Source organism: Lytechinus variegatus, chromosome 3 (genome assembly GCF_018143015.1).
Source record: "Lytechinus variegatus isolate NC3 chromosome 3, Lvar_3.0, whole genome shotgun sequence".
In the NCBI taxonomy this organism is placed as follows: domain Eukaryota; kingdom Metazoa; phylum Echinodermata; class Echinoidea; order Temnopleuroida; family Toxopneustidae; genus Lytechinus; species Lytechinus variegatus.
Genome location: NC_054742.1, coordinates 70,309,792 through 70,381,880, shown reverse-complemented (window position 1 = coordinate 70,381,880; position 72,089 = coordinate 70,309,792). Strand labels below are relative to the sequence as shown.

General features: G+C 37.4%; 2 protein-coding genes across 3 annotated transcripts in view; one reads left to right on the top strand and one right to left on the bottom strand.

Annotated features, from left to right (window-relative positions):
* Window positions 1–8,768, bottom strand: part of LOC121411825 (proton-associated sugar transporter A-like) — an 11,257-nt gene extending 2,489 nt beyond the window's left edge. Inside the window, exons 1-5 of the mRNA XM_041604697.1 lie at window positions 7,986–8,768; window positions 3,962–4,114; window positions 2,595–3,038; window positions 1,045–1,224; window positions 60–170 (exon numbers count right to left, since the gene is read on the bottom strand). Coding sequence (XP_041460631.1) covers window positions 60–170; window positions 1,045–1,224; window positions 2,595–3,038; window positions 3,962–4,114; window positions 7,986–8,709 — 1,612 coding nt within the window. The 5' untranslated portion in view covers window positions 8,710–8,768. The remainder of the gene's footprint in view (window positions 1–59; window positions 171–1,044; window positions 1,225–2,594; window positions 3,039–3,961; window positions 4,115–7,985) is intronic.
* A 3,885-nt stretch (window positions 8,769–12,653) lies between these two features.
* Window positions 12,654–68,780, top strand: LOC121411824. 2 transcript variants are annotated; one of them, XM_041604695.1, is made up of 31 exons: window positions 12,654–12,789; window positions 15,314–15,545; window positions 16,400–16,467; window positions 24,247–24,433; window positions 25,075–25,262; window positions 25,772–25,925; window positions 28,421–28,453; window positions 32,249–32,376; window positions 33,110–33,232; window positions 33,623–33,921; window positions 34,563–34,851; window positions 35,852–36,051; window positions 38,614–38,710; window positions 39,732–39,914; window positions 41,403–41,542; window positions 43,036–43,105; window positions 48,721–48,812; window positions 50,701–50,889; window positions 51,414–51,552; window positions 52,103–52,257; window positions 55,746–55,902; window positions 56,571–56,702; window positions 58,575–58,793; window positions 59,835–59,942; window positions 60,739–60,867; window positions 62,841–63,041; window positions 63,975–64,094; window positions 64,804–65,000; window positions 65,566–65,644; window positions 66,174–66,283; window positions 67,902–68,780. In XM_041604695.1, the coding sequence occupies exons 2-31, from the start codon at window positions 15,350–15,352 to the stop codon at window positions 68,527–68,529; spliced, it is 5,010 nt and encodes a 1,669-aa protein (XP_041460629.1). In that variant the 5' UTR covers window positions 12,654–12,789; window positions 15,314–15,349; the 3' UTR covers window positions 68,530–68,780. The 2 variants fall into 2 exon arrangements, with proteins under 2 accessions (XP_041460629.1, XP_041460630.1); XM_041604696.1 differs by lacking the exon at window positions 28,421–28,453.
* The last annotated feature ends 3,309 nt before the right edge of the window (window positions 68,781–72,089 follow it).

The window sequence follows — 72,089 nt, the reverse complement described above, 5'->3', positions numbered from 1 at the left end:
ACCCTATTATAATTATGTTACATGTTGTAATGCCAGAATTCATCACACCCAAAACTTACTTGCCGATAAAGACGATGAAAAGGCAAAGACGGCCATTCCCCAGCATCCCATCTTGACTCCTTCATGGTATGAGTTGTATGCACTAGAGCCTTCGGGAGCAGTCGGATCACCTGTTAATCAGTGGATACAATAATGATAAACCCAGTTCTACCGTCAAGATTCGCGTAACGATCGTAATGATCGTATATCAGAACGTATAAGATCGTATCAGATAAGTCTGGACACTCGTATTGATTGCAGAAAAAAATGAATGGTTCAAGAATTTTCGCTTGAACGAAAGTTACGAAAGGCCAATCGCACTACAGTGGGAAGGAGGTATTTGGTATATGCATATTGCTTCGTATCTCATCGTATAAGTAAAACGGTAGATTTTACTCAGAAAAATTAAAGAATTTAATTCACGGGGGAGTTAAAAAAAATTACTGATCAACCACGAATGCATATGGACCTCCTAGACTATTATTATTATTTTGAAAGTGATGGATTAAGTTACAAATGGAATACAACAAAAGAGATTCACGTAGGTACAAGATCTTACTTCCGATTTTTCAGAACCATTTTATAAAATGAAAATTCCATTACTGCGATCTGAGAACATCTTCCAGCACATGGTGTCGACGCTTTCCCTTTTCTGATTTTTAATATCAGTTACCGGCAATCGTGACCTTTTGTTTTCTGTAGTCTTTTCTCACGTTAAGATTCTTTCTGTAGTCATTTTCTCACGTTAAGATCATGCATATTTCCAAATGATTGCGGAGTTTTATCAAGACGGCTATGCCGTTTCGCTTCTGAAATTGGTCAATGTAAGCATTGTACGTTTTTGCCGAGATCAATTGAAAACCATCCACCTAACAATAATGTTGTCGAAGTACAGGAGTTTGATGACAACCCACGTTCATCACGCTGGCCTTTTTTCGACACCATCCTTCACACCTATGTCTTTCCAACCTCACGTACACCTCCTTCTTGAAAGATGGTACATACCGTTATACACTGCCTGGCCGACGAAATCTGTGAAGAAGAGTAGGACGGTCACCATGCCAGCCCATCCGAAATAATGGTTAAGACAAAGACAGCGGAGCTCGGTGGGCATGTGCAAAATCGACTTCAAAAGAGCAAGGACCGAGGCCGGCTCTCCATCATTATCCTCAATGCTCTCATCCTCTGTGGATGAGAAAATAACATTGGAGAACAGAAATGGTAAAGAAACATGTAAGATATATTTTCATTTCTCTGCATTGCATGGACAGGGAACTGATTGATCTATAATATACCATAATACTGTTGCGATTATGACAAATGGCCCTCAATTTGGAAAATAATTAGCCAAATCCAAACCCTAACTTTGTCCTGGATCATATACGTCTTCTAATGTCCTCATATCAGTTTGTTAAAGTTTATTATTATACTCATTGCTACTTATGCACAGGAATAAAAACATCTAGACACCAATGGACTATGACTGTCAAGATGCCAAATGATATTTGATGCACCTGCTGACAGTGCTGAGGATTGGAATACTATTCGTCGCATTATCAACTGCCTTGAACACGTTGAATATTGGTTTGCACTATCTGCTCTTGATATTTGCACAAATTGTGGAAAGAATGGTGATAGCTAGGGGAAGGCGGGGTAAGTTGAGCATAGGGGCAAGTTGAGCCACCACCCCAGGCCAATAATGAATGAGTCAGACAATGTGGTGGTGTCATGTATTGATGACCCATAGCATAACCCCTAACCCCACCACATTATTCCAACTCTGAAACAAAAAGTTTTTTTTAGAGGGAAAAATATGAATTTCAGCCAAAAAAGTAAAAAAGAGTGTGAAATAGATAAGTGCTTTATAAACACACACGTCTTTAGATATAATAAAGACATGATAACAACATTATTAGTCCAGGTATGGATCTTCATTCTTGTCATAGTCTTTTATATGATGGATGCATAATAAATGTGTGGATACAAAATTATCGCACTAAGTTCGGACTGGGGTAAGTTGAGCCAAACAGCATGGGGCAAGTTGAGCCATGGTAATTCCTATGGTAATGTATCTTAAAAAACAAACAAACCATAAAAATCGATTGAAATGCAGGCTGAAAGGAGCAAATTTACATGATTGCTCTTTTCCTTTTACAGGATGTTAGTATTTATAGAGAATTAGCAAGTGAAAAGTCTTTAAACAAAAAATTGACATGCTGGTTCTTCCCCCATACAATTTGTACATAGTTTTTGTGGCTCAACTTACCCCAGAAGGTGGCTCAAACTTACCCCATATATGGGGCAAGTTGAGCCATTTGACATCGTTTTTTTCCAAGGTCACGATGACTTTCAGTGTGGGGATAGAAAGTTATATATAGGTGGAAAATATTTCAGAAGAATTAAATTTCAAGGCAAGGTACTTATTTCGACAAGATTATTAATCATATCAATTCTAACATGCAAAAAGCAAAAACTGTCACAACTTACCCCGCCTTCCCCTACAGATCCATCAAGAGCCCCATCATTAACAGTATTTTGTAGACGATCACTCTTACCTCCTATCTGGGGCAGTGCAGTGGGATGATGATAATGGTCATCGGGGGATCGTACCCCCAATCCTCCGTGCCTTCTTGACCCGTCCTTCAACGGCGAATACGAACCATCATCCTCCGAACTGGTACGATGAAAGCGACCGGTTCTCGACTCCGAATGATACGAGCTCCTGCTCGAACGACCGGCTACGAGCGGCGATGTCTCACCAACGTCGCCATCGTTCTCATTCTCGTCATTCTTCACCGTCATCTTGTCGGCATTCGCGTCCTTGGATGACTTCTCCAGAGGCGTTTCGGGGATGCTGGTCAAGTTCAGTACGAGACAGATGGAGTAGATGATGACGTTGAGGACAAAGACGACACGAAGCTGCCCTCCTAGTGCCTTCGCAAGCGACGTCGATGTCCAGTCGATGCCGTTGGCTATGTAACCCAGGCCGCCACCGATACCTGTCAAAATAAGAATGGGATAATTTACCTCTGTCTGCCACTGGAAGTATAGGTATTTCGTCGAGCTTAGTATTGTCATGCCTATGAATCATACGCTATATACAAAGGACATGCAGGAAGGGGAATATATTATCTAGAAGATAGTTAGGCAGAGTTAAGCCCCTTTTACACCTTGACGGATGCAACACGGATCATCACGGATCTCAGTCCGTGATGATCCGGGGTGCCAAATTTGTATTTTCCTAGCATTCCCGGAGTGAGTACGGAGTTAACTGGTTATTAACACGGATACGTACGGAAAAGTACGGAGTCTACAAGGATAGGCAACGTAGCAATAGGCATCCTGTTTGATATGCTCCCGGAGCCAACACGGAATACCCAGATGATCACGGATGTTACTGAACATGTTCAATTTTTCTCCCGGACATGCCGGTACATCAAGGATGGCGCCGGATGAGTAGCCGGAGTGTACACGGTAGGCCCGGACTGTACACGGATGACCCCGGATTGACAATCCGGGATGATCCGTGTTGCTTCCGTGAAGGTGTAAAAGGGGCTATAGTGTTGGAATGGGACAGCAGGCTGCATCAAAATTCTCTGTTACATCTTTTCAACTATGCATAGTGCGCCCCAATAATTTTCCAAGCACCCATTTTGTTGTTTAAATGTCCTTTTCAGAGGTAACATCAATCCAAGGCCCCCAAGGATATGGCCTCGGATGCCCCTCTCATTTCTGTTTTTTTTTATCTTATTTTATTTATTTTTTAAACCCCTGCCTTTAAACCACTTGTCCAGGCGTAAATTCGAATAGTAAACGGGGCCGCGGAACGGTTACGGAAATATAGTACTGCCTTAAAATTTCCGCGATTATGGAATACATGTACTTCAAATGCCATAAATGAAAAAAAGAACACCCAACCTACCACCGAGCACGGCTCTGAGGTTGAGACCAGTGTTGACATCCTCGAGGTCACAGACATCGATGAGATACGCCCTGGAAGGTCCATCAGATGAATCAGCGCTGATGTCCAGAATGACCACTCCGATTAATGTTATCACGATACCCCAGAGATTATCTGATCAAAATTTGATGTTGATAAACGAATTGTATTAAATAATGACTGACGAATATGTTTAATGCAGGGGCGGATCCAGGATTTTCAACCAAAAAAAAAGAAAAAAAAGAGGGGCACAGTCTCCCGAGAAAATTGACAGGCAAAAAAAAGGAGGGAAGTCCTCAGTTGTGTAACTATGAACGACATTATTATTCCCATAAAAATATATTCTGTGACTTTCAACAGGGGTTGGACACACTTATATTTTTTATCATGGCTCTCAAAGGGGTACTTGCATGCAGGTGGAGGTGCTCAAGTTCAAGAAGACTAAGAAATAAAGTCGCGAGCGCCCTCTTGAGAAAGAATACTTGTTGAGGCCTGCATGAAAGTTTGCAGCAGCATATGAAATAAATAAAAACGGGTTTTCTTGCAAAATTATATTTTGCAATTAAGCAAAGACGCAGATTTTGCAGAACTGACTTGAAGTGTAAATTAAATCTCATTTTACAAGACGCTTCAGCAGATTTTAATTTTACCTCCCCCTTTAGTCTTTTTCTTACCAGTTTCTATTCATTTTCTACAGAGACATGGAATATCTTACTGTGTAATGTTCTAAATCATCGTATGAATACCTATGTCCAAATCTGTGACCATGCTGGCATTCTTATTAGAATAAAAGCGAATTCAATATACATAGTAATGACGTCATCTTACGATTGGCCATGCACGATTTGAGACTAATTTGGCCTTTACTCCAAAATAAAGACCGACAATCATAAAAAACTTGTTATATTATTATTCTTTCAGCTAACTTAAACCTCAAATGAAAATATATTTTTTATTTATATTTTCAGAAATTGTGCAAAATTCGATTTGTTCCAAAATCGAATCGTGGGCTAGTAGTAAGGTGGGCGGCCTTAAATATGTTATACGCTTGTTGTATGCAGGTAAAATTAAGAGTAGTCTCATTACGGTAAATTCAGTCTCATGCGATGACTGTACCCTTTGTTTAATTTGCCAAAATCTCATGGAACAAGCGAACTCCTTAGATTACAGCAAAAGTCAACACTCGATTAACTCACAAGCTAGTGACAATTTAAACTCTATGTACCCCCTATACCCACACTGGATCAAAGCCAAACAAAACCAGTCGCGTTAATTTGGCCAAAGATCAGTAAGATCCGATAAGATCGATAAAAACAATTCGATCAAGCCCTCCTTTAAACTGTATTTCATTGCTACGAATCTATACCGAACATAGTCTTAATGTATACCTTTATCTTTCATTTCAGATACATAAGCATATTTCATTCATTTGCATCCTCCTTGGAGTAAAAAGTTTTAAAAGAAGAAATTATTATTGTTATATTCGATAATCAAATAATTCCCCCTCATGACAAACAGCCAGCAAATTTCTTTCGGTAACTCATATCATTACTAACATAAATTTAATAATATTCAAATTAACAGACAGTATTTACTTTTTATTTATTTTTTTGGAGAGGTGAGAAATTATACCCTGATGTTTTGCATCGAATATGCTTCATAGCCATAATAATAATCTCTCAATCGCTCCATGAATAAAGAAGTGTTCATGCCGATAGGCCCAGGGGCGGATCCAGCTCCCGCCGATGGGGAGTGGGGCGAAAATTCACCCATATTCTCCCCGATCGGCCGCCAAATTTGATTTTTGTTTCTTTGAATGGGTTTGGGGTTGAATGGTATGAGCAACAAAAATTGGAGGGGGCTCAATACAGCGTATCGCGTAAAATTATTAAGAAATTGCGAAGAGCGAAGCAAGTGAGCAAAAATTTTGATATTTTATTAAAAAATCAAAGTTTGTGATAGATTTTGACTTAACATTTGGAAAATAATACGCCTATACTTCACCCTTATCCTTTTCTCTTTCTTTTTCTTGGTCGTGAAAAATTGAGGGTGGGGCAAAACGCCGTTGTCCTAACAGATATTTCTTAGCTTTATTCTTATAAAACAACATTAAAAAGTGTAATAATTTCATAAGCCCTATTTAAATAGTGCGAGCGCGGAGCGCAAGCTGGATTTTTTTTGGAATTTCATGTTTTTTGTCCTGAAAATTGAATATTCTGGGCAATGTTTGTAAACCTGAACAAGATGCGTCTGTAACTAGATAACTGCGAGCGCGAAACACGAGCCGAATTTTTAATATGGGTTCTGGCTTTATCGGAAAGGGACCTGTTAAGGACGTTTTGCAGTCAGCCATGAAGACGATCTCTCAACTATTGAATAATGCCGGCGCGAAGCGCGAGCTGATTTTTTGTTGACATTCCGACCCCAAAAATGACATTCTAAGCACTTTTTATAATCACTAACGGTATAAGTATAAAACAAAACAATATTGATGCGAGCGCGAAGCACGAGCAGAAAAATTGAGATTTCAGACCTAAAAATGGGACACTATTCATGTTTTGTAAATCATGGAAAAGGATTGGTAATTTGGTATCTTTCTACACTAATATTGCGAGCGCAAAGCGCGAGCAGAAAAAGTTTTGTATATTCTGATCTGAAACTGGATAATTTTAGAATAATTTGATTTTAGATAATTATAATTTTAATCTAAAGCACTGTGTATGGGGAATTATGAAGTGGATGTGGATAGCACTTAATAAATGGTGTGAAGCGCGAGCTGATATTATTATTATTATTTTGACCTAGGACCTGGACATTCAAGGCCTAAGGACATTTTGTCATCGTGATAACTATCTTCCTATTCCTCTTCCTAAGATATGAAGATATCGCGATATGAATTGTCGATATTCCTTTCTGAAAAAGGGGCAATTTAGATATTAAGAATTCACGAAAATTTTATTATATTTATCAACGTTATAAGCCTAATGAGTGAGTGAAATCTGTTAACATTTAGGCCTGAAAACTTGATATTCTAAGCACTTTTGTAATCATGATTAGGATTTATGAGTTGGTATATTTTCAACAATAATGCTATAGCGCAAATCGCGAGACAATGTTTTTGAAAAACTGTCATAAAAGGGGGATTTTAAGTAGTTTGTTACAGAATTGATATATAAAGAATCTTATGGAATAAACAAAGATATTATGTAGGCCTACTTGGCAAATCAAATAATGCGAGCGCACAACACAAAAAAGCTGCAAATGCTATTCACACAATAAAACGGACATTTTATAAAGCACTTAAAAAATAATTTGTAAATCAAACTTAATAATGAAAGCTCGGTGTCCGAATTGTAATTGTATATTGACTTCAAAACTTGATATTTTAAGCTACATATCAGCCTATTGAGCAAGATATGTATCTCATCGAACAGGCTATACGAGCGCGAAGCGCGAGCGAGAATTTCATATAGTGAAATGAAATATATTTATAATCATTTTCCAAGTCTTGAGTCACCTGACCTTGTTTTATTCACTCGGCCCTCCTCTTATTTTTCCTCTTTTTTCCCTCCTTTCTTTCCCCTTCTTTTGCTTTTGTTTATTTTCCCCCTCTTTGGCTCCGCCAATAGGGGGGGGGGGACCTCGCCCCCCTGGATCCGCCTTTGGATAGGCCGTCGATGAAAAAATATCTTATCAGTCAGACAGCATAACAATGCATATCATCAATCCCGTCATCAATCAAGCATTTTCATGAAATAGTAATCATCAACCAAACAACAATCATATCGTAATGCAGATGAGGGAATAATTATATTTTGTAAAGTAGTTGAAAAACTGAAACAGCTATGTACTCGTCATATTACCTAATAAAAAAAACTTAACATAAAAACAAATTTTAAGTTTATCATGCATCATGTATTTTATCATTGTATTAGAAAACGTAAAAAGGGCCTGATGCTAATTCATCTACATAATTATGTCTTTTATTGTATAAAAAATTCCATACCTCGTGATTTATTGTTTCCAATCAAGGCACCTATGTCTCCTCCATTAAGGTAGAGTGATACACCCAGTAACGTTCCGATACCAAGAGCTAAGATAAAAGGTCTCCTTCTTCCCCAAGAACACATGCATCTATCACTGGTAGTTCCTATAAAGGGGTTCATCAAGAACCCAAATATGGGTGCCAAGAAAAAGGCGATCCCATAAAGTTTGGTCGGAAGGCCAAGTTGTAGCAAGATGGGCGTGACCATGGCCGTTTCGGTCGCGTAACAGACCTCTAATCCGAACTGGATGCTGCTGTTGCGTGTCAGCTGCCATAATGTCCTTTTGGGTGGTGGTGCCACACCCTTGTGGCGGGAACTGGGTGGGTGCAGGGTGAGGTTGGTAGTGCTGAATGAGCTCCGGCGAGATCGTATTACCAAGGGAGGGGTCCGGTAAAGGGCTTGGGAGGTGCCCGAGTCGTTACGAAACCGATGTGCACCGGAATCGCCGACACTGATGGACAACGACCGCCTTGGTGATACCATGTACGACGTCGAAGGAGCTATGGGGGATCCTGGAGGAGATGTACTGGTGGTATCATGGGGCGAGTTCGTGGGCACCCGGACGGGATACGATTTAAGACGACCGGTGCTGGTGGGAACACTTGCGGAGTAGTAACGACCATGATGCTGGCTAGATGTTGAGGTGCTATTGTGGGCCATCCTTGCTTCATCATGTAAATCCATTATTATTCTATCCACTGATAGGTCCTACCAGACAAGGTATAGAACTAATGGCTGATTTGTCCACTGGCTTAAACGTAACTTCTAAAAATATGTGTATATGAGATCTGCAACTCTTATGTGAAGAGCATGCAGGCTCAATGTCACAAGTCAAGAGAATGCGGGCGATTTGACAAAGGTATCTTTAAGTGCATTGTGCACTATAAGGTACAAAGGTCAAAACTACATCGCTATACCATGTGGATAGTTCATGAGCGGTGAGGAGGGCTATTCATTGAACACATTGAATGAATTTGAGTGGATAGCTGAGATTCCACGTGTTAGAAAACATTCATTGAAGAGCTTATAGTCCCAAATTGATGACGTTTCGATTATTTGGCTCTTGTCCCCTTTGTAACCATGGTGATATTTAATAGAGTGGCACAAGAGGTGGATATGAGACCATGACGGGCGAACTAAGGCGGGGGGGGGGTGTCCACCCTCTATGGCCCCGCGTCTATAAAGGGTTGCGATTGCTCCGTTCAATCACAACTATGGACGGCCAGCAACGTCAACATCTATTATGCATGTTTGTTCAAAATATTTTCTATCATGTATATTCATGCATTCATTGTTTTCTTGAAAATTCAATGTGCTTCTTTTTGTTTACAATTAAAGGACATTGTGCAAATTTCCTTAAATATAATGACACTAATGGAATACAATAGAGTTACGATTGATCAATCGTAACAACTCTTTGTAAGACGGGGCCTAGGCATGGAGACAGAACCTCCATGCATGCCATACTGATCCAGGGGAAGGGCGAAGCGGTCGCGGCCCCTATATGGCGGGCCCCCCAAACAAGAAAAAAAAATAGGGAGAGGAGGAAAAGTAGAAGAAAGATCAGAGGGCGGAAAACTAAATGAAACATGGTATGGAGTAATTTCAATAAATAGACAAATTTCAGGTCATATTATTAAATCAGAAATTGCCTTTTGAGTGAGATAATAGGGGGATTGAGGTTTGAAATGCGCAAACTATTGTGTTGGTGATTCGAGTTTCATTATACGTGTCATGAAAATAATGTCGTATTTCAGCTTTCTCTCGTCCCTTTACTTTCCCTTTCTCTGACTTGGTCGATCGTGAAATGGCAAATCCATTTTTATACATTATTGTTAGGAAAATAACGTAATTATTTATTTGGATTTAAGACAAAATTATGGGCATTGTGGAAATGATGAAATTCGGGAAATTCCTTCAGCTTGAAGGAAGCATGCCTTGAAGTTGAAAGTTGGGGCGGCACAGGGAAAAATGGCACCTCATTTCTTTCAAAAAAGAATAGAAACAGTTCCTTTTGTCAAAAAGAAATGAATCAAAGCGTCACTAATTGTGTACAATTATCGTTCGTTGGGGGGGCTGGTAGTGACGCTCTTTACTCACCCTGTTTAAAAGAACTGGACAGGGAAGAAATATTTTTTGGTACACGGCCCTTGGGAGATATGTAGGGAAGACGTATTTATCAAACCATATAGTTTTGTTAGTTCAATATATCACAATTTATTTCAATCCAGAAAGATAAATGTACCTCATAATTACCAAGAAGTGAAAGAAATTTCTGTAAGAAATCAAATTGAGGAAAAAGGGTAGCGCTGGATCGTAACACCTCAAAACGGGATTTCGATTCCGAATGAAAGGCATTTTTTTTCATTTACTTCTCTCCCTTTTCTCTTCTTCTTTAAAGCTTAGGGGTGATGAGAATATAGGGTTGTGTTGTGTCATTGGTTTTCTGCAAATTCTAATGTTTCGTTTTTACTTCTTCTTTTTTTTTTAATACTTCTTCTGTAAGTTCCTATGTACTTTGCTGGTGCTCGCCTAGGTCATGAGGGTAGGATGGGGAGGTAGGTCATGGAGGGGGGGGGGGGGTAGTGGTGTAGGAAAGGAGGGGACATGGAGGACAAAGATTGATTATTTTGTGGGAATTGCGTGTGTGTTTATTCTTCTTTTTTTTCTCTATTTTCTGTATTATTTTTTGTTACTTTCTTTCAGTGAATTGGAAAGAGAAATGTATCAATTTATAAAGTTATTTATAAATTACTTATTTTGCTGGTGTCTTGGTGTATTGATGTATCATTAATTTACGAAGTAATGAAATTTATGAAGCCAGTTTTATGTTTGCATTCACTATAAGAAGCAATCAAAGAACATTTTGAATCAAAAGGGGCATGCACTATCCTAAAACATAGGGGAAAAGACTTATCTACCCTATTCACATGACTCATGAAACTTTAGGCACGTAGTATTATTCTTCCAAGTTTCTTCCTTCATATTGAGAATTTTTGTTTCTTATGCCATGGTCACATTTGTTATACGGCGGCCGTACGGCGAGTCGAAAACAGCCGTTTTAACATTTTTTGTCCAACTACATATCGGTGGTTTGAATCAAAATTGATAAAACGGCTGTTTTCGACTCGCCGTACGGCCGCCGTAGAACAAATGTGACCATGGTATTACCAATGATGCTGTTTCTTTATGGGATTTGCCATAGTAATACCATGGTCACATTTGTTCTACGGCGGCCGTACGGCGAGTCAAAAAACAGCCGTTTTATCAATTTTGATTCAAACCACCTATATGTAGTTGGACAAAAAATGTTGAAACGGCTGTTTTCGACTCGCCGTACGGCCGCCGTAGAACAAATGTGACCATGGCATTAGTTGCAAACGTTGGCTGTTCTTGTCGACAAAAGTGTAGGCCTTATTCTTTATAAGGACAACTTATCTGATATGAAGTTATGATTAATTATATATCTCCATGAAATTATTGAAATCCCATAGCAAACTGGATGTGAGAAATAAGTCTTTCAGTAGAATTAAGAGTAGTCAATGGAATAGTCTTCCTGAAAACCTAATACAAATGCCAACAACAGACAAATTTAAAAGAAATATTGATATATTTTGGCAAAATAAGCACTTTGAGCTTCCATGACTACTCACGCAAGCTCATGAAGTATAGTTTTCAGTGACCAATATCCTACAAGAAGCGACCGGGAGTTACAGGCTTGCGCCTTCATCCCGTACCAGATGATGATGATGATAAAGATGAAGAACTGGGACCTATGAGAAGGCAAAGGGGCACTTGTCATTTGTCAACACATAAAAAGGGTCCTTCCCATAGGTGAAAGGGACACAGAACACATGAGGGGCGCTTAATTTTCTTGGGTAAAAGGGGGCACTGATTCGAGAAAGGGCATTAGAAGGCAATGGAGTACTTGCTCACATTATAAAACGGGTCCTTCTCAGGTTAAGGACACCACATTGGTGAGGGCCGGGCACTTTTCTTTGGCGAAGGGGCCACTGATTCGAGAAAGGGCACTTACAAGAAGGCAAGGGGTAGCCCATTTGCTAGAGCCATACGGGTCGATCCTTCTCAGGAGTATGAAAGGGGCACAGAACACGTTCGTGAGGGGCACTAGTTGGGTAAAAAGGGGCACTGATTCGAGAAAGGGCACTTACAAGAAGGCATCGGGTTACTTATAGTCACATTATAAAACGGGTCCTTCTCAGCTGAAAGGGGCTCAGAACACAATTGTGAGGGGGGCATTTTTCTGTTTTTTCTTGTGTAAAAAAGGCACTTTTCAGTGCTTCAACTGAAACCAGGGGCGCCCCCGGCCCCGGGATTGCCCCCGGATTGCCCATGCACTGCCCATTTCATAATTATATCCACCCCATCTTCTTTCTACAAGTCAGAGTTAGATCTATGACATGTGTTTCCTTTTTACTCACTTCTTTAATTGTCTATCACCCTATAGAGCTTGTAAAAAGGTTCAAACTGTGTGGTGGTTTGCAGCTGTGTCTGAAGGCGACACAATATTTAGCAGGTCCCTGGATTCTCGTTAGCCGGGAGGGTGGGGGAAACGCGGGCGGGCGGGGCCGGGGGGGCGGAGAGACGGAGGTATCGCTACATACACTACTGCAGGGCCGTCTGGACTGGGAGCCTCAGCTCAGCTAAATAAGGCTAAACCGATCAATTATTAGATATAAATCAAGTTAGAGCATGCAGTAATTTCAGGGATATGTTCTGAGCCTTCGAGGAATGTTTTGTCAAGTAAGTTTGTAACCGACACGATAGAAATTCAATTGAATTTAAGTTCGTGCAGTATTTCCGACGACGCCGTTTCAGAAGTTAGATTTAGAAAATAGCGTTGTCCCACATATTATGAATCCGTGTTTGTAGCTTCCGTTCTCAACGGAGTCTAACGCCGTGTACGTGATGATCACTGAACTGCTGAAGCGGGATGTCTGCACATGTAAACTTGGACTGCAGTTAAAAAATGAGTTTCTTTGACGTTACACAAAAGCTTCGTTTAATATTGATTCATATACCGTACCGTATTCTTATTTCTAAAGAGTAAGTTTGTCCCCCCAAAAAGTAAAAATGTCATCCAAATAACTAGGAAGTAACTAAGTTAAAAGATCTAGAGTCTAATCTCCAAAAATTGGACAGTTAATCTGACTTCTGAATCCAAGCGACTAAAGGCAAGACCAAGTGCATGTAACGTAATGTTAGCCCTAGATCTGATGTTGGATTAGATATCAGGTGAAGACGATGGCTTCCATTCCTCCCCGACAGCTAAAATTGTAGAGGCAAGTTGCTACTCGACAGTTCCAGACTAAAGATTTAAACTTAAAATAGTTGTCATGGTTGTGCCTTGTGGGGCCCATTTCTCAACACCGTCATAAGTCCAACTTCTTGACTAAATCAGAGATAGTGATATACTGGTCTGCTACCGTTTCACAAAGCCCTCTTTGCCGAGATTGGGGACAACGGCAAGACTTCCATATGTCCCCTCCACTAAAATTGAAAAAAAAATATGGAGGTTTATCAAGCATTATCTAATATATATCTAAGAGATTTAAGAAGTTGGATACATTGTAACATACCAAAATATGGCTTTATTCCGTCAAAAATTTGAGTGTGTGTAGTTCCCAATGGCATCGGTTTCTTTAGTCAGAAAACTAAATACCCAATACTCTTGGAGAGAAGACTAGTCGTAATATCGGTTGCCCATAACTGGGCGTTGTGGCGTGCGCCTGTAATCCAAGCTGTGGGGAAGTTACAAATTGATGCAGAGGTTCGAGCCCTGGTCACGTCTTTCGGATGGTGACGTTAAAGGTCGGTCCCAGACGTAAATAATCATATCTGATTGATACAGGTCTGACAAAACTCAAATTCACACACACACAGATAACCGTTATGAAACCCATGGCTTGCAACAATTCCTGCTAGCTCAGTGAGTAAGGCCACAGACAGAAGATGCCTCGAAGAGCAGCGAGAGGTTCGAATCTAAGTGCTGGTGTTGGTGTCATGACAACACCAACACCAGCCACAAGTCCATACTTGAAATGATGCCAGAAGATATGATGTATTTCCAGCAGTTCGTGTTTAATGCTTTGGTGTTGAGTGTCTGCTGGACAGAGAGCATCACAGCTGGTGTTGACGATAGAAGTAATTTCCCCGATTCACCAACACCAACCCCCAGGAATTGGGAAAATCGTTCGGTGTTGGTGCTGGTGATTTAAAGCCCATGAACAGATGGCGAACAGGATGAAACATCCCCCTAAAATCACTGCAAATCAGTAGAGCCTTAGACAGTGGCTTTCTGTACAATGAGATTTTATGTAATTTCTCCCCGATTTCACTTTCGTCGCCGAGAAGTTGTCACGTAAAGTTAAGATGATCGGCAGTGAAGCGCAGAGGCGCGATGTCATAGGCTATCAATAAAATGATCGGTATCATTCTTCTGAACCCAGCTTGGTGTTGGAGCTTGGTTCAGCAGCCTTTTCACGCTCTCAACACCAACATAGAACTACATGTAGGTTCACCCATACAGTACATGTAGATCATTCTATGAAACTCAGTAGACAGTAATCAATACCAGTCATAACTTTTCATTTCCTGTAGGTATGTGAAGGTTGGTCTGGGACAGTTCTAACATAATTTTCCCTCTTCGAGAGTAAGAATTAATGCACTGTCTGATATTAAGTCTTTGATTGTTAATTCATACATAAAATCAATAATTTTCAATTTTTTTACATTTTAATTAGGATCAAAGCAGAGCTCAGTGTATACCATACCCCATACCGGATGGCCAAAGTTGCAGTTAGCTACGTTCCTGTATATTGACTTTGTGTGTACTTATGTTTGTGTGTGAGTCATGGAGAGTAGTTTTGATAAAAATGATTATAAAGCACCTTATTATTGCTGCAATTAAAATGTATTTTTCACGAGTAGACAAACAAAACAAAAGCTCATAAATTTGCTCTTTAAATGAAAATAAAATGTGTAGCGTTGTGGCCCAGTAGATTAGTCTTCGGACTTTGAAACAGAGGGTCGTGGGTTCGAAACCCAGCCATGGCGTAATTTCCTTCAGCAAGAAATTTATCCACATTGTGCTGCACTCGACCCAGGTGAAGTGAATGGGTACCGTAGGAAGTAATTCCTTAAAAAGCTGTGTGTGCTATGAACGCCTAGCTTAGCCGGGTAATACAGGAGCACCTTGAGCACCTAACAAGGTGGATATGTGCGCAATATAAATATCCTTTAGTATTATTATTATCTCATATTTCAGCAATGACCTGGAGATATTTTTGTATGCGGATCTACCATGCTGTATCCCCTCTTTGAGCTAGCTGCCCAGCTGAGGGTGTGCAGTGACATTGACAATCAAGAACAAAGAAGGTATCAGTCACCAGTCTTATCCCTGGTCCAGTCTAAAAAGCCAGTTCGGCCAGCCAGAATCACCTTCAGCTCCCATAGGCAAATTGGCAATGCGACTGTCACCGTTTTGGTGTGTAGTGTGGGTAAGCAATTCTCTGATTGTTTTTGATAGAATAGATGTGTTGTTTCGTTACTCATAATGTTGTCATTTGTATCACAGTCTTTTGTGTAGTGTGTGATTTGTCATTTTTGTATTTTTAGTATCTCACGTTTATATGAAAATGTTTGTTTGAATTGATTCAGTCATCCTTGCATAACTTGACCTTGCATAAGATTTTCAAAAAAGAAGTATTTTCCTTTCGGTAAACTCCTATCTCAAGCTATGTAAGACAATTTCTGTTTAGTCAATATTTCTTTTTATAAAGTTTTGTTTATATAAAAAAAAATTGTATAAAGTTTCTGGTAAATCAATATTTGTCCTTATAAAGTTTCAGTATATTCAAGTTATACTTGATTTATTGCCAAATTAGTTTATAGGTAAGTATCCTTTTTTTAACTCTCAAAAGCACAACTGAATGTGTTGTTAATTAAGCTGCACTATGTAGATATATGCTTATTATTACTATTATTGTGATTTGTAGAAGTAGTAGTCATAGAAACTGCAGCAGTGGAAGCAGTAGTAGCACTGTTAAAGACTTTGAAAGTAGTAACATTATGAGATAAAAAAAAAAAAAAAAAAAATAAATTGCTTGTACTTCCCACTTCCAAAAAAATAAATGGCAGGTGCAGTTTGTTTTTTGCTTGTTCCCCCCCCCAAAAAAAACTCCCCATCATTAAAAGGGGTTGCAGTTTGCAGTATGTTGTTTTTGTGTTTCAGAATGGTATCACTTCTGGTACCCCCTCTCCTTGCTTCAACTTTGGTAGTCAATATTTAGAGTAATTATATTGTGGATTTTGTTTTGTTTTCAACACTTTCTTTTCATTTTGTTTCATGCAGATTTCTTAATCTTGAGATATGAAGATCATGGACACAAACCAATTACAAAAGATCTTAAATGGTTTCAGGTAATAAAATTATTTTCTACTATAATTTGTAATCAGAGCAAAAGAGAAGGAATATGTAAATGCTTTTATTTGTCACTATTAGTTTTTATTATGCACTTTATGAAGCGTGGAGCGTTGTGGCCCAGTGGATTAGTCTCTGGACTTTGAAACAGAAGGTCGTGGGTTCGAATCCCAACCATGGGGTAATTTCCTTCAGCAAGAAATTGATCCACAATGTGCTGCACTCAACCAAGGTGAGGTAAATGGGTACCTGGCAGGAATTTATCCTTGAAACGCAGCGCGCGTTACAGCTGCACTGCTAAAGCCAGGGTAATTATGCTGCATATACTGTAGAGTGCTTAGAGACTTCTGACAAAGTAAGTATTAAGCGCTATATAAGCAAGTATAATTATTATTATGAATAGTCTTGGAAAACTATAACTTGGCCATCATCATTAACAATTTGAAATTGCAATTTGATTAAACTTTCAATAGCTTAACTCATTAAGTCTGTAATTCTTAGACAGATTTTCTTCAAAGTTTTCCTCGTATGGATAGGGTCTGCTTGTATGAAAGTCAACTTGATGTCAAGGTGGATCCTTTCATTGGACATATATCTTTTACCGGTAGTCAAATTATGAATAAAGACAGAAAAATTATTATCAAGTTGTCTTCTCTTTATGAAATATTGCCCATTGAACTTTGATCATATTTTGGGAATCAATCTTAACCAAGTTTAAGTTTTAGAATGTGACCATAACTTTGAAAAGTATATGTATCTAGTTCATGAAAATTTGGCATAAGGGTAATCAAGTATCACTGATTATTTTTGCAGAAACTTTAGGTCACATGACACAATCAAGGTCAAAGGTCATTTAGGGCCAATGAACTTAGTTCTTTATTATCACACAAAAGGTGTTTTTTCTGAAGAATTATTTATCCAAGTTTTCAAAGTCATCATTACTGCTATGTTGAATCATGTAATGTAGGTGAAACTGCCAGAGGCATTCCACTTCTTTTTCACTATTTTTCTCTTTCTAATCACACTTTATGTAAGTTTACTATTATATTGTAGAATGAATCCCAATCGGTTAAAGAGAAGAGTTTAGTAATGTGAAAGATGAGCTTGAAAAAAATGGTGAGGGAGAAGGTATTGAAAATTAAGGTACTAGGCAGACTAGAGATAAGATTAATATTAACAATTGATTATATTTGGATAACCAATGACTTTATTATTCATGGGTATTTTTCAAAATTTACTTACTTATTTTCACAAAACAGTTGAAGACAAACAACATTAGGTGGTTTCAAACCACTTTGATCATAAGAATCCTGTTAAATTATGAGAAATATTTAAAGCCTGTGTATAGCTTTGGTAAAGGGTCAATAATGTGATTGATAATCGAATATCATCTAATATGACAGTCTTACTGAAGCGTAGAGACCGTTAGATATTTTTCCAACTGCACTTCTCTGAGAAAATTTCAAATATTCAAATCTTGGATATATAGCGCCCTCTCTCGGCGATGCTTGTTTTAAATTTAAAAAATGGGCATTCAAGCACTTATCTTGTAAATTTAGTGATTAGATATCCAAAAGTTACAGACAAAGAACATGTCTTGAAAGTTTCAGCCCATTCCATGATTTGGAATAGGATTTAATTGAAAGACAAAAACACACAGATATTTTAATTTGATCGGGTGACCCGATCAAGTTAAATTTCCATGTAAAATCGCAAAATTTATCCTGTAAAACACGTTTTCATTTCATATCCTCCACATCATAACTGTTATAGGGCATATCCATTCATATTAGCTAGCAATGAATTGGAATGGTGATAGGTGCATTTTGGTGGATTTACCAAAACTATACACAAGCTTTAAGGCTAAAAAATACCCATTTATTATTCCTGCATTCACACCGCCCCGAAACATACCCTTCGGAATAAATTCCTGAAGTTAGGAGCATGCGCAGTATGGTCTGATAAGCAGGCAAGGTGCGAGATTTAAAACCACTAGCTCAGCAGCCACCCACGGCGCCCACGCCCAACTACAAGCTGGGCTAAAAGTTCCCGTAAATTGCTTTCACATTGCCAAAATACCTGCGACCTTGGAAAAATCCCTGAGATAGTTCTCGTAATTTTGCCAAGTACCTACTATTTAGTGGGTAATTTCTTTTGGGGATATTATGCGTAATTTGCTTTCACATTGCCAATATTACCTGGTATTTTCTGATCGGGTAAATTTCCCCTACCTGGAACTGATGAACTTCAAGGCGGTCTGAAACCACCTATTGATATGCAAATGAGAGAAGCGATGATGTCACTCACTATTTCTTGTGAATTTTATTGTTTCAATCATGCAATGCAATTTTTGGCAGATTTGATGTGAAGAAGGGGGGACTTCAAATAAAAATTGGTTACAACTATGTCAATTCCTCATGTTCAGGAAGGAATCAGACTTATTTTCATATTATAATGAGGAAACATTGAAATATTTCACATGATATAAGTACCAATGAAATTGTGAGTGGATGACATCATCACTTACCTTATTTGCATACTGACCAGGGTCCCATTGCATAAAAGTTACCATCCAATAGTAATTACCATGGTGACACTGATTACCAACGAATCAAATTCAAGGATTTCATTGGATGGCAAAGTTACCATTTTTATGTAACAGGGCTCAGGATGTACATATAATTATCATGTGACATTAATTAAGCAAAACTCTAAAAATGTCAAAATTCTTATTTCACTTGTTTGACTTTTTTCTTTCTATTTAAATCAACTTTTTATTGGGGTATACTTCCCCTTTGAATTTTTTTTAGCATTGTGTGAAAGACACTGATGCATTGTAAATGAGCTCAGTATATTTAGATTTTTGTTCTCTTTTGTATGATATAAAATACTGGGCCAAACCACAAATCAAGTTCACTTTTATCCTTGATGGTTAAAGTTAATCAATTTTTACAAGCCTCTTTTTAAAGAGGGGTGAGGGGGGAGTTCATCCCAATGACAAGTTGGTCTTGGGTAAAAGCAAAATTAGAGAAAAATATTGGTGAAGATTTGATGAAATCAAAGAATGTTAAGAGAGTTAGATTTTTGTAAAGCTTTTAATTTATGGCATCATATGCAAGCAGCTGTCCCATATTATGTAATATGAATTCCATAATTTTTTTTGCAGTGGAACATAATGAATAAAAATATATTAATTACAAAGGGAGGATGAAATGGTGTGTCTGATGATACTTCCTGCTAAATTTAAATAACTTTCAATTTTTTGAGAAAATTATGTTTTGGAATTTATATCACACTTGCGGAGGAGCTGCTTCTCTATGACATCACAAAATCAAAAGTTTATAAATTTGTAAATGTTAGACTTTGATGGATTTTGGTTAAACCTTTATTTTCTCTATGTTTCTACTTTCATTAAGACCAACCTATCATCAGGTGACCTTCCCCTTTAAAATGTGTGATTGTGTCATTTAGTTGTGAAAAAAAGGTTACCTTCTGTGCCTTTAAAACCATGACTCACGATCTTGGCAGGTGAATTGATGAATTGAATGCAGCTGATCGTGCACTCTTGGATATGTTTCAAACTGGTTTTAAAAGCTCTAGTTATAGCTTTATATTGTATCCAAATTTGTTGGATGCATGAGCTTGAACATTATACTACAGTCACACCCATGACATTATGAAACCGACTGATGATTGGTGATAACGTAATTTAGCTTTTGTTGGTCTGGGGTTGGTTTTGCCTGTGTTGGAGCATTAGAGAGAATGAAGGTTCACATGCCTTAGAAGTTTTAAAAATAGAGTACTTCTAGAAATAAAAAAAGACAAGTTTTAAAAATAGAGTACTTCTAGAAATTAAAAAAATGTTTTAAAATCAGAGAACTTCTAGAAATAAAAAAAAGATAAGATTTAAAAATAGAGTACTTCTAGTAATAAAAAAAAAGATACAGCTAGAAGAATGAATTTCTGCAAACAAAAATCACCCACTCTTCTTCAGAATTTATGTTTTTATGTGCTCAGGTGAATGATTTCAGTCACTTAACTGTCGCACCCAACGTTTCCTAATACCCTTTTCATAAACCTATCCTCCAATTAGCCGCCTAAGAGTAATCCGGATAATTCAATAAAAATTGCGTTCACAAACTCTGAAAATAAGCCGCATTATTTTTACGAGCGCCCGTCCTGAAAAAGGCGGATAATCGTCATGACAACTGGACACGCCCCCTCCGACGCGGTTGTGTTGGAAAAGGGTGACCTTGTGATCGGACCATGGCAATTATCCGCATTATTTGGAAATGCATTCATAAACTCAAAATCTTGTCCCAATGCTGCTATTATGCGGATAATAGCAGCATCAAAATAATGCGGATAACTCTGGTCCTCCTCCAATTTTACGACCAAATTATGCTGCTATTAGCCGCATAATTGGGTTTATGAAACGGGTATAAGTTCCTTTGTTCTTCTCTCTATCTGCACATGTTATCTCACCACTTGAATTTTTTTTTTAATTTTCTACCTGGCGGGCATCTTCACTTAAACATTTACAAATGTTTATTTTTATCGATAACATTGTCATGGAGAATTCCTGTCACTGCCTTTATGTCATTCTGTATGATTACAATTTACATAAAGTTTATGCATATAATCCATGTAATGTATGCAATTTTGATGTCAAACAAAATAGTAAAATGTGAGCCAATGTGTATGTCATTGAATTGAATTCAAATTAATGATACATTTGTCTCATCTGCATAGTAGAAGAGATTAAGCTTTTAGAAGGATGGTATTTCTGCATTAAAGGTATTGCATAAAACAAAATGAAAAAAATGTGGTTATTATGTTGAGTCAAATATTATGATTCGAGCATTTATTTGTATGTTCTTATAGGGGCTCTGTCAACACAACCAAGAAAATTAAACAAGAATGATTTTTGTTCCTAATTCATAGAATCACTCATGTTATTCTTTTTATTCTGAAGTCTATGCAAAAGCACTGTGTGACAACATTTGTTGAATTATTTTGTTTTATAAATTGACTTGAATATGAAAAAGCTCATCTGACTTCAAAGTAAATGCATTCTAGTAGACACAAGCCCACCCCAACAAAAGGTGATTTGAATAAAAAGAGAAAAATCTAATAAAAAGCATAACAGAAAATTTCATCAAAATCGGATGAAAATAAGAAAGTTATGACATTTTCAAGTTTTGCTAAATTAAAAAAAAATGTTATATTCACATCCTGATTGGTATGCAAATGAGGAGACTGATGACATCATCTTCTTACTATTTCTTTTGTATTTCATTATATAGAATATGAAATATTCTAATTTTCTTCTGATTGATGAGTGAAAGGGAGTTTTATTCTTCTCTTACATGTGTAATTATGATTGTTTTAACAATTTGTGGTTCAAACAAGAGGGTCCTTATTGTCAAATCTGTAAAAATTGAAATAATGTATAATTCAAACAAAAAATAAAAGAAATAGTAAAGGAAATCAATCACCATCTCTCTCATTTGCATATCACTGAATTGTGCGTGTACATGTAACTGTTTTGTGAAAACTTTGAAATGTCGTAACTTTTTATTTTACATTTTATTTTGATGAAATTGTCAGTGTCATGCTTGTTTGGTTTTTCTCTTTTTATTCAATTCAACATCTTTCTGGGGTGGACTTGACTTATCCACCAGCAGGGACGATTATTGATGAATCCTTATATTCTGGAACACTCGCCGCTAACCTACCATTGAACCATTTCTGTACGATGGTGGATTTCTCTATTTCGAGGTTGATAGGATTGCGATTTGACTTCAAATATTTGACAGGCAAAAAATGAAGGTCCCAGCCCTACGCTGAAAATTATTTGAGAGACTAATCTCGACTGCCCAGAGACAAATTTTTATCTTATTATTCCTGTGAAAGTTTTGTCTTTTTTTGTATTTTATTTCATGAGGGGTGCTCATGTTATTATCTTTACTCTTTTTATTATCCTTTATGCACTCCATTAGAGCTACATTGGAAGACTAAAGTGCATGACAGGAAGTTACAGTGAAAGTGAAAGCTTGTAATTTCATTTCGTATCATATCCTTTATCCCCTTCCAGGATTCAAGTAAAGCTATCCATATTTTCACTCTTGATGTGATATTGTCGACATTCATAGAATTATACGATCCTTTTTTCTATTTTGAATGTTTGAATGCTATAGTATACAGTCATTTTTTTTTAATCTCTTCTTTTTTTTATATGGGCTGGATAGTGTTGGTACATTTCCTTTTGATATAAATATACTTCTACTACATAACCTTGGTTTTGATGATCCCGGAAAGAGGGATAACATGGCTACAATTCAATTTCCAAGGGTGTGTTCAGTTTTTTTTTTACAACTTTAAGGCCTGAATTCACAAAGGTGGTTTTAAAACCCACGGTTGAATGCATGATTTATGCAGATTTCCTATAAATTATGCTAATTTTACCGCGAATCGGGCGCGTGTATAAATTTATTTTATATTATATTATTATATTATTTTAAATACGCTATTTTATTCATGAGTCCACTCATTAATTCAAAACAGTGGACTCATGAATAAAATAGCGTGGATAACCTCGGCAACAGGCATCAATTTAGCGCACTGTGACAAAAGCGCGCATCAGCATTGGACATTTTTTAATATATGCGGTAAAATAAGCGTAATTTATACAGGAAATCTGCATAAACAATGGACTCAACCGTGGGTTTTCAAAACCACCTTTGTGAATTCTGGCCTAAGGGTCCATAATGCTTTTATCAGAAACCTGAATCCTGTCTTTCACAGTGATTCCTCTCCTCGCCTTCCACATGCATGTATCTTTGAGTAAAGGGGAAGTTCACCCCAACAAAAAGTTCATCGTAAAAAATAGCAGGGAAAATATTGGCGAAGGTTTGAAGAAAATATTTATAAGATTTAAAAAGTTGTTAGAATTGTAATTGTTTTGATATGTGACGTCGTATGCGAGCAGTATAGTAAGCTAAAAATGAAATCAATGAAATGTCATTTTCTCAAAAAATTGAAATAGGGTTTTATTGTGCCTTTAGTATATCAACAGACAAATGATGTCTCCCTTGATCTTGAAAGAAGAAAATTTTTAATCTTCATGAACCATTAAAAAACTGAAAAAATTTACATACGTGGGGCAGCTGCTCATACGTGACGTCAAAAAAAAAAGTAAAAATTAAAAGAACTTTCATTATCTTTAATGAATTTCCCTCAAACCTTTTTTTTCTGGTATATTGACACCAAAAGAAATTGTCAGCATTAACTTTCCCATTAAACCTCATGAAAAGATGCTTGCAGGAGTCCCACATGAGCGAGGCAGCTCTGACTTTTAGATCTTCCGTATATCTCTGCTTGCATCTTCCGTCACTTCGAGAACTGTTGTCCTACTTTTTGTTTTTGTTTCCTTATACATGAGTTGATTAATGCATAGATTTATGAAAGAATGAATGAATACAGAAAAAATAGATCAATATATAAATTGATTAATCGATAAATGAATATCTAGATGACAAATAGATAAATGGATTGGTGAATGAATGAATAAGTAAATGAATAAATAGATAAATACATTAATAGATAAACATATATATAAATAAATATATAAAGAAATATTAAAAAAAGTAAATGAATGAATCAATCAATAAATAAAAACAATAAATGAAATATATACTTATATAAATATTAGTAAATAGAATAACAGAATGTAATAGAAAAATTATATAATGAATGTATCTGTCCGTATCTTTCAGGATCCAACCAAGGCCATTTGTGCCGTCACCCTTGACCCCACTGGCAGTTGGGCAGTGGTAGCATGCAGCGATAGGAGTCTTTATCTCATTCCTGTGCTAGCTCTCCTTGGAGTACCTTCATCTAAAACTGGGAATTCCTTCTGGAAGAAGAATGATGTCACCAAGATCGATATCAAGGCTAACATTGGTAAAATTGCTGGTTTCACTCATTGATGTTTTGATACAAGTGAATAGGAAACTGTGGTTATTATTATTAGAAAGGTGAAAAAAAAACATTGTAAGTTTTCAAATTAATTTCATGTCGTATAGAAAGAAGATTATGGTAAAAAAAAGGTCTCCTGCAAAAAATTACTCTACATACCCAGTGAGTCAAGTATTAAAGACGATTAACTTTATTCAATATTGAAATGAAAAGAACAAATGTAGGTTAGTGTGTATGCAACAGAGAGGAACTGAGCCCAGGTAGTGACCTGAAAATTGCATGCAGGGCAATAAAAGTGAAACAGAAAAAACAACAATAACAATATATGAATGATAAAGAATCAAGTTTGAGCATTGTAACATATTCGTGTATTTGCAAACAGAGGATACCTAGGCATCGAAATGCAAGGTGCGGACAGTAGATGAGCTGGGGCACATTTTGTTCTTCGAAGAATTAGAGCTTCCTCCCAATAAAATTGACCAAGCCTGGTGCCAGGCTGCCAACTTCGTAGTACAAAGCAGGGTTACAAAGTATCTAAAAATAGATATCAATAACATCAATATCAAGTTTGATAAATTTTGTTGGTAGGTCATTCATGAACTTACACCAATAACTATTCTAATCAGGAGTCCCGTCTGCTCTTCTGTGGTGGAATTCTTTGGATGATAGATTCATCATCGTCATGGGAACGGAGAAAGGAGAGGTGATGATGGTTGACCTGGGACTGGAGCGCGATGTCCGGACGGTGTTGATCGGTGAGGCCATAGCGTCTATGGATATGATCAGACATGATGATAACATCGGTTACCTCCTGGTAAGTAAGCAACCGTGTGGGCATGTAAAGTCTCTGTCATGTGCATGAATTTTGAGGGGCACAAAAAGTGGGCATTTAGTCTTAAAAATATAAAACAATATATTAGAAAGGGGATAAGAACCTATATGTCTATGTATATTCTGCTCACATAATATCAAGTTAATTGAGCACAAGAAGTAAGAAATGAGTCGCGATCGTTGAAGCATTGTGAGTTATGCTTCGTTGACCACATCAAGGTCTGAAAATATGCATTATTGCATTTTATGATTTCACAATGATTCATCCCAAACTCATCATTTGCAAATACATGTAGGTGAAATACAGGCTATGCTTTTCTCTTTCATGTTGATATACAACTCATTAGACCTTATGCAAGCAAGGTTTGGAATATTCCCCCCCCCCATTATAATTCCTCCCTAATACAGTGTAAATGTAAACTGTTCAAGTATTATTTAGAGACAAGTCAGGTCAAGACTTCTAGAACGCATCTTCCCATTGGTCATTGACAGGTGTTCACCAAGGGAGGCAACCAATGGGGTATGCTGTTAGAACAGTCTTCTGAGGTCTCTGCCCTGACCACCTCTATGGAGATGGAGGCTGAGATTCTAGAGTACGAGGTCATCCAGACCAACAGTCTTCCTGTCAGGAGCATCCTTCATTCAGGTAATAGATTTATCTAGGGATACCTAGAGGGAAGTTCCTTAATGCATGTTATGCCTCTGTACACAGTTCTAGGTATTTTCTCTGTAAGATGGCTGGTTCAGTTCAAGGAACAGGCTTTGATAGTCATATTTTATTGGCTTTTTTCCAGCATCTTTGGGCAGTGACAATTTCATTGATGAGAATATTCTGTCTTATATACAGTATTCTAACATAAAGAGATTTTTTTTTTATATCTATTTGTCTTTGTCCTCTTGGAGTAAACATGTTTTTACTGTGTCCTTTGGTTGTTTTGATTTCTAGATTTGATTTTGTGCATTGATCATGATTATCAAAGTGCTTGTATGTTTCAATCATGTAATACTGAATTCTTCTCTGTGCCATGGTTGGGGTTTTGAACCATTTTAGTCTTTGTTGAATGAAATATAGGATAAGCTGAATATTTATTTTTCACTATGGGGCACCTTTTGCTTCGTAATACATGCATCAATATCTGGAGAGACCTACTTCAAATTTCTTGTGGGTGGACAACTTTTTCCCCGTTAGCATGCACTGTGATTGAGAATTGAAATATTGTAAGAAATGTTTAAATGAATGATCAATCGATAGTCTAGGGAGGAATGAGGATTTACTAGTAGTTTTCACAGTGAAAATTGTAGTGTTTGAATGAGGTTTTTAGAAATTTTGAAAGAGAAACATGGCGATTAGTGCGTGGTGTGGGTTTATTTCCAATTTGTCTAATGCCAATTCGTCCAATTGCCAACTCGTCTACTATCATTTGGTCTACCTTCGGTTCGTCCACTGTCGACATGGTCTAATTGTCAATTCATCCACTCACCATTTCATCTAATAACCAGTTGGTCCAATAGCCATTGGCCCATATACCACTTGGTCTAATTGGACCAAATTGAAGTGTTAATAGTGTAAAATGAATGAAAATGAAATCGATATTAGACCAACTTGTTATGAGACGAGATGGTCATAGATGAAATAGTAATTAGACAAAGTGATGATTGGACCAGATGGTTTCTGGACCAATTGGTTGTTAGACAAAAGGTTGATGGACTGACTGGCATTAGACTAAATGAAAGTAGACTATGTGGTGCGTGGACAAGTTGACAGTAGACAAATTAGCAATTTACCCTAAGTACACTGTGGGCGACTAATCTCACGAGATGAACGGGAAGGGATGATGTCACAGTAGGCGGTGCTGCACCAGCCGAGTTTGCTGGTGCAGACGGCCCTAGTAAGGGCACAACTTGCGTGCATGTGTGATGAAATGCACATATTCCATAAAGCAATTGACATTTTATCCATCTGACCATTATATTTCTTCATTCTTCACTTGGTCTTGGTGAACTGCTCAATTACAAAAATTTGAGTGAAACAATTGCAAATCATTTCAAGAGGGGGTCAGACATGCATACAGTACACTTTGGATTTGCCCAACATTTGGCTTATTTCTGCAAAGTTTGCAAAAAGTATCTATCCTCTTATATAATAAAATATTATATAATCTAGTAATGAATTGGAATAGAGACAGGAACTTTTGGGGAAATTTCTTGAAATAGACTTTAAGTGATTAGCAAGAAAATATTTGGTTAAAGTTGGAGAAAGGGGGTAATTTGATACCATTACATGAAGGAATGGAGAGTCTAGACAGAGCATGACCCTTTTGATATTTTTTTTTGCAATGATCTTTGCATCAGAGTATCTTATCTACTATTTTGGAGATTGTTTGAGTGAGTTTCATATTTGCATTTTGTCTGCAAGTGTGTGCCATGTTTTCAGATATAACAATAACAATTTTTGTTTAGTCAGTAGATCTGATTAAATTGGTCCAACTCCGATCAAAATATTTTCCGGGCTTTGAGTGGCAGATACATGTACCTACTCAAGCACACCCAACAGTTTTGTTTTCACTCTTTACTATAATATGCTTTTCACACTGCACGTTTTTTACTTAACCCTGGGGAAATTGGTGGGGCTAAGGGGGGGGGGGTCTTAGCCCCACTTCGTTTTCACACCACCTTTTAGCAAAGTGGGCTAGCATGGTAAATAGTACGGTACTATCTGGCCTTGCAGAAAAGCAAGTTTAGCTGGCTTATTGTGGTGCTAGCACCACAATTGCGGTGCTAAGAGATGCAGTGTTAAACCAAACTGGGCTAAGGAAAAGTGGGGCTACCCATTAGCCAATCACAGAAGTAAAATTGCACGTTAATCGCACTCTGTATGGTAAAATCATCAATTTTTATGAGCTGTGTGATAGTCTGGGATTAAGGCATTAACCCCGGCTAAGCAGATAGTATGGGGTTAAGAAAGACAGTGTGAATCCAAAAGAAGATAGGATGGGGTTAAGCAAATACAGTGTGAAAAGCATATTAGTGTCATATTCACCATCAACATTTATTTAATAACTGTTAAATTCATCCCTTAAAAAAAAGGGTTTCCTCATTTCTGGGATGCAATGAATTATGAGAGTTGTTTACCTCAAACAGGGCTTCTGACTGAAGAACTTGTCCAATTTTCAGGTAAATTTCGAATCCTGCATAATTGCATGCTTAGATCTGAACATATCCCAAAAAGTCTTGATGGATTATATTAAAAATGCTTTTTATTTTAAGGATGTGGTTTATGAAGCTCTTTATGAATTTGCACCAATTTTAAAAGCAACTTGGAGGTCAAGTCCACTATAGAAAAATGTTGATTTGAATCAACAAAGAGAAATCAAACAAGTATAATGTTACACTAAAAATTCAAAAATTTCAAAATTGGATGTGAAATAAGAAAGTTAAGACATTTAAAAGTTTGGCTTGGTTTTCACAAAACAGTTATATATGCACAACTTGGAGATATGCAAATGAGAGAGTCGATGATGTCCATCACTCACTAAATTCTTTTGTTTTTTTATTGTTTGAATTGTACAATATTTCAATTTCTACAGATTTGCCAATAATGACGAACTTGACTGAATGACAAAATGATGAAACAATAGCAATTCCACCTGTTTTGGGATGAATAAAACTTTGTTTTACATGACAATGTGGAGAAAATTAAAATATTACACATTTCATATCATAGACCAGGATGTGCATAATGTGTAATTAAGTGAAACTTTAAAATGTTGTAACTTTCTAATTATACATGTGATTTTGATGAAATTTTCAGTGATATGCTTGTTAGATCTTTCTCTTTTTATTGAAATCTACTTTTCGTTGGGGGTGGACTTGTCCTTTAAGTATGGAATGCCAAATGAAATCACAAACACCCTTGCTCCCTTTCAATTAGGCATCCCCTTGTCTCATTTTCTCTGTAGAGAAAAAACCAATTAAATCTTTCTTTAGTCTGCTTTATTTGTCTTTTCTTCACACCTACAAGATCACCTTTGCCCTTTCTCAATTTTCTTAGTGCAGTGCATCTATTTTTGTATTTATTTTATTCATAATAAACAGCATTTTGGTTAGGACTTATGATTTTATCACCTTGAAATATTTTTTTTTTCTTTGCTGTTTGTGAGAATCCTATGAAATGCAGCACTCTATTTTTTTGAAATCCCTATATTTGTATCTTGTGCATACATCGTTTTTTGCTTGTTTACTTTATGTTTTGAACACATTTTGAATTCAGTCACCTCAAAACTTTAATAAGTATATTTTCTGTAATTATTTGCAACAGTTTTAAAGGTTAAGTCAATGAGTTGCTCCAGATTTATTTTACCCATTTATGGTAGCATCCAATGAGAGAAAACGAAGGCAAAAATTTAGGCACAAACTGAATCTAGTTTCATTATGCCAATGTTTTTTTTTTGCAACGATAGGAAATTGAGGGTCAATTTCTTTATTTTCTACATACTGGGAGGTAAATAAGTGTTAAAGAGTAAAATTTGTTATTTTTTTCTCAAAAATTATATATTCATATTCATTTTTAGTGTGTTACTATAGTTGAGTTTTATTCTACAAGTTTATTAGCCGTTATCATTGTCAATTTAAAGGGCAATGCTTTGTCATTTTTTCCAAACTGTATTTTATTGCAAATGTAAAAAAGGTTGCGATATAACTTTAGAAATATGCAGTGGGCATGCTTTCAAGTTATGTACTAATGATGACTCCTTGCTAATCCTCCAAAATCTGTCTTACATTGTAGTTTTGCTAGTGGGTTTGTTGATATCCTGTGCATTTTTTTTTCTTTTTTGGAGGGGGTCTTATTGTGAGATTTATTTTGTTAGCATGTATTCACTGAATGCTACTGGTTGGCCCACTGGAAGCCATCTCTGTTTAAAAAGTGGATGTAGAGGTTTTTGATTAGTCATATTTTGCTTTTTGTTTTCAGATTTTTTTCTGCACCAATGTGGGAATTTTTCTTTGAGTAATTCATATCAGTCGTGTCACATTTGTGGTCTTTATTGTACCCCCTCCTGTGTTTAGTTATTAAATGGAGCAAAGGTTTTAGTTACTTTTTTTTTTACAACATTTTTGTGGTAATTTGGGACTGATTTTTTTGCTATGGTGAAATATGTTTGGTATATTTGCATGAGTTTGAGTTGCATAATTATGGTCTTTAATGCGTGTTTCAAAAATTTTCTATTTAAATTTGAAACAAAACAAACAACAAACATATATACTTTGCAATGGACCAGCTCCTCCCCAAGAGAGAAAAATCCAGAATTCCAGGTAGTTTTTGATCTCTCCCTTTTCTTTGATAGACGTCACCTCCACCTCATTATACTTTCATTCTTTTGTAACACAAAATATTTATTATTTCATTTTAAACATAGCTCAAATGTCGACTTCTTATTTTACTAATTAAAGATTCAGCAATAATTAGGATGATGACCATGTTGAACATGTAATTGCCATACTCTTATGTCACAGAAGCAATTCAGTTTTAAAATGTTTCTTAGTAGAAATATAGTATTAAATAGTAGTTTGTGACATATCCAACATCATAGACACACTTGTACACAGTGTACAAGCACACAAGCATATTGGTATAATGTGGAAGAGAAGACCAGCAATAAATATGCATTAATATTGATTCACAGTCGTAAACAGACTTGCAGTGCTGTAGATTAGGCCCAGTGTCCAGAAAATCAAATTAGATAATGGCAATAGAATCATAATCTTTTGCCTGCAGTATACTGGCTCAAAATTCAACATTGATCAGGTATTAGGAATTCAACTTTTGTGACCTACCACCCCAAAACAACCAATAAGTCACCAGGTAAGCTGGTCTGTAAATAGCCAAAATAGTAATTAAGTCTCCAAAAACACACCACACACAAATATAGCTTATTGGAAAGAGCAATTCTTCTTCTTCATACTGTGAAAATTTGAAGTCATAAAGTTGAATAAGAGAAAAGATACAAGAGCTTCTTGGACACTACTTTTTCAGACTGCTCGGAAGTTTCACTGAGATTACACAGTATGCATTCTCATGCATGAGTGAACCTCAAGCTTCAGAGCCTTGTTTTCTCCTTATTTTTCAAGTTCTTTCAGAAATTCCTCTGCATTCAATCAAGTACTTGTAATGGTTATTGTTGGTCATTTTTAACAACTTTTATTTCATTTTAAAGCTTAGAAAGTGAAATTTCAAGCTCAATAAAAATCTCAATATTCATTTGGGTCGACTTATTGTTGGTTTTGGGGTAGCAGGTCACATATCTAAATTAAGAAAGAGTAAATTAAAATGTTTAAATCTTATCCCCCCTCTCCACTGAACAATGATGGCAAAACACTCACAACATGAACTCTCTCTCGACGGTTTCAGACCGCCTCGAAGTTCGCCAGTTCCAGGTATTCTCTGATCGGGAAATTTACCCCGATCAGAAAATGCCAGGTATTTTGGTAATGTGAAAGCAAACTACGCGTAATTTCCCTGAAAGAAAATACCCGCTAAATAGTAGGTACTTGGCGAAATTACGAGAACTTTCGTGGGGATTTTTCCAAGGTCGCAGGTATTTTGGCGATGTGAAAGCAAATTACGGGAACTTTTATCCCAGCGTGTCGTTGGGCGCGGCGGCGTGGGTGGCTGCTGGGCTAGTGATTTTGAATCTCCCGCCTTGCCTGCTTATCAGACCACACTGCGCATGCTCGTAACTTCGGGAACTTATCCCGAAGGATGTGTTTCGGGGCGGTGTGAATACAGGAATAATTAACGGGTATTTTTTAGCCTTAAAAAGTTCTCGTAATTTAACGGGGATTCTTGTGATCGAGGCGGTTTGAAACCACCTATTGACTTTGCCAAATAGTCATAGCCAAATACCACCTGTTTTTAAGAACTTCTTGTCCCTGAATGGTGTTGCCTAATTATGTTCATTTGGTTTGTAGATGGGACATCTCCTGGTTTTGCACCTGTTCGCTTCCAGCAGTTCACCCAGAATATTCAACTCACTTCCCAGTACGCCAGGGGCCGATCACTTGTTGCTGGTCATAACTTCACTGCTAACATCTTCAAGGTTAAACTTCAAACAATCCAAATAAAATATTTGTTTATCATTTTATTGATTGTATACATCTCACTTGGCAAAATAAATATATAGGCCTACATTTTCATATGAAATAATACTTATCTGAAAATAAATCCAATACCTCCTCTTACCAAATATTGATTATGGTAAAGGGTGAGAGTTTTATATGGGGTCGTTCAATGTTGAGTTCTAGCGTTTGGGTATAGCCATCTCAAATCTGGAGCTATTTGAGATTTGTAAAAGTGCAAGTTCAGCTTCAAAATAAAGTACAAGGAGGGAAACAAATAGTGGCAGTTCTGTGACAAAATGCAGGGTGCTACATTAGCACTTGCCCGAACTGGGCAAGCAAAATTCACACAGAAAGGACAATTCTCACAGTAGAATGACCAAAATTAGGGTCAAAATGATATGATATTGACCATGATTTTCGTCATGGCAAGCAAGATAAAATCACTTTGGAAAAATAAATGCAATAAAAAGGTAGATAAGCTCATGTCAAAAGAGAGAAAAGGTCAATGGTTTATAAAACCGCAAAATTTTCTTTTGAATAGGTAAAACTTTTTTTTCGAGGATTTTTTTTCAGGCAAGTGAAATTAGATTTGTGGGCAAGTATATTCCAACTAAAAAAACTCCACTTGCCCGACTGAGCAAGCGTTTCTAAAAAGTTATGTAGCACCCTGAAAGTGTATCAATATTGAATGGTTGGAACCCTGTTTTGCAGATCTATGACAGCAGTATAGATAACTGGATGCCCCTCTACGTCTACCGGATACCCCCATCATCTCATCAAATACTACTCACAAACAGACTTCTTTTCTGTGTGACAGTTTCAGAAGATAAACAGGTAAATTTGTGTATTTCAAGAATGATACCATTCTCTTAATTTCTAATGGTTACTTTATGAATCTACATAAAGGCTTCCTGGTATAGCATTTATTCTATCTTGGGATTATTGCCTCAGTTTTTTTTTAAATCTTTAAAAGGATTATTAGATGAGTTGTCCTCACTAATGCCTTCAGGGTAATATTTGTATTCCAACCCCGATGTAAAATAAGTATTGATTTTGTTCTTGTTATTGTACTCGTAGAGAGTGACAATGTATCTGAGTCGTTAGATGGGTCACTTTGAGTCTGATATTGCTTTGTTGCTTGTGATGTTCGAAACAGGTTTCAGATGGTATGATTGCTTGCCTAAGTCCTTCAGTTTTTTCAAAATCTGTTCCCCCCCCACACAGGTTAGCCTCCTTGTCTTGTCCAATCAGAAATCAGAAGTGTCGTCACCTGACCAGCTGCCGAACAAGGACGCAATTCTGCAGACGTTCACCTTTCCCAAGGATGAGACATTCATTGGAATGTACCGCCATAACGCTGAGGGACCCACTGGGAGGAGGAGAAGGACCGCATCCTCTCTGAGTCACACCCGTCACCGGACCGGTAGTGGCATCAGGGCTGGGTTGTTACCTGACGGGGAGGGGGAGGAGTCTGATGACGACTATTACAGCACATCATCCGAGCTGGCCGAGTCTGAGACGGGGTGAGTGGCTCTTGTATGCTTCAAATAATGCTGTGGTTCTTCTTCCCTGGGGTACAGTCCTCTTTGTAGAGTATAGTTGTACCTGGTTCATTGGATAAGTCTCTTGATTGAAATTTACAAGATTCAAATCTCTGCAAAAAAGATGATGTACATTTGCCTGTAACTGACTGTGTGTGAAATGACTATGGGATAGAAGGCAAGTTGTGATATGTACCTTACTTGATTTGGACTTTCAATAACTAGTGAATACAAATAGCCAGTATGACCATTCCTTCGCCAAATCAAGAATCTAAATCCCTTTAACTCTTGTGGCTCTTCAACAACAATTTCTTTTTTTCGTTTTTTAAACCTTCTTAACAAATACACCGAGATGGTATGACTATTTCTCCTTTAATTTTATAATCTGATTCCCTTTAGCTCTTGTGGCTCTTCAACATAACTTTCTGTCAAACTTTCCTAAAAAGAATCCAGCGATCCATCCACCTGAGGCGGTTCTTACAGCAATCACCAAGTTGAAGGACTACATTAACTCTTTGCTCCAGGAAATCAGATATTACTCTTGTTCTTGCAAAGAAATCAATCCACAAGTGGAGACAAAGAGTTATGAATTTTTCATACCATTATGTTTTTGTCCTTTGGAGGTTCCACGGTAAGCTGCATCCAGAGAACGACCCTCACCGGACCACCCTCTGCACTGTTCTGGATGGGTGCACTGTCATCACCAGTCGGGCGGTGTACCATTGTAGGCCCAGGATCTCCCCGGAGGGACTGTTCCTGGACCTGGCCCTGTCAGACAGGGATGGGTCCGTGGCGGAGAACCTCGGTATCACCCTGGATCTTGACATGAGCGCCCTCTATGAGATTGCTGCGGAGAGGAAGCTGGCTATGGGTGAAGTACAGAGAGCACTCAATCTATACCAGATTTCACAGGTGAGTTTTTTTTCATTCCTCTCCCTCACAGAAGAAAGATACCTAAACGTCCAGGGCGTCCGTTACACAAAGTCGCTAAATGAAATGGCCTATCAAGATCATTTCACACGCATTTTGTTCAGTAGACTGACAAGGAACCAATCAGAATTGTTCTTTCAAATTATATATTGATCTCTAACCTTTGTGTAACTTGGGCCCTGGTAGGGGAGGAAGGCCTGTGGGCTATAATTTAGCTGACATTCTTCCTTACCAAGGCAACCTGGACATGCATTGTACACATCCTTGTTCCATTTCTCTATGTTTTTGTGTCAATTTCTTTGTAATTTGCTTTTTGTTTGAAATGCAAAAATTTTGATGAAAATTCATAATAAAGAGGTTCTCTGCCATCCTTGATCACATAAGAACCATTTGAATAATCACTTGTAAATGCGACCCATGTATGCAGGAAATTGCAATTATTTGGTCATGAGGCTATGGTTACAGGATTACACCAAACGAATGCACTTAAGAAAAAAAATTAGAATAGATAGAAATATAATTAATATAATATAGATAGAAAATAATTAGAAAGATTAGAAAGGTGAAGGTATGGTTTCATAGTTCTTATTTGTAGCATTGAGACTATTTGCAATAATGACTAACTCTAGCTCCTATCCATGGTTGCATCTAATAAAACAAATAATCGGTATATTTTAGTTGTATTTTACTATTCTGTATTTCGTTTTTTTGTAATGTCACATGAATACGAAAGGAAGACCTTCGGGTTATAGTTATTTAGTTCATCTTTGTTCTTTCCTGACATCCATGTTACTCTCCTTATCTTATTGTTTGTATAATGTTGTCTGTTATTTTGACTATGCCGAATAAATAATAATAATTTACTGTTTTGTTTTTTTTTCCTTTCAAGGATATCTTTTGATTATAAGAAATTGTCATTGAGAATCACTGATCGTCTCTTTAATGAAATGTTCCCTATATTCCCCCCACCCTCACTATGCAGTGTTCATACATCAAGCAGGTGACCAACCTTGCAAAGTACGGCCGCATCAGCGAGATTCTCTCTCTGGTCACCCTGGCCCTGGGCAGGACATCAGAGTTGAGCGGTCAAGAGCGGAAGATGCTCGCCAACATAGCCATCAAGTGCTTTGTGTATGAGATACTGGAAGGAGATAGGCGAGAAGAGCTCATGTTTAATTTCAAGTAAGGGATTTATTTTTTAGGCAAGCGAGATTCATTAGAGATATTGTTTAACATTACAGGTCAAAATACAGGGGGTAGTCCTTAAAGGGATTGTTTCACTTTGTGAGCAGCTGATTTAAAAAATCCTCAAACTGAGATGAAACATGTGTATGTGTGCCTTTATTTGTCCTCAAAAACCCTGAAACAGACCACAATATAGGATGAAAAACTCTAATTTAGACACAAGCAGCAATTTATTAGCCCAATTTTGAGAACCCTTCTGCTAGATGGGTTAAGCTCGTGACCAGTTTTCTCCAATTTAAAAAGTCAGTTGACTGTGTTGACTGCTTTCTGCTGTGTGTATCTCCTATGCACACACTATGATTAGCTGCACTGTACATTCAGTGTACCTTATACACGCTGTATGTAGGTCATGCTGTGTTCATCTAGAGTTTTATTTGTTGTGGTGCACAGATGCGCTTGTATACACATAATCATGGAAATCAACCCCAAATTATATTCAAGTTTTGGTTTAAATCTCTTAAGGTTTATGAATAGTTCCTGTAGATATGATACTTTGAAACTTTTGGTATTTTCATACTATAAGCCTTATGTTTAGCCCATTTTCATGAACCAAAATGCGAATTTTTTAGTAATAGTAATTGGCATTTATATAGCGCTTTATGAATCTATGACTGTTCAAAGCGCTTCACAATTATTATTACCTGGTCACTGGATTCATAGCATTCCAAGCAGCCTGTTAAGGCGCTGTCACACCTTGGCGTTTTAGACAGCGTATGCCCGACGTATCAAAATTTCTCTAAAACGTCGGCATACGCTGAACTTTGTTGTTGTTTTTTTCAACTCTGGGCGTATACTTAGCGTATTCATAACGAGTTGGACGTACACATAACGTATTAGTAACTTATATCGAACGCTTCGTTAACTTATAAGTAACGTATTCCAACGAATGCTTAGCGTATTGCTGGCGTACACAACTTATGCCCTACGATAGCCTAACGTAAGGCGCTGTCACACCTTGGCGTTTTAGACAGCGTATGCCCGACGTATGAGGAATTTGGCGAATACGCTGGCGTACGTCGAATACGTTACGGGTAAGTTTTGCATACGTTGAGAGTACGCTAAAAACGCTGGTATACGTCGTCATACGGCGAGGTCGTCGAAAAATTTTGTGCAAGCACAAAATTTTTCGACGTATGCCAGCGTATGGCTCATACGTCCCGCATACGCCATGTACGCGGGCCATAAGTTGTAGGCAAGTTACGCGATCGTTGATACACGTTGACACACGTTACTCGTAAGTTACTCATAAGTCGATGTACGTCGAGATAATGTCCAGCGTACCCTAAAACTTACTTCTAACCTATGAGTAACGTGCTTTGAACGTATGTGTAACTTAACTCCAACGTATATTGACGTATGAAGACGTGCTCCGGATGACAACAAAACTTACTGAACGTGTTTATAACTTACAGCTACCGTATAATGGCGTATTGACAACGTTTATAGGAATTGGTATACAAAGGTGGGGTTCACAGGAGTTTTCTTCGGCATGGCGGTGGTGTTGATACGGTGATGTATCGTGCGGTTATGAATTGAATAGTCGAGGGCAGCTTTTTTATAGGCTATGACACGTGTTCGTCAGCGATACGCTGCCGCGCGCGGTACCTGTAAGTTATAAACACGTTCAGTATTGTTTTGTGGTCGTCCGAGCACGTCTTCATGCGTCAATATACGTTGGAGTTAAGTTACACATACGTTCAAAGCACGTTATAGGTTAGAATTAAGTTTTAGGGTACGCTGGACATTATCTCGACGTACATCGACTTATGAGTAACTTACGAGTAACGCGTGTCAACGTGTATCAACGATCGCGTAACTTGCCTACAACTTATGACCCGCGTATGCGGGACGTATGAGCCATACGTTGGCATACGTCGAAAAATTTTGTGCTTGCTCAAAATTTTTCGACGACCTCGCCGCATGACGGCGTATACCAGCGTGTTTTAGCGTACTCTCAACGTATGCAAAACTTACCCGTAACGTATTCGACGTACGCCAGCGTATTCGCCAAATTCCTCATACGTCGGACATACGCTGTCTAAAACGCCAAGGTGTGACAGCGCCTTTAGGTGCAAACTTGCTAAACCAACCACAGTGATGGTTTTTCCTACCGGTACCCAATTAGCACCCCGGTGAGAGTGGCAAAGTGTGGATTGACGCCTTGCCAAAGGACGCTAGACCATGGTGGGATTCGAACACACGACCCTCTGATTACAAGGTGAGAGTCAGAACCGCTACGTCACGGCACTTCCACTTTTAAATCAGAACAAAGTGAAATAATCACTTTAAGACTACCTTTTCTCTGCAGAATTGCATCAGAGTTACTAAAAGTAAACAAGAAAATAAAAAAAAATGAGAAAAATAGAAGAAACAAATTTTGATAGAAATACCCTGTTTGGAGGTGCAGAATACTGATTTCCTCTTCCGAAAGTTAGCAGTTCTGTTCCTTAGATTTGGAGATATCATTTAAGATGATGATAATGATCATTGATGTTGCAGGCAGTTTGTCCTGGAAAGCTTTGACTACAATGAAGATGCAGCATTGGAGCTCTTTGCATCATGTGGTCTTCATGACATCCTTATTGAAGTAGCAAAGGTAAATATCTTTTTTAGATTATATATTTACTGGGTACATCAGAGCCAAGTTGAATGTAGTTGCATTTTTCTTTTTAATCTGTTGTCTTCATGATAGACAGACATCAACCTATTGTTCAAACATGTATTATATCTGTTTTTTATATTTGTTATATTTGTTTTGGTTGTTGTTCTGCTCTGAAGCACCTTGAACATCTACCGGTAATCAAGATGGAAAGTGCGCTATGCAAGCCTCATGTATTATTATTATTGTTGTTGTTTTTGTTTTATTATCTTCACTATTATTATTATTATCATTATCATTATCATTATTATTATTATTATTATTATTATTATTATTATTATTATTATTATTATTATTATTATTATTATTATTATTATTATTATTATTATTATTATTATTAGTATTATTATTATTATTATTATTATTATTATTATTATTATTATTATTATTATTATTATTATTATTATTATTATTATTATTATTATTATTATTATTGTTATTATCATAGCCTTACTCAAATGTTCAAGTAAATATTGAGAATATGGAACAAATATTGACAGAATTTATATATGATAAATTCCGGATATATATGAATTTATGTTAATAAGCAAATTTTCATCTTTATCTTTTGAAAGTCCTACTGAAATGACAATGGTAACAATGACAGAGAGTGAATTGTTGGTGCGTATCCTGACTGTCTTTATGTCTTTTATTGATTGTCAACAGATTTATTAACATGGCAAAGGTGTTCTGTAATTATCCAAAGTAATAGTTGACCTTGAAAATTAAAAAAATTAATGTTTGTCTATCTGACAGATTGTTTTTCCTTCCTATTCTGTCAAAATTTGAAGTTGGTAAGTTAAATAAAAAAGTAAGAAAGATAGAACGAGTACTTTGACACAACTTTTCCTGGAGTGCTTAAAGTTAATCCAGCCTCCAAAGTATGTCTTTATTCATTTATCAGGGTAGACATCCCATTTACAGTTTAGTCCTAAATTGTTCTTTCTACCTCTTAAAGGCCAGGGGCAAGGTCTCCATTGCTCTTGACCTGGTCCTGAAGACGGGACTCCCTCAGATAGACTGTTGCTTGAGAAAACAGCTGGTGTCGCAAGGCTACATCACAAAGTTCTCCGCGGCAGGCGACATGTCGTTTGTGAGATGCATGCCCCCTCAACAGGCCATCACACACCTTCTAGCTAAGGTAAAACAACCTATGATGACCAGGGTGGTTTTCGATTCAATAAAAATAGTAATATGCATTTATAAAGTGCAAAAATTATCTCTGTATATTCTATTGTGCTGCAAGAGCCCCCAGATGCTGTACAGACTACTGGATTAGATAGGTTATTAAGTTTAGTTTGAAATGATGTAAAGTTGTTGAATTCCAATACCTAAGCCTGAATTGGATTAATTTACTCATCATCCTGCCAAAAGCAGCCAAAATACTGATTTTGGTCTCACCTGCATAGCAGAGTGAGACTATAGGCGCCGCTTTTCCGACGGCGGCGGCGGCGGCGTCAACATCAAATCTTAACCTGAGGTTAAGTTTTTGAAATGACATCATAACTTAGAAAGTATATGGACCTAGTTCATGAAACTTGGCCATAAGGTTAATCAAGTATTACTGAAGATCCTATTAGAGTTTCATGTTACATGACCAAGGTCAAAGGTCATTTAGGGTCAATGAACTTAGGCCATGTTGGGGAATCAACATCAAAATCTTAACCTGAGGTTAAGTTTTTGAAATGTCATCATAACTTAGAAAATATATGGACCTAGTTCATTAAACTTGGACATAAGGTTAATCAAGTATCACCAAACATCCTGCATGAGTTTCACGTCACATGACCAAGGTCAAAGGTCATTTAGGGTCAATGAACTTTGGCCATAATGGGGGTATCTGTTGAATTACCATCATAACTTTGCAAGTTTATTGATCTGACTTTTGAAACTTGGACATAAGAGTAATCAAGTATCACTGAATATCCTGTGCAAGTTTCAGGTCACATGATCAAGGTCAAAGGTCATGTGAGATCAATGAACTTTGGCCGCATTGGGGGTATTTGTTGAATTACCATCCTATCTCTGTAAGTGTATTGGTCTAATTCATAAAACGTGGAAATAAGAGTAACCAAGTATCACTGAACATCTTGTGTGAGTTATAGTAGTTTTCAAAGTTAGCACTGCTGCTATGTTGAATCGCGTGATGCAGGTGAGACGGCCAGAGGCATTCCACTTGTTAGCTTTTATAATACTGAAATGTTCTTGATCAGATTGGCAGCTCTGCAGCCCACAGTAACTTAAATGAACCACTATGTTATGTGTGTTGCCAGAGAAGACTGAGGAGTGGTCAGTCTTCGGACTAACTTTAAAAAGCAGTGAAAGGCAATTTACCAATGGAGCTTTAGGATGACAGTCACTTAGGTTATTTATAATAATAATAATGATAAAGAATTTATTAAACCCTTGTGTTTAACTTTGCTTTATATGGTGCTAATTGTTATAATGATCCTAGCTGAAGTCTGGCAGCCATCCTGAGTACACAATGATTGTATTATTAAACATGTGTCCTTTTACTTTTATATAGAAATATTTCTTGATAGGTATCGTCATTGCTTGTGATATGAATTTAACTTTGATGCATTTGATATCACTTATTATGTTAATTATTATCTGTCTATTCATATAGCCTGAGCTCATCTTCAGGTACACAGAGTTTGTGAGAAGTTGCCTGGATGATGTGGATGTCAAGACCTTACTCAAGTTGGCTCAGCTCTTTGACCCGTCCAAACCAACCCTTAGACCACTCCTCAAGAGCCAGAGGGAAAGGTAGGATGAACCTGTATAGGCTGGTCCCTGGGGTCTGTTTCATGAAACATTGATGGAAGAGCCGTGGTGTAGTGGTTCTGACTCTCGCCTTGTAAATAGAGGGTCTTGTGTTCGAATCCCACTGCGGTCTAGCGTCCTTTGGCAAGGCGTTAATCCACTTTGCCACTCTCGACCCAGGTGCTAAATGGGTACCCGGTAGGATGCGAAAGATATTGTATGTTTGGTTTTGCCAGCACCATAATGAGGCTGTGATGAATGCAAGGAATGCTCCCCAGGGAGTGGAAATTGTGCACTTTTTTGTGCGGGATTGAAATGAATCCAATGATCGAGGTAATAATATGCTGTAACACGCTTTGAGCAATTTGAGCAAGTGTAACATCTCACACAGTCCATTGAAATGTGTGTAATGGAACACATGTCTATTGGATGATGCTGAACTTTGACTAATGACTGTTCCAATGAAACAGGTCTCCTTTCCTTGAACCCACCAAAGGTTGAGGGAGACTAAAGGGAACACATTGGGATTTGTCGATCTGCGCCTCGCAAATCAGAGTTACATTCAAATACAGCTCAAAATATCAAATAGAAATTGATTTTCTACCAGTAAGAAGCTGCATTTTTTAAACTTCTATTTCAAAACACAACTCTTTATCCTCATTGTCCAATCTAGATCGATATATTCATTGCATTGTGCAAATTTAAACCTACATTTAGGTGAATTTAGAAATGCAAAAGTCAATATTTGAATAAAACCTTTGTTTATTACAAAAAAGATGTCATGTGATGTTTTTTTCATGAGAATATTGTTCTAAAGGAATCATAATGAGATAAATGAGGATATGATACAGCCCCGGTTTTATTTTTTCAATTTAGCATCCTCTCTATGTTGATTTTCTCTAAAGCTAGATTGGCCAAATGATGATAAATTATTGAAATAAAATGGTAAATGGTGGTGATTGTTTACCTGATTGCTAAGAAAGCATGAATAAGCAAGCAAATAGAGGACCAACAGAATAGGGTCCTCTCCCAGGGACTTGGTGATGAGGATAAATTCCTTACCAGAGGATACCCACACCACACGAATGCCTGCACGAATGAACCTGCTCTAATGTATGTAAGAAAAAAGAAAAATAATGAGATTTCAAGTTCTTTTCATGTTATTTAGGAAGACTATCAAAGTAAAAACATTCACTGAAAATGATTACTCTTTAATAAGATGACTAAGTACAGTGAAATGTTTATGGCAGACATTTTCATTGAGTCCCGTTCATGCATTTCTATGTTCAGTCCGCGTGACTTACACTGAAGTAAAGTTAATTTCTGATCATCATGGGAATTCCAAAATCTTACAGTATTTTTTAAAAGATGCATTATATTCAATGTTTTCCAACCACCTACCATAAGAATTTTCTTAAGCAATTCATGACCAAAACTTATCTTTCAGTTTTCTGTTTTTAGCTTTGATACTTTATTTTTGTTTCCCTTGTTCTTAGGAGTCATTCTACTGGTTCAACCTCGTCACATGATAGCTTCAAGACCGCACAGTGCTCCACTGACAGTGAGGTAAGAAATGCCAAATTTCTAGAAATTTCTGGAATTCTAGATTTTTTTTTAAATGGGGCAGCTTTAGCGAAGCGGCAGAGCACCAGTTATGGACAAACTGAATATCTCCTATCAAGAAGAGAATAGATATCATAACAAAAATTAAAACCATTCTGTGTTGTCTATATGTGTAATGATTCTTGTTAGAAGTCATTACTTTTGTATTGTTTGTATATAATACATTGTTCATCCATCTTAAAGACCCAGACTGGACCCCAAAAATGAAATTGACAAATCATATACCAATCGAAAGCTGATAAACTACTTAATACAGAAATGCAAGCTTTATGCATTTTCACCGCTTAAAGGGGAAGTTCACCCTGACAAAAAGTTTATTGTAAAAAAAGCAGAAAAATTAATGAAAAATATCTCCAAAGGTTTGAGAAAAATTCATCAAATAATTAAAAAGTTATTAGAATTTCAATTATTTGATTTGTGACGTCATATGCGAGCAGCATTCCTACATAGCGAATGGTAAAAAATCAAATAAATGTCATTTTCTCAGAAAATTGAAAATGGTTTTCACTGTAACTTTTGTATATCAATAGACAAATCGTTTCACACCCGATCATGAAAAGAAAACAAAATTAAGTCATCAGGAACCATACAAAATTTGAAATTTATGCATTTTATATTACATAACACATTGGACAGCTGCTCATTTATGACATCACAAATCCAAAACTTTGAACTCTAATAACTTTCTTACTCTTTAACGGATTTTCCACAAGCCTTCACCAATATTTTTTACTATTTTTCTGCTTTTTTTAAAAGAAAGTTTTCTTCAGGGTGAACTTCCCCTTTAACAGCTGAGCATTTTGCTTAAGAATAGCTCCAATTATCAAGCTTCAAAAATAGACTTTTTTGTAAATGCTTTCACCGGCCTCGAGACTGTGACATCATGTTGTGTTAGAAGCAGTGTAATTCCATAGAGTTGTACACAGAAAAAGTGTGTGATTTCCCCCTTTCAGATAATGCATTTTATTTTCTTCACATCTGTCACATAGAGATATTATAAATATCTTTTTCTGCAAGCTTGAATCGGTTAAATCTACGGCTTTTGACTCTTTTACCCAATATATTATTTCCTGCTTATTTAGCACAGCTTTCGAGTTATATCAGACTATAAGTAACAAGTTTTCCTGACATAGCAATGAAGATCCAATAAGAGCTAAAAAAATAAATCACAAAAAATCTAGTGAAGATTTGTAGGTTCCCATCCATTTGAGCATTGAATAATTGTCATTGTCATTTTTTTCAGCAAATTGAAAAAAAAATTGAATTCAGAATCTGAAAAGCAGAAAAATTACCCCCTTTCCAGTGTACAAGCCTATGGAATCACAAAGCTTCTAATACAACATGACATCACGATCTTAAGGCCCCCATTCCACAAAGGGGAGACCTTTGAAGGACCTTTGAAAGACCAAAAATTGGCAAGGTCTTACAGCAGTCTCCAAGATAACTGAAATTTGTCATCTCTATGGAATGTCTCAGAAAGACACTTCAAAGAACTCTGAAAGACTGATGGATATTTCTTGTCTTACTGGTCGTAGATAGTCCTATAGAGATCTTTCAATTGTCTATCAGAGATCTTTTGTGTAACAAGTGATCTTTCAGAATTCTTTCCATGGACTTTGCCTGGTCTTTCAATGATCTTTCACTGACCTTTCAATTATCTCTCATGAGTCTTACAGTGATCTACGCAAAAATCTTGAGAGACTGTCGAAAGAACATGCACAGACTAATAAGAACGTTGAACGTTCATTGAAAGTCCACTGAAAGACTGCTGAAAAACCATCAAAAGGCCTTTTTCCTGTAAGACCGCTGAAAGACTGTTTTGAACCGTTTCAAAAAGTTTCGGAGATCATGGAGACCACAAAGACCACTGAAAGCTCCATCAGGAATTGTGAAAGGCGTAATAAGAGATCTTTGAAAGTTCAATGAAAGATCAAGCAAGTTTCATGCTCTTGCAGCAGTCTTTCAAAGGTCTTGCTTTCTGTGGAATGGGGCAGGAGAAAGGCAATGGAAAGCTTTTTGTCCGAAAAAAAATGGAGAAGATTGGTTCGTGATACAATGAACATGCTTATTCGACGATTGGCTCATTAGTATTTCTTTTTTATTCTTTGTTAAGATTCTCTCACAATCCCTGAAATGAGAGTGGATTCAGATTCACACGGGAGTTTCTGCGCAAATCGTTACTCACATGCGTCAGTATTCATTGTTTGTAATCTGCCATGCATGAACGATTTACTAAGCTGTTGGTTTCATATTAGAGATGAGATTCTACTCTTGCCAGGAGTATCAAATTTATAGTAAAAACATTTAAAGATCCAGACCGGACCCAAAAATGAAACTGACAAACTATATACCAATCGAAAGCTTATAAGCTACTAAATACAGCAAGGTATGCTCTATGCAATTTTCACCGCTTCCCAGCTGAGTATTTTGCTTAAGAATATTCCAATTATCGGGCTTCGAACCCCGTTTAGAAAATAGGCTTTATTGTGCTTTTCACCTGCCTCGAGACCGTGACGTCACGTTGTGTAAGAAGCGTCGTGATTCCATAGGTTTGTACACAGAAAAACTGGGTGATTTTTTTGTTTTCCAGATAACGCATTTCATTCTCTTCACTTCTATCACAGAGGGATATCACATATATTTTTCCCACAAGCTTGAATTTATGAAATCTACAGTTTTGAACTAGTTTTTGCCATATTTTATTTCCTGCTTATTTGGCGCAGATTTCAATTCTATCTGCATTTAGATTATGTATAACAACTTTTCCTGACATAGCAATTTAGGCCCAATAAGAGCCAAACAAAGAAATCACAAAAAAGGTAGTGAATAGTTTTAGGTTTACAACAATTTGAACAGTGAATAATTTTGAGTGCCATTTTCATCTGAAAAAGAAAAAAAAAATGGATTCATAACATAGAAATGGAAGAAAATACCCAATGCTTTTGTACACAAACCTATGGAAACACAACCCTCCAGACACAACGTGACGTCATTATTTCCAGGCGACGTGGGGGTGCTCAATCAAAGCGTAATTTGGAGGAGCAGTTTCTTTGATTTTTATTAATGTTTTTAACTATTGGAAGGAGATATATGTAATATTTTTGGTATATTTGTATTGTATGAATCATTAACTTTATTTTGATATATGATTGTTTTTACACCGGTCAGGGTCTTTAATAATTGTGAAATCTATCTCTGAAAACTGGTTTCCTTTTTTGTGGGACGCATTGTAAATGCAAATGGATTCCTTGTCACCACGTTCCTCCCCCGGAAATATGCATTGAATGTAAAAGTTCAATAAGCATTCTTTATTCACTTCCTACTGAATACATCAATTGTGAATAGCTGCTTCTGGACATAGCATGTGAAGAGGAAGAAAAAAATATTTACTTCAGGTGTTGTCCTGTCTGGCAAGTTTACATGTGGTTAGCAACCTTCCTTTGATTTTGAAAAGGCTTGGCTAATGTGTTGATGCCCTCTGTAATGAATCCGACTTCAGAACTTCAGAACAGGAGGTTCCAATAGGTTATGCAACAAGTCAGGTCTGGTGCTATGTCAGTGCAAAGTTAATTTCTTTTTGTTAGGCATAGTTTAAATTCTTCAGTTAGAAATTAACCATGAAAAACAACTCCCTTGCTCTATACAGCATCGACTGTTGATATTCTATTGTTACACACAGGCAACATTTACAAGGCATGCATGCAAAGTTGTTAGAAGTTGCATACTTTCAAACCAGTGTCTTGTTCAAACTTTATGGACATCTCTTTCCTGGGAACCTAGTAACAAGCCATTCATTTCACCTGTTAGTAATGAATGAATGAGAAATATATTTTTTGCTAAAATGTTCCAGCTTGGAATTAAAGGAGCTTTGTGTTCAAGAAGCATTCTATATATTGCTTTTGATTTTACCAATCTAGACTTTGAAACAAAGTTTAATTAAATTTTCACCAAGAGAGAGGCAGAAACAAAGGTATTTTTAGAGAAGGTTTGAAATATATTCTTGGCCTGGCAGTGGTGGAGGCCCATTTATCTGCATTTGATAATTTATAAAAATGTAAGCTTCTAAAACCTGGCATAGTTACACTGGGAGAAATAAACTCATCCAATGTCCTCGAGGCTGTGTATGTTTATAGATGGAATGTTTCATATATTGGTCAATGGGCCATATGTCTGACTGACCTGTATGGAAAGAGGTGAAGAGACCCTCAAGGTTATTTTTTAATTCTCTTTTGTTTGTATATTTCTTGTGTTCTACATTGTAAAGCGCTTTGATCTGGATTTCTTGAAAAGCACTATATAAGACTTAGTTATTATTATCATTATTAATTTGAGGAAAGTGGTCTATATGCATGTCCTCTGCGATGGACTTTCTATTCCAAAATGCCTTGTTGAAATAATCTCATACCAACTTTGTGTTTTGTTTCATTTGGTTGTTAGTTGTTACATGTATGAATTATTCACATCCTGGAAGATCTTTGTCATTTGATTGGTTGTTTGATATCGATCATTCAGCACATTTTACAATGACGTAATCAACCGTGCAATTTTGGATCCATATGAGTTTTTCCATTGTACGCGCTCACTACAAGTAAAAACCAACTGTGTTTGCGGGGCGTATGTTGTATGTACGTGACAATCAACAGACCGAGCTTGCACTGCATGAGTGTATTTTGCATCGAAATTCATAAAATTCATATGAAAAAGAATCTATTTTTAGGTGTCATATAAACCAAATAATGAATGTTATTTCCAATTCATGCAATGGACAGAATACTCCATTTGGTGAAAGATGAAATGAATGATCTATTCAACTTGGCTATGCCTCATTAAATGTATCTTTTCATCTTTCACCTCATGATTTATTCTGTCCTGAGAGGCCACTTTAATTGACGAGTGAATACCATGTACGACCCCCAAAAAACACGTAAAAAGGTCTTTTTCAATATAGGGCACATTACGTACGCAATGTAATAAGGGTGTAAACTGTAAAAAACACACAAAAACAGGGTATCTATTTTTGCTAGGAAGCTATGTGTTTAGGGAAAAAATTTTGATGGTATGAAAAAATAAGACTAAATTGTTTTATAAAAGATGTAAATTTTGCCTATGAGTCAACACTACATGTTTAGCCTACAGTACGATTTGCACGAGGTGTGGGAGGTGGGGCTGTACTAAACCCAACGATGTAGTAAAGGTAAAACCGACGACCGATGTCTGTGACATAACAATTAAAGTACTGCTGTACTTGTTTAGGGGTTCAATTCAGGGACTACTTGCCAAGAGTATTGTTTTGTTTCCAATACTTGTTAAGGGTAGGGTTTCACACGCCAATACTTGTTAAGGGGTGCATTTTCAGAATATGGAAAATATGTGTTTAGGGTGCTTTTTGAGACCCCATGGTCGCGCTTGGTATCCACTCGTCAATGGAAGTGGCCCCCTCCAGGCATTCTGACCATTGCATTCATAAACATTCATTTTTATTTGTATAATGTATGATTGCAAAGTCAATGTATAGTATAATGGTTATTTGAATTTTGATTTTCTTATAATTTTATCAGGATGGTGCTATGTTCCCTAAACCCAGTGTGCTAATAGAGATCTTTATCATCATCCTACTCAAACTTAACAAGAAGAGACAAGAACAGGGAAGGTGAGAGATAAACACATTCAGACCACTCATTCAATGAACAAGGTCATGATTTAACCTTGTTCTCTGTTACTACTTCCTGTGTGGCAAAATAAGGTTGACAATGTTTGGCTTATTTTTTCTTGTTTTGGGGGACAGATTCTTGAATTTTTTACACTGTTTCCATTACAGCTATTCATCATAACTTGGCTCTTAAGTAAATTGAATTCTTTTGATTATCATTTCTACATTTAAAAACATGAATTGTTGAATGACAATTTTCTTGCAGTTTTACTTTCCACCAATAGAGGGCCTACACAAAAACGCTAAAAAACTGTAGTTTTATAGCGCTCTTGTGAATAAAAAAAAATGATCCCCAAGTTACTTATGAAAATAAATCACCACTGTATGGAAAAAAGTATTTTTGGTTACAAAAGTGATATTTTAAAGAATTTTGCTTCTTGTGAACTGCATAGGTCTACAGTAGATTCCCCATAGGCCAGGGTGGTTGCAGTGAAGAAGTGATTCAGACTAGGTCCCTGCATTGGTGAATTTTCATTTGGTCTACACCCACTTTGTCCACTTTCTGTTTGGTCTCATTGCGCATGGTCTAATCCTAGTTTGTGTTCTCCCATTTGGTCTAACTCTGTAGAGGGGCAGTTCCACGGTTACGGAGTGACATTCAGAACAAAGATATCACCCATATTTGAATAGTTATTTGCAAAGAAATGGTACCTGACAGTAGTTGCTGAAACCCACTTTTCAAAATAATAGAATTCATTATTTTGATCCACTGAATTAATGAGATATGAATATTCATCATATCATGGTTACGGTGAGGACGCAAAATGGACATGCATAATTGAGGAGAAAACATTTTGCTCAAACTCTGTGAATCTTGAATTGTTATCATAAGTTTGATTTATTGATCGGATTCTATGTTGTTTTGGCTTTGATATGCTGCATTACATTAAAAAATTGGTGAATTATTTCATTAATTACATCTTAAAACGTAAACACATTCCTGGTCACGGAGTGACATGAGAAATATCCACTCATAAAACAACATAAAATGATTTTTTAAAAAATTTTGTTTGATATGATGTAAAATGAAGATCTTCAAATTATCCAAAAGAAAATTTCACAAAACAAGCAAAAGTTTTCTGTTAAGTTGAAATTAAGTAAAACACAATACATGTAGTCCCATGTATAGAATTTCATTTATGGTTCTGATTCTCCTGTAGGAAGATGCGTAAGAAAAAAAAATTGTGGCTAATTATGCTCCCTTTTGTATTTAGAAAATTCCATGTGAGTTTTGATAGAAAAAGTTGATCCAGATTTGAAATAGGGCCAATACAAATTTTTGGAGAATGTCCACTTTTGCTTGGAATTGCCCAGATGAGCTTTTGTAAACCACAATTTCATTGACAAAGAGTGTAAAAGTAAGAATACCATCTGGCAATGAAACCCATATTGGTAGAAGACCAAAATGGGATTAGCCAAAGTTGTAATATGCATCCTCAAATGCCCGCATGAGAGACCAGGTGGGTGTTTCATAAAGCTGTTCGTAAGTTAAGAGCGACTTTAAGAACGACTGGTGATCCCTTCTTGCAGTGAGATGTATATTGAATTGGCGATGGTTTAGCGCGTAAGAAAGGATCACCAGTCGTTCTTAAAGTCGCTCTTAACTTACGAACAGCTTTATGAAACACCCACCTGGGAAAATACAAAGGCATATTTTGCGTCGTATCTACATACAAAGTAAATACATGCATTGATACAGAGGAAAATACCAACAATATACCCGTCCCTTCAGAAAATGTTGGGCAATACGGTTTTGTAAATGACCAGCTCAGATGTCTGATATGGGTAATAATGAAAAATAACAACTGAATCTTGATTCCTGACATAGCACTCAATCATTGGAGAACGGCCATGCCTGTGATCTTGCCATCCCTGTATGTCCTGAAGAGAGTAGCTCCGACAGGTTACCCGTAGGTCTCCTGCTACCAGCTCAGAATGTCGTGGCTTGTGGCCAGGACCATGCTGCTATAGTAGCTAACGGCGATGTCTATACGTGGGGCAGGGCTCATGAAGGAAGGTAAGTGATATTGTATGTCTAGATATCTGCTCAGAATGTGACATTTTTTGTTCATGAAAATCAAGGACAAGATATCCAAACAGCCACACACAGATACACACCGTGTTCAGATTATCCACCGATTACAGGGACTTCCCCTAGGGGATCTGTGTGTGTGGCTTTGTGATTTTTCCAATAATTAAAACTTTCATGTTAATTTCCTATAGCTTCTATGTGGTTGAGCCAATCACTTAAACATGCCTGCGAAGGACCTGTGTAATGAACAGGAAAGTTTGTTGAATCCCATCTCATTTTCATTGGTCTTTCTTTTGCTATTTTGCGACTTTGGATTCAGAAAACATTTGATATGAGGAACCATATCCTCTCTGCGATTGAGCCAATTTCTTAATTATTGACATATGCTTAGTAAAGATTACTGAAGCTAGCCTGTGTAAAAATATTTCTCTCTTTGACTGAGTGGAATTTGTGCAGTGCCCTTATAAAAGTTTGATCAGTTTCTCTTGAAATCTTGCTTGTCTCTGTAGGTTAGGTCAAGGAGACATCATATCTCTCGATGGTAGAGCGCCCCCACTCCGAGTAGAGACGCTTCACATGCATGGTATCCATGTCCGGGCAGTGGCTTGTGGGAAGGAACATACCATGGCCGTCACTCGAGATGGAAAGGTAAGACAGCATGTCAGAATATCTCAAATTTGACCAGCAAGTACTCTGTCTAAATTTTTCTTACAGTAATCATCATTGCATTGTGAAAAAAAAGTGTAAGCTGTAAATGTTAGAGAAAAGAAAGAGCTTTATGTCAATTATATTCAAATTTACTTTTTTATATAGAGAAATGGAGGGGTCATTGTAAGGTCTTTCAAAGAAACAGAGAAACAACCAAAAAGAAAGTGATACTAATATAAAAAGAATAAAGACTTTCAAATGAAACCCTTATTCACAAATCATAATCACAGAGTCAGATATGCAATAAAAGATAAGTTTGACATGTGGGATTTATTAAAGATAAACAAGTGCATAATTTGATAGAGAAAGATTGAAATAAGGATGGAGATGAAAAGACTAAAAGAAAATAAAGATGGGAGAGAAAGAACAGCATAAAGAAATGAATCAAGGACAAAAGGCAATATGGTAGTAGAAATAAATCAGCATGGCTTGACCTTGTGTTTTTTGTGCATATGTTATGATTGGTTGTCATATCTTTTTGTTTATCCAGCTGTACAGTTGGGGGAGTTCCTCCTATGGTCAGCTAGGGGTGGGAGACAGGAACGTCCACTCCAGACCGGTCGCTGTAGAAGCTTTGAATGGTCAACGATGTCTGTCGGTGGCCTGCGGTCAGCTTCATACACTAGTGATAACACAAGGTCAAAGGTCAGTAAATAGTTGCTTCAATAAAATATCCACCATGTACAGGGTATGTGAGGTTATTTTGATTTACATCCTACATAAATTAAATCCTGTATGCTGATTGGTCTAAATCGCATCATGTGACCAAACAGTCTCACTATTTGAGATGATGTTGAAAATGAAACAAGAACTAGATTTTCAAGATCTATTGTTCTAACTTATTAAATATAGGATATAAATCAAATATACCAGGCCTTTATTTCAAAAGTATAGAGGGAATTATTCATCCTCAGTTGTACTGTCAAAATCACTATAGTAATGCCACTCCAACCTCGGACAAATAATTCTCCCTATACTTAATCAAAGCCTGGTATATTTGTGTAAAAACTCCTGGATTTGGCACCTGTAAGAACTGCAATATCATGTTTTCATGACCGGGGCAGATCCAAGATTTCATTTAAGATGGGACAAGCAAATCTGAAAAATGTTTTACCATAAGAAAAAAGTGGTTTTCTTAAGAATATTCTGATTACAAAAACTTGAATAAATTTGATTACCCCAAAAGACCAGACATGAAAACAAATAAAGGAAAGAAAATAGGGCACACTGACATATTTGAGTAAAATCAGTGTCACATGAATAAATGAAAGTATTATGTTGAGGTTTTAATCACTCTACCAACAACCAAATTGTCTCCAAAATGAAATTTGGATTCTGAAACCATTTGAAGGGAGGGCTTATAGCCTCTCTGTGAGTAATCCTAGTTTGTCTACAATCAGTTTGTCTAGTAGCCATTTATTTTACCGATTTACCACTTTGTCTAATTTCCAGTTTGGCTTTACCCTATTTATTTCTAATACACACTTGGTCTAATACCACTTAGTCTACTCATGGCAAGGTGAAGTGTTTATGACCCCAATTTGTTTAATTTTTTTTTTAAAGACCAAACAGGTTTAGCTCATGTGGTATTAGAATATTTGAGGAGTAGACCAGACCAACTGTTTGCAGACTTATACTGCTTTCACACCACCATCAAAATTTGGTCAGACCCAGAGCGATAGGTCACTTTAATCCTAAAAGCTAAAAGGCCTGGGGGGGGGGGATCCCTCTACATTTTTCAAACGCGCCGCTCACTGACATTTTACTTCCAAATCTCGCACAACTTTTGAGATCAAATTTTGTGAAGCCCGGTACGCGGTTATGAAATTATGCAACATTATGTAAGTGCATGTCAGACCCAAAACTGCTCAAAAACATCAATTCATGCACAAATCCAATGCAAAGTGTGTATTGAGTCAAAATTCATAAATGTATTCATTATTTCTACTTTTACTGTTTAAACTTAATTAATTTTGTCTTGTTATGATCCCGAGGAGCCACTTCCATTTACGAGTGGATACCATGCGCGACCATGGGGTCTCGAAAAGCACCCTAAACACGTATTTTCCATATTCTGAAAATTCGCCCCTTAACAAGTATTGGTGTGTGAAACCCTACCCTTAACAAGTATTAGGAACAAATTGATACTCTTGCCAAGTATTCCCTGAAATGAACCCCTAAACAAGTACATTAATATTTATTGTTATGTCACGGGCCCTTTGGGTCGTTGGTTTTACCTTTACGCATCATTCCGGTTTAGTACGACCCCACTAAGCTTCCACACCTCGTTCAAATCGGACTCTAAACATGTAGTGTTGGGGCAAAAAGGACATCCTTTATAAAACATTTTAATTTTGTTTTATCATCCCCGCAAATTTGACCCTAAACACGTATCTTTCCTAGCAAAATAGATACCCTTTTTTCATTATTTTTTGTGTTTTTTACACCCTTATCACGTTACGTACGTAACGTTCCCTATCGTGAAAAAGACATCCTTTTTACGTGTTTTTTTGGTCGCGCATGATATCCACTCGTCAATGTAAGTGGCCCCCCCCCCCTGGGGTTTTTATGATCAGAATTAAGTCTGCAACAATTTCCATCGAAAAAACATAAAGTTGAAAAACAAAGAAATACATAAGAACTTTAAAAAACAAAATACATCAGAATAATTTTTAAGTGCATTTGATCGGGATCCTTCAAATAGTCTGAATAAAAAATTAGCAGTTTTGGGGCCATATGATAGTTGATTAGAGCAAATATTTCGTGCATATATTAGCATGATTAAATCATTATATGAAAACTCTTCAAAAAAATTTACCATAGAGCCTTGTAGATTTTATCGCATACTACCACTGCAAATGTTTGCGGCGCTCATGTGATCGAAGGCCAAGTTCTCGGTGAGAGGGGTAAAAAAGCCAGCTCTTTTAGGGTTAAGTTTGTACTTTCACACCGCCGTCAAAATTTGGTCAGGCCCAGAGCGATCGGTTGCTGTAAGTTTGTCCGACCATACTCAGCAACAGATTGTTTTTGTCTCGCCCACCAGAGGTGACGGCGAGACTTAAGGATTCAAATGTCGTCCATCCGTCACAAACTTGTAATGACACATAACTCCACAACCGTAAGTCGCTTTTCAACCAAACTTGGATGGTAGATGGACTTGGGGGACCTGCATGTTATGCTGCAGTCTGAGGTCACATGGTAAGGTCAAAAGTCATTTTCAGGTCAACGTTAAAGTTTACATGCAAGACTCTCTTATGACACCTAACTCTGCAATCATAAGTTACTTTTCAGCCAAACTGGGATGTTAGATTGGCTTGGGGGACGTGCATGTTATACTGAAGTCAGAGGTCACATGGTAAGGTCAAAGGTCATTTCAGGTCAACGTTAAAGTTTACATGCAAGACTCTCTTATGACACCTAACTCTGCAACCGTAAGTCACTTTTCAACCAAACTTGGATGGTCTATGGACTTGGGGGACCTGTATGTTATGCTGCAGTCTGAGGTCACATGATAAGGTCAAAGGTCATTTTCAGGTCAACGTTAAGTTTACATGCAAGACTCTTATGACACCTAACTCTGCAACCGTATCTTGCCTTTCAACCAAACTTGGATGGTAGATGGACTTGGGGACCTGCATGTTAAGCTGCAGTCGGAGGTCACATGGTAGGGTCAAAGGTCATTTTCAGGTCAACGTTAAGTTTACATGCAAGACTCTCTTATGACACCTAACTCTGCAACCGTAAGTCACTTTTCAACCAAACTTGGATGGTCGATGGACCTGGGGGACTTGCATGTTATGCTGCAGTCGGAGGTCACATGGTAAGGTCAAAGGTCATTTTCAGGTCAACATTAGAGTTTACGTGCAAGGCTCTTATGACAAGTGTTATTCCATCCCAATCATTTCACAATGAAGTTTTGATATAATTCTCTTGCCCGCCTTGCAAATCACGATATTTCTGGTTATTTTCATAAGTGGGCGAGACACAAAATTGCTTTTGCCTTGTTTACTAAAACAAATACTTTCACATCATGATTTTATCGGCAGCTGGGTATGGTCGCTGCGACGGTACCTTGATGTGAAAGCAACAGTAATGAATATAAACCAATATTTGTCAACCATTGATATCCCCAGATTATGGAGCTTCGGATGGGGGGTCCATGGTCAGCTGGGACATGGAGACGTCGAGGACCAAATCTTGCCAAAACTCGTCAACCCGTTCAGTAAAAGTGCAATAGTTGGGATCAGTGCTGGTTACGCTCATAGCGGAGTACTCACCAACGATGGACAAGTAGGTTACCATGGAAACAGGTTATCTGGAGGGCTTTGTGTTATATATGAGTGAGAATGAAAGGGTGCCAGATGGGGAGAAGGTCTAATAATGATCTTTCCCATTTACGTTGAAAAAAAAATGGTGCTTGAATTAAGTACTGTTAGATCAATTGTTATGTTACCGTCAGACCTATTGCACTTTTACTTTCAACCAGCATAATGAGACAAATCAATGCAAGATGTAGAGTTCAATATATATGTATCAAAGATGACAACATGATGATGACAAATACATGAGTAAGTCTAATGATGACTAAACTCTGAAGATGAAGAAAAATAAACTCTGCAAATGATGAAGTATACAATTTAAACTCTGTGGCCTGTATTCTGAAGTCCGGTTTAACTGAGAACATGGTCTAACTTTGTGCGAAAATTATGGGAAGCCAATGTGTCCAAATTTTATTACATTTTATGTTGCTTAAGTTTACTGTGCTCTTTCCTGGTTCTTCCATGGTGAAGACAATCATCTATTTATACTTCCTAGACAATTATGAATGTTTTCATGAGAATATTACAGATTTATTCTACAATCATTTTATCACGAGAACAGCCATGCTCATTCCAAAAAATCTTTTTGTTACTTATGCCTACATTTACCATGCATAACTCGTTTCTTTTGTTTATCAGGTTTGGATGTTTGGTTCCTCTGCATTTGGTCAGCTAGGCACTGGGTCTGTAGGAAAGTCAACCGTACCGATCCACCTGGAAGCGTTAAGTTCTCGTCACGTCAGCATATTGACATGTGGTTACTATAGCAATGTAAACATTCAATTCTTATACTTGGTTTTCTTGATTTTGAGGTTTTATGTTTATTTTAGTAGTGGATGTGATGTTTGCAATTTCAAATTGGAATTTGTTAAAGAAATTGATTTGAGGGAACATCGGTTTGATTACCGTATTTGCGTGCGATGATAATGATGACACGGTGATACACGATGTTTGCATGCAATTTAATATTCTATTGCAGGTGGAAAAATAGCGTAAGTATTAAAAAAGATATCATGCCGCCTTCAATATTTTCCCGCTCAGGAAGAGATCGAGGGAACATGACAAGGTATGTCATTTGAAATTGCTTTGTGCGTGAATTAATAACGATCTTTTTCAAGACCACAAACTTCCAAGAAAGAATCAGTGTTCATCTTTATTCATAGGCAGCGGGGGGGGGGGGGGCATGCAGGTCCCCCAAAAAAATTGAGATGGGGGGGACGATCCCCCCCTAAATTTTTAGTTGATAAACTTTTTTTTTTACTTGTCAATTTTGTTTCCTGCGTCCCCCCCTAAATTCTGATGGACCCCCCCTTTAAAATGTCTTTTGTCCCCCCCCCTTAAATTTAGGTTGATGACCCTTTTTTTTTTTTGCTTGTCAAATTATTTTACATTTGTTACAATTTGAGATGAGGACGATCCCCCTAAATTGATAATTTTTTTTTTGCTTGTCAATTTTGTTTCCTGCGTCCCCCCCTAAATTCTGGTAGACCCCCCTTAAAATGTCTTTTGTCCCCCCCTTAAATTTAGGTTGATGACCTTTTTTTTTTTTGCTTGTCAAATTATTTTACATTTGTTACAATTTGAGATGAGGACGATCCCCCCTAAATTGATAATTTTTTTTTTGCTTGTCATTTTTGTTTCCTGCGTCCCCCCTAAATTCTGGTAGACCCCCTTAAAATGTCTCTTGTCCCACCCCCTAAAATTTAGGTTGATGACCTTTTTTATTTTTTTATTATTTTTTTGCTTGTCAAATTATTTTACATTTGTCCATCACAAAATTTCAGGTAGACCCCCTCTAATTTTTTGGGCTTCCGCCGCCAATGTCTTTATTTCACTTGGTCTTTACCTCTCTCTCAGTCTTTATTTCTCTCATACGACATCGCCGCGACTTCAATAAAAACAAACATTGAAACACCGCCCGTGCTTGTGTATTTATTCAACTTTATTTGTAAGAAAAGAAGACGTTAATTGAAAGAAATAAAACATTCGCCGCGCTTGTTTACCGTCGCAGCGCTTGTTTATCTCCGCCACGCTTGTTTACCTCCGCAGCGCTTGTTTATCTCCGCCACGCTTGTTTACCTCCGCAGCGCTTGTTTACCTCCGCAGCTCTCCTTTACCTCTGCGCTGCAGCGCTTGATTACCACGGCCGCTTCTTCACGTCGATGGTGGATTATTTTCCTTGCGTCGCCTTCCGAAAAAGATGAAATACGGTAGTAAGTTAGAAGAATTAAAGCATGCGTGTTTATTATTTCCCATTCCGCGGCGATTGTTGAACAATTTTCCAACCAAGATTTTGTCCGACTTCGCCGGGAATTCTGTCATGCATTTTTTTTTTTCAAAGATGATTCGCAAAATCGGGGGTGCGGCTTATACGCCGCCGCGGCCTTTACGCCGGCAAATACGGTATCAGTATACTGCAGCCAATTGAGGCAAAGAGCATTTGTTTGGTAGTCATAGATAATAAGGGTAGTTTCTTAATAGATAATGAAGTGATGCTTAGTTATAACAATATTATGTACTTGCAAAGCAATCATCACATTTCAATACAGAATCTTGATGATGAATGGAGATCCTGCACACTGTTTCAGGATGGACTTCCCAATCACAGAAATTTTCTTTTCAAATTTTGTGATCACTTTGTAGATTGCCATCACCTGCAACCCCCAGAAGGTGTACTCGTGGGGAAAGAGCCCTCTAGAGTTGAGACAGGCGTTACAGCTAGCCAGGAAACGCCATCACGCTCGCCACAATAACCCCGAGCCTCACCATCAGACTGTATCACGGCTTCCGTCCCTTCCGCTCGAGAATCAGCATCTCTTACCGTCCCTTGTACCCACCAACATACAAGCTCCTATCAAGCAGGTGAGATAACCATTCCCCTCTAGAAATAATATGGTATACAAATAGTGAATAGGCATGAGTGCGATGGTGCGAGATTTCGCATGAGGTGAAAGAAAGATGCTCTATTCAACCAGGCGTTGAATAGGGAGCAAAAATATTGAAAGCAAAAAGCGAAATCCCACAAGAGCACATGACCTTGGGCAGCATTGCGCATTTAGCCAGCATGCTTATACGCGTATTGCACCGTCATTTCTACTGAGCGCAATGAATTAAATCGTATTGTGACGTCATCTCCTAAAGCCGTGCAACGATACATTATGGATAGTATGTCTTGTGTGCAACGGTACAAATGTTTGACATTCTGCCTCCAATTCGCTCGTGTACAACAAACTAAGTAGGCATTGTACAGTATCTGATATGTAAGACTTTTACTGTCAGGTTTTTGTCCCTTCCATTTAAGAATCGACATCTCTTACCATCCCTTGAACCCATCAAAACACAAGCTCTGGTCAAGGAGTTGAGGTGCTGCTTCTCCAAGAAAAATATCCTGAGTTGTATTCACTATGGTGTTAATAGAAGTATGTTCTCTTCAGTTTTTAAGGGGCCAATGGAAAGTATCGCTCTAAACATTTTTTCTAACATTAAAAATACCCCCCCCCCTTTATACATTAAGTTCACACGTTTGTGTTTGGCCCTGTACATGTGTATGCAGATCTATGTTTAGTGCAAGTGACTCTCAATAAAATTTCTGACAATTTTTTTTGTGATTTCAGAATTTCACAGCATATTTCTATGAAATTATCAGCTTTCATGTTTGCCCATCCCCAATTTTACTCCATTCTTACTTGACTCCATAAGCTGCTCCAGCATTCGAGCATTACAATATTTCATATGACCTTGAAAACAGAGACAAATCATTTCAGGAATGTTTTGCTCATTGAGGTTTGGATGAACATGTTTTATGGCTCTGCATCTCTGAGTGATTTGTAGGTGTATTTCCCATTCACCTAAACTTGTTTTTATCTTCTCTTCCCTTCTCATTTTTGGTCTCTGTATAAACAGATGACGATGTCAGGAAACCACTACCTGATGTTAACCACTGTTGGAGATCTGTATACTTGGGGTAGCAATGAAGCAGGCCAGCTAGGCATGGGAAACAGAGTCAATCAGGTAAAACATTGAATTACAGCATTCTTAGATATGATACTAGTGGAGATCTAGCAACCATTCTGAAATAGTAGAAAACTTTTCAAATCTGATATTCTTGAAGCCAGCCAGAAGCTTTGGCAAAGGCTCCGTAATGTGAATTTTTATTTAAGTATCCTCTAACATTCCATTATAACACAAGTGTAATAGTCATTGAATGTGTTTTTCATTAGTTAGAAAATAGATTTGGCATGTTGCACCCTCTCTCTCTCTCACTCTGTGTGTCTTTATTGTAATTACAAAAAGGCCCTTTGAGCACTTACTTTAGAAATTTAGTAATTGGATATTAGAAATCTCCTGATAAAGATTTTATCCTGAAATTTTTATGCTCTAGAAAGGATTTTAAATGAACAATAAATTATGCAAATGTTTCATATTGATCGACTTGTAATAACCTGCAAATGAATGCAATAAAACACATTTTTAGTTTGCGTCTGATAGTGAAGATGATTGATCCAATCAATCCCAACTATGGTAAGCCAGCAAAGTCAACATATAAAATGCATGTTTGTTCGAAAAAAAAATTGTAGATATGATTGCATATCCATAATATCATTGATTTCTTGACAACTTGGTGTGTTCTCCTGTTTTTATAAAGGACATTTGACAAATTTCCTGTAGAAAGAATTATGATACTGATTGGTTTCCATAGAGTTACGATTGATCGGATCGATCGTAACTCTTTGTAAGACGTGGCCCTGATCTGTATTTACCAGAAATTTACAGGAAATTTTGTTTTGTTTGTTTTTGTTATGTACAGAGTGTACCTGTTTGGATCAACCGATCAAGAGATGATCTGTTTGTAGCCATAGCTGCTGGTTCCCGTTTCTCACTGGCCGTCAACTACCAGAACCAAGCCGTTGCTTGGGGGTCAGCAGAATATGGAAAGGTAAGAAGATTATTGATCTTGTCAATCGGTGATGTCTTAGTATCCATCCTCTGTTGGTCCTGATTATTGCATATTCAGGTGATCACCCAATTTTTGAGTATTATATATAGAGTATTAGATAATTGTTCTTCACTCCAGGAACAAAATAAATTTAAAAAGGACGTAGTCATGGACAATGGTAAAATATTTAAATTTGACAGTTAAGTAGGTCAAGGCTAGTTAAGGATCCTGTCTTAATGAAGAGTTTGAATTGATGAAATGAATTTATTTGTAATTTTATTTCAACTATTGCAACATTTTATGGGACAGGATCCTGTGTTTTAGTGTAGCTTTTTCCTTCATCCTAACAAAAATATATCCATGAAATGAAATTGGCACCTATTTCTCACTTCTGTTTGCCCATTTCCAAGCAAGCAGAAGTGAAAAATAGGTGCCAATTTCATGCCCAAAATAATTAGCATAATATGATTTAGGGTCGAAAACGCAGCCCCACTAGCATTACCGATTTATGCTGGCGAAAAAAGGCCAGCATAAATAGATAATAACAAGACCAGGATACAGTGAAAAGGTTAGGGGTTAGGCATGTTGTATAGTCTTGTGTTGTACATGGCTGTATGATGATGTCATGATGTCGGTTACATGTGTCACTGTATCCTGGCCTTGTGCGCTCGGCTGCCTCCAATTGAGGCCTAGGCGAATCTCCCTTATAAATCCGTCCAGAGTATATGTGGTTTTTTCATGGTTAGTTAAAGTTGACGACGTCATGTCAGGCATGCCATCAGGCCATGAATATTGATGAGTTATTTGAATGGGATATGACCCTTGTCCTGTCAGGCCCTATTCTCCAGGCTTACATGCATATTCAGATTCTTGACAGTCAGAAAGGTTGTATTATATCCTATTCATTGATCACAGGTGAATGGGATACCATGTTACTAGGTCCACTAGAAAGAAGCATTCGCTAATTGAAATAGCTCAGTAAGGTATTCTTTTCATGCCAACCCGTTACATCTACATCACAATAGGTTGTATTGACTGCACTATTCTTGGTGTAGGGTTTTTCACAATGAAATGTCAGTAGTGAAAGAAAATGTCTATACTGTTATTTCATGCTGTTATTATTTGATAAAATGCTAACCAAATTTGTTTCACCTGCACAGCAGCACTAAAGTTATAGGCCTTGATGCTAGAAAAATGTTGTTGTGTTAAATTACAGGAGAGACTTCCAGGGGCACTTTGCTAGTCCTATCATAGACTACGATATGCAAATAGCTTCCAATTTCTAAAGAAGTATAACAGAATGAACAGGCGCACTGTAGCCTATGATGCCGCGAGTTTCATGCAAAAACTGATTTATGTTGAAAATAGATATCTGGAATATTTCCATCAAAGGCTTATTGTGTCCTGAAATCGGGCAAAATATTGAATGATAACAATCTCACACCATATATCGGACCAGTGGCAGAGTAAAGCAATTGTCATTACAGAAGCACGTTTCCTTTTGTAATTAAAAATTATACTTGCTTATATAGCGCTTAATACTTACTTTGTCAGAAGTCTCTAAGCACTCTACATTATATGTAGCATAATTACCCTGGCTTTAGCAGTGCAGCTGTTACGCGCGCTGCGTTTCAAGGAATAAATTCCTGCCAGGTACCCATTTACCTCACCTGGGTTGAGTGCAGCACATTGTGTAATTTGCCTTTAAGTCTGTAGTTAGGCAGGAATTTATGGTCTATTATGTGTAATGAAACACATCAAAGTGGCTATAAAGGGTTTGTTGGTTCTCCATGTCTTAAAACGCCTTGTTAGCATCATGTCATGTCATAATGACATGATGTCATATTTGAGAAAGAAGCAGTCAGTGCTGAGCCATCATGAATTGTGAAAGAACCTTGCTCAGTTCAGTACAGAATGTAATTTGAATAGCCTTTGTACAGACAGAAAATTTTTATTTTTTCCTGCTTCAACAGCTTGGCATGGAAACTCGAGATAAGATGTGTCTTCCGTCCTACTCCACCTCGGCCTATCCGGACCCCAGGACAGGCTCAAAGACCACCCCCAGGACCTTCCTACAACCCACCATTATACCAGGCATACCGGCGATACACGTGGAGAGGGAGAGCATAGCAAGCTGTGATAGCAGTGATGAGAGCTCAGATGGGGAGGATGAGGTAAGATGATGGGGTGTGGAGTATTGTCATAGTAATGATGAGAGCTCAGATGGGGAGGATGAGGCATGATGATGGGAGAGTGGAGTGACGATGGTTGTCATAGCAATGATGATAGCTCGGATGGGGTAAGATGATGGGGTGTGGAGTGATGATTGTCATAGGAATGATGAGAGCTCAGATGGGGAGGATGAGGCATGATGATGGGAGAGTGGAGTGACGATGGTTGTCATAGCAATGATGATAGCTCGGATGGGGTAAGATGATGGGGTGTGGAGTGATGATGCTTGTTATAGCAGGGAAGGATGAAGCATGGGAGTAATAATGAGAGCTCAGATGGAGTGTCATAATGATAAAAGCTCAGATGAGGGGGGCGTGGAGTGACGATGCTTGTTATAGCAGGGGAGGATGGGGCATGATGATGATAATAATAGCGGTATATTTACCCAGGGTAGCCACTTCAGTTCCGAAAACTGTTCTCCCAGCGGGCATTGCTATTATTACCCCGGCTTTAGCTGGGCTGCGTAGGCGCTCAAGCATTCAGGAAATTAGTCCTGCCTGGTACCCATTCACCTCACCTGGGTCAGTTTGGATAAATTACTTGCTGAAGGAAAACACGCCATGGCTAGGATTCGAAACCACGACCCTCTGGTTGAAACAAAGGCAAGAGTCAGAACCACTAGACCACGACGCGCCCACAATATGGGGGAATAGAGGGATTGTCATAGCATTGATAATCGCTTGGATGGGGTAATGATGGTTGTTCCAGTGATGAGAGGATGAGTGTTATCATAGCAATGGGAGCTCAGATATGGAGTGGAGTGATAGGAGCTTGGATGAAGTCTCAAATGAGGATAGGAAGTGCATTGTCGAATCTGACAGATACCAGTGATATATGCTGACACACTGTTATCATTTCTGCTCATATATATTCAGCTTCAGGATAGTGGAGTATTAGAATCCATCATCTCTAGTCTACCTGACTTGGGTCAACCTGATGAAGATGGACCTATCTATGGCAAGCCAAGTTTATCTCTGACACTCACACACTTGCAGGTACGTCAAAATCTCTATCATGTTTTAAGCTATCCATTGTAGATCACCTAAACGAAATCGCTTATGCCCAGATGTCCTACTTATTATTTCTCACTTTTGGAAAATGAAAATATGTTTATGCATCAATAATTACCTAATTGTGATTTATTCCTAAATTTCTGTTCTACACCGATTTCCTTTTCCTTATACCCCTTTGAATATATCTTACCAGTATTCCCAGTGCATGGGTCGGGGCCATCAGGTCATAGTGATTCAGTTTGCTCTCCTTCCCTGGCCACCAACTGGGCAAACTGCTATCAAATATTGCTTTTGTAATCTTGAATATGTTTGAAGTGCCGAATCATAATAAAAACTGGTTGTAGATGAGACCAAAGTGGCAATCTACCTTTATTAGGCAGCAACTTCTTCTAATATGTAGAGTAAGTTGTGACAAAGCCTGCTATGCAAGGTAGGATGATACTCCATGTCAAGTGGTGTTGTACATATGTATCAATTGCATTTGAACTTGGTTCAAATGATCATGTGGTGGATGGTAAGGTCATCAAGGGGTCAAAAGATCATGTATAATTTGTTGATTACGAAATCAGGCGAAACTTGCGATTTGTGAACCACCTGTTTTTTACTTGTTTGGTAATATCAATGATCAATGACTTCCTGTTATGATGACGTAGTGTAATCTATTTTCCTCTTTTACTTGAACTTAACCCAGACCTTCTTCAGCTCTGCAACCATTCTTCATCAGGCAGTCAACACAGAACACTGGTGGTTAGCAGCAGAATTAAGCCATCAGACTGGTGATCATATATCAGCATTAGGCTATAGTCTAAGGGAATTAGAGACTGGGTTTATCAAGGATCACCAGTCGCACCAGGAAAAAGTACTGGCTACTGTCAACAAATATTTAAGGTATGCACAAACAACATTCTCCCATAAGGATTTTAATAGAAAGATCTCGAACCAAATTTGAAATGAGAAAGAAATATTGTCAAATCGCTGATCATCAATCTTGTCAGACTTTTCTAGCAGAAACATGCATGTTTGATATACAGTACCATTTTCATGCACCCAAAATGTTTTTCATAAATTTATAGAAAATGTGTATGATATGATTAAATTCAGGAAGGGTGTGGTAATACAATCCTCTATTATACAGTAACACGAAATTTAAGTTTTGATCCGATGACATTTTTTCGTGAGAAGAATCTGGTAGGTGTTCCATAAATCTGTTTGTAATAGCTATATGAAACAGGTTTTTATTATACACTAGGTACACACTGGTATGTGAGTAAACTTTCAGATGATTTGATTAAATGGGAATCCTGACTTGGTCATTAAATGTGTCGGAAAGGAGAAAAATATACAAAACAGAATGGTGAAAGTTTGAAAGAAAGTTATGGCTGCGGAGGCCATGTACTTTTCTCATAAGTACGCATTCCTCTTTCTTTAATGCCCTTTTATCATTACCACACAGATTGGTTTTAGATAAAACACCAACTTCTAGGTTCAGTGAAGCCATCGCCATAGAAACAGGCAAGCAGCTGTTGATCCAGGTAAAATTCATCTTCCTTTCAATTTTTTAAATAATTAAAAATGTATAGTCCTTTATGTGCATATAATGAGTTCGGGTGGACAAAAAAAATCAGTTGTAAGATTGTATGTAGCATTGCAAGAGATTTCATGCACCCCCCTCATCCAAAAATACAGGACTTATCTCTATATGATATGATATTCACAATTTGCAGGAGAAGGATTGTCATCATAAGCAGATTGCTTGAAAAAAATGACAATCCCAAACTTATACTAATTGAATTAATTGATACATTTATAAAGCAGAATGGGCATATATTTTCAAATAGCTGAGGGTGACGGTGATATGATGATGAAGGCTATGGAGATGATGATGGTCATGATGAAGATATTGGTAATGACTAAATCGAAGGAGGAATAAATCTCGGCATATACATGTGAAGAGCATTAGTCCATATTCATTCAGATGTGCTGTAATTTTGTATCAATTCATGTTTTATATTGATGACACGGAATATAGATTGAAATGATTTAATTGAATTTTCTCCCCAGATCTTCCACTACTGGTATCGCCATCCTCACCTAGCGATCAGTGAATTGGAATCTCTCCTTCTACCTCATCTAGATCTTCTGGCTCAGCCGCTCAGTTCAATACTATTCAGGTGAGTCCCAGGGTCATTTGAAGGGAGAGTGAACTATGTGTGCAGTCTCTTATTGGGGCATGGATTAGTGTGTTATCATTCAAAGTGGCCTATGTTCTGAAGTTGGGTTTAACGTTCTCTCCGTGCTAAAATTATGGGAAGCCATATGTGCCAAAACTTTTCTGTTTAATGTGCCCTTTTCTGATTCTTTGGTGGTGAAGAACTATTTATTAATATTTCCTAGTATTTAAGGACCTGAGGTGGTGCTATATAAGGCTGCTGGTTTGTATTTGCTTTAACTGTTAAAAGTACTGGGCTATTTGAGATGTATTAAAGATTGGGGGGGGGGGCAACATTAGCGTGATTGCACATGAAATTTGGCACGCATAAGTTACAAGCCAGATTAAAAAAGAATTTCTTATTAGAAGTTATTACAGACCATTCAACAACTAAATTAAATGCTTAATTAGTTAAGCAGACCAATTAGAAAGAAAAATAATCACCCTTTTATGAATTTAATCCCCCATAGACTTAGTACACACAATTTTCGGCTTGACATTGTCTCATAAAAAGTCACGTGGTGTCACCATGCTATACCCGTATATCGCAAATTTGGTCTCAAAAGTTGCACGAGATTTTGTGGTGCTATCTTTTTGCATTTCGGAAATACTGCGCGAAGCCCATCCTTTTAGGGTTTAATGAGCACTGGACTCTCTCCTGCCATATGACAATAAACCCTTTCATCAAATACTCAGAAGTGTAGTATGAATAAAATTGTGAATTTTGTTTTTCAAAACATGATGGTTATTTGATCTTAAATTTGCACATTTTTTACTATACAGTGCGTATAAAAAAATGCCATAGGAATTGAAAAATATAGAACATGTGGGTAATTTTTTTCACATATATTCTTGGGTTTGGGTCTCATCTATCCAATGAGCTCTGCCCATTTTTGTAAAGCTCGCAGAAATTTGTTTGCGCAAAAATGCTCGTTTTCAAAGGGGAAAGGGTGAAATCAAACTTACCCTGCAAAACATTTTTCATGCCCTTAATAGCATACATTCAAGCACTTTATAACATTTTTGCCACCCAAACACTTTGAAGTGTTGTGTGCAAGGACCAAGATAAAAAATATCTTCAAATCAATTTTACTAGCTAAAATCCACGTGTTCTTCATGATTAAGGTCTCCTTTTCGCATAACTATTTCTGCGCAAATCAATCGAGCGGAAATATTTTACTTTTGTAAACTTTTTGATACGCACTGTATATATCAGAATAGAAAAGTATACAGGGTCGTTAAGGAGTAGTTTAGGTCTTGAGAAATATTGCTAGCTCGAAGCGCGAGCTGAAACATTTAAATTTTTTTGTTATTTTGACCTAGATATTTAGGCTTGAAAAGTGGACATTTTAAGCAGCGAGCTAAATATTTTAATAAACTACATAAATCACCACTCCAAAGGTGAGCGTGCGGCGTTAGTTGATAAGCCTATGTTTTGATAATCCTTTCTGAATAGGGATATTTTGAGAACTTTATGGAAGACACATAGACAATTTTTTTTTCCTCCGCCAGTTCCACCCCCCCTCCCCGTAGCTACGCCACAGCTGTTAACAATTCCTCATAATTTTATTGTTACCTAGTGTGGACCAAGGTGCAAGGGACAGAGAATCATCGCCAGACGAAGCTGACTACCTCATACCTCCAGCATTCTTAGATCGCTTTAGCTCTTCGTTCTGCTTAGAGATCACCAACCATGTCGTAACTTCCATCTCCAGTAGTCAGCCCACGTTAGCCAACCTAGACCAGGTCCTCTCCACCTTCATTCCGGTTCAAACCAGTTGTAACCAGCTCAGATTGGATGCGGCTGCTGCCGCCTCGTCTTCGTACGGCAGTGTGCCGGCAGAGAAGCTCTGGCAGGAGATCCTGTTCAACTTGAGAAAGGATGTCATGTCCCAGAGCTACATCCGACTTTCTGGCAAGGATCTTGCGGCCTTGGTGCCTGGCGGCAGGTCACCCTACGAGGGCGGCGTTGGAAGCAAGGTGTCATTGGACTGTGTGGTGTTCACTTGCGGACATCACTATCAGAGACAAGATTTGAAGCGGCAGGTAATGTCGACGTGGGGCACCGATATGGAGGCTCTTCCCGTTCCCCTCCCCATCACCAAGAAGGCATTACAGTCCATGTATACAGAGGAAGGTGATAAAACTCTACCCGGGGCATGCCCTCGATGCATTCACAGTGCAATATTGGCGTACCAAAAAGAGTAATTCCACCAGAAGACAACTCCGAAGGGCGAATAGGCAAACAGGGATCTGTGCATTTCTTACTGTTTTTGTATCGTTAGGAACCAGAAAAGGTCGTGAAATTGATAGTAATGATGTATTTCAATAGGTACCAGTAGATGTATGTCATGATGATTAGAGGATATACAGTGAATTAAGATCATCCAGGTTACAGTCAGACCGCAGGACCCTATGCTAATGAGCAAAAGGCCAAATTCATCATCTCGTGGCTGAATCCTCCTTGCAAAATCTTGTGATTTGTGAGATTTTCTTTCTCTAAGAATTTCAAGTTAAATGAAATATTATTGCACCAATATTTTGTTAAATAAATTCCTGGGCTGAAAATGTGCCTCAAAATTAAATTTTATTTTGAGCCTCAATGATATCTATATCACCATAAAGCTGAACTTCTGTACTTTCTCACAATGCCACTCTTGATATGCGGCACCTTTTAATCGGGTCAAGATCACACTTTTCTCACCAAGGTACAAGACTAGATTTCTGAAATTTTGTACTTGCATGAAATCAAGAGTTCTGATTGGCTGGATACATATTCAGCTCTATCATGATCTAAAAATCATTTGGGCTCTATGTGTCAGGTGAAAATAATATTATTTTAGATCAAAATGTTAATTCAAAACACATGACCTGAAAGATTCTTCTTCTTTACAATGATACCAAATTCATGAAATTCGATGCACAATGAGAGCAGCAATGACCGAATGCAAAACCTCATTAAATATGCAAAACATCTCAAGTCATGAATATCACTTGGATGAAAGAAGCCACTTTCTTGGGACCTGCTGTCTGACTGGGTTAGGACATTAGGCTGCCTGCTTATCTTCATTTGTCATTGAAGAAAACTTGGTTTGAATATACTAGTAGTTGAAAATAATTAATAAAAATAATTTCAAATTTCTTGGAACCCAACGCAAAAGAAATGAGACCTGTACCCAAATAGCGGCAAAACAGCTGTTCTATGCGCATTTTCAAAATTATTTGTTGACCATCGGTAGAGCTTCACCAAACTTTCTACACACTAGAATAATATATGCATGTTTTTCAAAATTCACATGAAATGCTTCTTCTTTATTCATTGACCGATATTGATATTTCTTTTGTACACTTGAGTAGAAAATTATGAATGCGAAATTAATCACAAGATGCCGGATGAACTCCACATTGATATTGGACTTACTAACCCATAGTAATACTCAACACCTAGCTTGTTATATTCCTTTGTACAATTGTTTGTTCTGCTGTAAACATTGTAAATATCCCTGTAAAATACAGATAGTTTATGCATCTTTACTTCAATTATTTACGCAAATTTCTATGCCAACCTTTTTTGCATGGAACAGTCAGTTTTATGCATCACTGTTCTTCCAAGAATTAACTTGCCATGTTTCTTTCAGGTCATTCAAAACTTTCTGTTAAATGAAGATTTGCTGCAGATATTGGGTCAGATGCATGAAAATTAGCAATTCCTTTTGCTAGGTTTTTATTCCTCATGAATAGTTAACTTGACAATTCAGCTATTGCTAAAAAGTGAACATTCGCTAGTGTGTTTTTAACCAAAGCTAAAATTTGCATTCAACTTTAATTCAATTCAGTTTTTTTGGCAGTCAGCGGCGTTAACCCTATCTAGGCCGGGGTATTTTCTCCGCCGTCGACCTGGGACATAATCTACAAGCTTGTATAGTAATTTTTTTCATGCGAATTGTTATTAAGTGATTATGCTAATTTATGCGTAAGCTCCAAATGTAATAAATTTTGGTATAGAAACTCTTTGTGGTGTCTTTAGCAATTTGTTTAGGGTTAAAGCAATTCCTACTTTTTATGCATCCGACCCAATGTGTGACCATATGCTAGTGGAGGCAATTGATTGTGTTTGTATATATTTCAGGTTTTCAAATATGCAAAATTAATATATACCAGTGAACAGGAAGAAGCTTATTTTAAAATGCAAATTATATCTAGATCACATTTGCAAATTGATGCAAATGAAAGTTATCTAAATGTACTCCCTAAGCTCCCCCGAGTCGGTTACATCCACATGAGAGAAGTCGATGCTGTCACTCACTATTTCTTGTTTCTTATTGTTTGAATTATACAATATTGTAATTTTTACGAATGTGACTGAAGCACAAAATGTTAAAATAATGGAATTCCACGTGTTCCAGACCTTTACGTTTATAATTTCGTGGAGCTCAATAAATCGAATAAATTGCTCTCATTTTTTTTTGAGGAGCTCAATTGCTCTCTGTGAGGAGCTTACCTCGGTAAATATTGTAGTCTCACATGTAGTCTTTATATATTTTAAATTAAAATCAGAGTCAAAATCAGACCTCAAAAATGAAGGTCTGGTGTTCAGGGGGAATGAAACTCTCTCATTTGGATGTAACTAGCTCGTTCATATAACTATTTTGTTTAAAACATGAAGTTTAATGTGCTTTTTTCTTTTGCCATGTAAATAAAGTGGAATATTTTAAATATAGGGATTGTTCTTCATCTGTTATTGTATGTGTTTGTACTATGCGTGTAACATTCATTGTGGTATAATGTGACGGTAATGAGTGCCTATCATGCCGATCTGATCGAAGGACTACACTTACAGTAGCATGATACCACACTCTTCTATCTGCCCATTTGACCGCTGTATCATAATAGTTGAGGCAACGTAAAGAAATTCAATTACAAGTTTAATTACTTTGTTCTAAACAAAGCTTTATTTTTGCAACATTCACATGCTACAATTAATTACAAAGAAAAGGGAGGAAAAAAAATCTGCAATGCGAGATTGTAGGAAAAAGTTTTTTACACAAAAGGACAGAAATTAAGCAGTAAATTAAAAGAGTTGGCATGGCATTCTACAAAACTGATTCACCAATATAAAAACCTACTATGACAATTTCTTGACTCTGCTCAAGACGACCAGCTGCATCTTTCCTTCCTACTGCCCTTAAGCAGACTTTTCCATTGTATTTGGTTGGGATATGAAATTATACACTTTTGCATACATTTACAAAATCATTCGTACTTGGACCATATATCCAATAGATGACATGGTACATTGTAAGCTTTTACATATTTCAAGGTTCCAGATTAAATTTCTATCTTTCAAGACAAGTCTCTGTTTAAAGACAATAGAAAGAATGTTCAACTTTGGTCATTTGTTTTATGCGTGACATACACATACTACATTGCAACACCGAGTGTGCACACTACTTTCAAAGCAAGGAACTTGACAGAAAAGTATTTCTACAGGCCAACATGAACATATCCCTTTGTCCAAATTCAACATTAACATGTCGGCCCTAGCATAACCATATCATTCTAAGCTTCAGCATTTACTTGGTGTACTAATTGTAAAGGAGCACTGTACATACAAGGTTAACAATATGTAGCTTACGTTGCATTGAGTGATGGAACAGAGGTGAGGACTTGGAGAAGGGATAAACACAAAGAAATGGAACAGAGATTTTTATCAATATTCATTGCCAACCCTTGAAAAAATCCCTTCAGTAACAAGCATTGTCAAACCC

Bases quoted from the DNA above. Each gene is read 5' to 3' on its own strand.
- LOC121411824 (XM_041604695.1), top strand. From the start codon at position 15,350: ATGCTGTATCCCCTCTTTGAGCTAGCTGCCCAGCTGAGGGTGTGCAGT. The intron at 38,711-39,731 runs GTAAATATCTTT...TACCTCTTAAAG, and splicing joins TCCTTATTGAAGTAGCAAAG to GCCAGGGGCAAGGTCTCCAT. The intron at 65,645-66,173 runs GTAAAATTCATC...TTTTCTCCCCAG, and splicing joins GCAAGCAGCTGTTGATCCAG to ATCTTCCACTACTGGTATCG.